The sequence below is a fragment of the Stomoxys calcitrans genome, chromosome 5 (assembly GCF_963082655.1).
Source record: "Stomoxys calcitrans chromosome 5, idStoCalc2.1, whole genome shotgun sequence".
NCBI classification, from domain to species: Eukaryota; Metazoa; Arthropoda; class Insecta; order Diptera; family Muscidae; genus Stomoxys; species Stomoxys calcitrans.
This window is the reverse complement of record NC_081556.1, coordinates 83674773-83746861: the sequence shown is the minus strand read 5'-3', so window position 1 is coordinate 83746861 and position 72089 is coordinate 83674773. Positions and strand designations below refer to the sequence as shown.

At 39.4% G+C, this 72089-nt stretch overlaps 3 protein-coding genes across 3 annotated transcripts in view; all 3 read left to right on the top strand.

Moving 5' to 3' along the window:
- Nucleotides 1–19962: 19962 nt before the first annotated feature.
- On the top strand, nucleotides 19963–33691 carry LOC106092271 (uncharacterized). The gene is made up of 5 exons (XM_013259078.2): nucleotides 19963–20037; nucleotides 27057–27264; nucleotides 27332–27518; nucleotides 27581–27697; nucleotides 32716–33691. The coding sequence occupies exons 1-5, from the start codon at nucleotides 20008–20010 to the stop codon at nucleotides 33689–33691; spliced, it is 1518 nt and encodes a 505-aa protein (XP_013114532.2). The 5' UTR covers nucleotides 19963–20007.
- Nucleotides 33692–44643: 10952 nt separating this feature from the next.
- On the top strand, nucleotides 44644–58609 carry LOC106092272 (uncharacterized). The gene is made up of 5 exons (XM_013259079.2): nucleotides 44644–44787; nucleotides 52407–52614; nucleotides 52709–52895; nucleotides 52959–53075; nucleotides 57658–58609. The coding sequence occupies exons 1-5, from the start codon at nucleotides 44644–44646 to the stop codon at nucleotides 58607–58609; spliced, it is 1608 nt and encodes a 535-aa protein (XP_013114533.2).
- Nucleotides 58610–66000: 7391 nt separating this feature from the next.
- The window catches only part of LOC106092269 (uncharacterized), an 18827-nt gene continuing 12738 nt past the window's right edge, over nucleotides 66001–72089 (top strand). The window contains exon 1 of the mRNA XM_059368833.1: nucleotides 66001–66350. Coding sequence (XP_059224816.1) covers nucleotides 66113–66350 — 238 coding nt within the window. The 5' untranslated portion in view covers nucleotides 66001–66112. The remainder of the gene's footprint in view (nucleotides 66351–72089) is intronic.

Sequence of the window (72089 nt, the reverse complement as noted above, 5' to 3'; positions counted from 1 at the left end):
TATTATAATTGCCTTAATCATCTGTCCACCAGCTTTAAATAACAAACTATCAATAAAAAGATATTTTGAGGTGTAGCAAAGCGCACCCAAGCTTGTTCTGCATATATTATAATGTCCATGAATTTTAAAGTTTATATTTGCAGCAGCTGCATAGAAATTAATGTTGCAAATTGATTGCACAGCGCAAAATTTAAAGCAGAAATACATCAAAAATGTATTTCTTGAGCATGAAAGGTACTTTCAAGTAAATTTTACCTGCTCAAAGCACATATAGAGAAGTAAAATCGTCACTTAATAAGGCTACAGAAAGAAAATATCTCACATATATATATTTTTTATAAATATGTATACCCACCACCATAGGATGGGGGTATACCGTTCTAGTCATTCCGTTTCTAACACCTCGAAATATTCGTCTCGACTTTCTTATTCGAAATAGCCATGTCCGTCCGTCCATCTGTCAAAACCACGATAGCGGTCGAACGCGTAGAGCTAACCGCTTGAAAGTTTGAACAGATACTTAATACTGATGTAGGTCGTTTGGGATTGCAAATGGGCCATATCGGTTTGGATTTAGATATAGCTCCTATATAAACCGACCTCTCGATTTGACTTCTTGAGCCCCTGGAAGCCATAATTTTTGTCCAATTTGAAATTTTGCTCGTGGTGTTCTGTTACGACTTCCAACAGCTGTGTCAATACGGTTTAAATCGGTCTATAACCGATTTGACTTCTTGGCCTCCTAAAAGCCGCAATTTGTTTCCGATTTCGCTGAAATCTTGCACGTGATGTTCTGTTAAGACTTCCAACAGCTGTGCCAAGTACGGTATACATCGATCTATAACCTGGTATAGCTTCCATATAAACCGATCTCCCGATTTGATTTCTTGAACCTCTGGAAGCCCTTACAAGCTGCAATTTTTGTCCGATTTGGTCGAAATTTTACATGCAGTGTTATGTTACGACTTCCACCAACTGTGCCAAATACGGTCCAAATCAGTCTAAAACATGATGTAGCTGCCATGTAAGCCGGTCTCTCGATCATCCTTGTTCGGTTCCTAGAGCTATAATGTTGAATAAAATTATGCCCTTTAACTAAATTTATTATACCCTACACCACTACTGTGGTACAGGGTATTATAACATAGTGCATTTGTTTGTAACACCCAAAGGGAAGAGAAATAGACCCATTGATAAGTATACCGATCGACTCAGAATCACTTTCTGATTCGATTTAGCTATGTTCGTCCGTCTGTCTGTCCATGTTAATTGGTGCACAAACTACATCCGATCGTCTTCAAATTTAGAACAGGCATGTTTTTCGACCTAGAGACGAAGCCTATTGAAATTGGAAAAAATCGGTTTAGATTTGGATATGGCTCCCATATATATGTTCGTCCGATTTGCAGTAATACATCAATAAAATGGCCATTTGTTAACCGATTCTCTCAAAATTTGGCAGGAAGAATTTTCTTATGACTCTCAATATTATTATTTATGAATTTCATAGAAATCAGTTCAGATTTGGATATAGCTCCCATATATATGTTCGTCCGATTTGCAGTAATACAGCAATAAAATGGTCATTTGTTAACCGGTTCTCTCGAAATTCGAAAGGAAGGATTTTCTTATGACTCTCAATATTATTAGTGAATTTCCTAGAAATCGCTTCAGATTTGGATATAGCTCCCATATATATATTTGCAGTAATACAACAATAAAATGGTCATTTGGTAACCGATTCTCTCGAAATTTGGCAGGAAAGATTTTCTTATGATTCCCAATATTACTGGTTAAATTCATATAAATCGGTGCAGATTTAGATATAGCTCTCATATATGTATATAGCCCGATTTTCACTCCTAGACCCACTGCAAGCGCATTTATTGGCCAATCTTCAAAAAATTTTGTACAACGCTTTCCTCGACGAATTCCACATTATCCATAAAGCTTGGTCGAGATCAGTTCAGATTTATTGTAGATATAGCTCCCTTGTTTTGTATATATTTTTAGCAGAATCCACGGTCGTAGGTTCCTATGATTCGGCCCGGCCGAACTTAGCACGCTTTTACTTTTTTAATTTCATATTCGAATATGCATTTATTTTCCTCGGATAATAATTTTGCTTTGAAATTTCTTAACAATTCATCAAATCGGACAATCGGTTTATTTAGTTGGTACCAAACTTGTCATTGGTATCGGAAGTCAAAGAAAGTACACTTGAAAGGGGACAAGACGGAATGTACCAACTATAGAGGAATAAGTCCCCTATTCATCGCATACAATATGCTCTTGAGCGTAATGTCTGAATGATTTAAATGTAAAGTCAAAGAGAGATAAATGGGTCCAATTAATGGGGCGTTAGACCTAGAGAGACAAGACCAGATGTTCACACCGCTCCAAATCCTGGAAAAGACCCGGGAAGGGCAGGCCAACTCGACAGCCTTATAAGTTGAAACGTATGTCAAGTCTGGTATCCCTGCAAAATTTATAAGATTCTGCTGAATGACCTTTTCTGATATACATTGCTCACTTATAATAGGATGTTTCAGACAAAGAGACAGCTTGTCGTGTGATCTCATTAATATCCTGACTGAGAAGATTATACGAGATGTGGGTGTGAATAAGTTTGGCACACTACTCACAAGAGAAAATATGCTACTCGCCTATGCCGACGACATCGATATTATGAGTCGGTTGAGGGAAGAAGCAATTGTAGCCTTTGGAAGTACGGAAAGAGAATCAACGAAAGTGGACCAGACAGTAAATGGAGATAAGACAAAATGGATGGTATCAATTCAAACAAAGTCCTGTACATCCGAGCAGATTAAAAATGGAGAAAGTTGCGATCTTTTAGACAGTCACCAAATTCATCTATATCGGCACCGCCGTGAACGAAACGGATGACATCAGTTTTGAAATAAAACTAAGGATAATATTGGCAAAGAGACGCAGCAGAAGCATCGCGTACGGTACGGTGTTTAGGGAGAGGCTTCGTACTAGCCCCCCATCTATGTCAATGATTCCTATATCGACATCTCTATGGCAACGTATGGACTTAGACCAGCGGATAAAAAGCTTTTGGAGACGCTGGATTATGTCTCGCACCACCAGGCTATGCTGCACATTGTGGAAAAAGGTGGAATGGGGAGGATTTCACCATATGAGGTATTTGACTACGGGAGCGTGATAATCCGTGTCCTTAACAACATCCCTCGACAGACTCTGTGAATGTCAGATGCCGGTTCATAGGACCTGTACCACTGGGGAAATCGACGACGCAATCACTGGGATGAATTTTGCATTTGCTGAGGCTATGGGGTAATCCATAAAAAAATCCAAGCCGTGCCGAGGAGTGATAAAGGGGCTCCCAGAAGACAACCTGAAACTCATCAGGTTGAAAAAACCTCTTAGAAGTAGAAGGCATCGCATAATTCATCAGTAGGAGGGTAGAACCCTAGAACCATGCTTCGAAACTTGGGTTATATAATTGCACAAAGGAGTCCGTGCGGCTAAAATGCAGACGAAAATAAGTACACTCGTAAGCCCCAATATGGAATGCATATTGGCGGATGAGGCCAAGGCAAATGCTGTGGCGGACAAACTCGCAGAGATCCGAAAAAACACACCGGTGAATATTGAATGTATATAGACCCAATATCATATGTGCCTCTGATACAGTTTGATGAACTAACTTCTGCTGATGGCTGTGGCAGGTCCATCAGTCAATTCAGGATCCCGAAGACGAATGAGACGGCGGCATACATAAAGCCACTTAAGAATAAAAAGAACTCGAGCGGAAATGGTATCTCCAATTCTATATTGAGGAAGGTGGAAACGAGAACATGGAGATTCCTTACAATTCTCTTCAATCAGTGCTTCAACCTTACGTACTTTATCTAAATTACTGGAGATAATCATACTAAGGAGATTGAATGACAACCTGGAGGACAGGCGGTTTCTGAAAGACTCCGAATTTGGATTTAGGGTGACAACGTCGACTACACACGCCACTCGGGACCCGCTAGCTAGGTGACAGAGGGCTTTAATGTGCACTACGCAACGATTGCGGTAGGCCTAGATTTCATTGTGTAAGGGTATGAAGATTGAATTTAAAAATCGCGAAATGCTCATCCAATTGAATCCGTGGATGAAAATAGCAAACTGATAAGGAATGAGAAGACAATGTTATATTTGAGAATAGTTTTAAAGGAGGAATTCACCATTACACGCCATATGGATTACCAGTAGGGAAAGGCCAAAACTGCATTCCATATTTACTGCAGACTGTTTAAAAGAAAGCGGGACCTTAGCAGCCGTGTGAAACTCATTGTTTACAAGCAGGTCGTCAAGACTGTCTTGGCGTATGCGCACCCAGTATCGGAATTTATTTCGTCCGAGCAGATAATATGCGTAAGGAAGTTTGAGCGTCGGGGGTATACTAAATATTTATTATACCCTCCACAATAGGATGAGGGTATACTAATTTCGTCATTCTGTTTGTAATACCTCGAAATATGCGTCTGAAACCCCATATATTCTAGATCATCATGTAATTTTAAGTCGATCTGTCCCTCCGTCCATCTGTCGAAAGCACGTTTACTTTCGAAGGAGTTAAGCTAGCCGCTTGAAATTTTGCACAAATATTTTCTATTAGTGTAGGTCAGTTGACATTGTAAATGGGCCAAATCCATGTTTTGATATAGCTGCCATATAAACCGATCTTGGGTCCTGACTTCTTTCTCGTCCGATTTGACTGAAATTTTGCCTGTAGTGTTTTGGTATCGCTTTCAATAACTGTGGTAAGTATGATTTAAATCGGTACATATCCTGATATAGCTGCCATATAAACCGATCTGGGATTTTGACTTTTTGAGCCTCTAGAGGGCGCAATTCTCATCCGATTTGGAAATTTTGTACTACGGAATCTTTCATGACCTTCAAAATGCGTGTCTAACATGGTCTGAACCGATCAATAGCTTGATACAGCTCTCATATAAACCGATCTCATGATTTTGTTTCTTGAGCCCCTACAAGACGCAATTCTTATCCGAGTGAACTGAAATATAACACAATAGCATATTCTTATTCAATATTCTTTGTTTGCCTAAAAAGAGATACTGCGCATAAAACTCGACAAATGCGATCCATGGTGGAGGGTATATAAGAACTTAGCACGCTCTTACTTGTTATACCCACCACCGAAGGATGGGGGTATATTCATTTTGTCATTCCGTTTGCAACACATCGAAATATCCATTTCCGACCCTATAAAGTACAATACATATATTCTTGATCAGTCCGTCTGTCCGTCTGTCTGTTGAAATCCCGCTATAGTCTTTAAAAATAGAGATATTGAGGTGAAATTTTGCACAGACTCTTTTTTTGTCCATAAGCAGGTTAAGTTCGAAGATGGGCTACATCCGACTATATCTTCATATAGCCCCCATATAGACCGATCCGCTGATTAAGGGTCTTAGGCTCATAAAAGCCACATTTATTATCCGATTTTGCTGAAATTTGGGACTAGGAGTTGTGATAGGCCCCTCGACATCCCTTTTTGAGTTTGACCTCAATCGGTCCCAATTAGGATATAGCTGTCATATAGACCGATCCGCCGATTTAGGGTCTTAGGCCCATACAAGCCACATTTATTATCCGATTGTTCTGAAATTTGGGACAGTAAGTTGTGTTAGGTCCTTTGACATTTCCCTTCAATATGGCTCAGATCGGTTCAGATTTGGATGGACTTCCCTTTTCAATTTGGCTCTGATCGATCCAGATTTGGATAAAGCTGCCATATAGACCGATCCGCCGATTTAAGGTCTTGAGCCCATAAAAGCCACATTTATTGTCAGATGTCGCCGAAATTTGGGACCGTGAATTTTGAGACCTTCGACTTCTCTTTGCAATTTGGCTCTGGTCGGTTCAGATTTGGATATAGCTGCCATAAAGACCTAACTCTCGATTTAAGCCTTTGGGCCCATAAAAGTCGCATTTATTATCCGATGTCGTCGAAATTTGGTAGAGTGAGTTAAATTAAGCCCCTCGACATACTTCTGCAATATGGCATAGACCGGTTGGGTTGTGTTAGGCTCTTTGACATTTTTCTGCAATATGGCACAGATCGGTCCAGATTTTAATGTAGCTGCCATATAGACCTATATCACCATATCTAGCCTTGGCCCCATAAAAGGCTCATTTATAATCCGATTTCCCTGAAATTTAACACAGTGACTTATGTTAGGTTTTTAGACATCCGCGTCGTATATGCTTCAGATCGGTTTAGTTTTAGATATAGCTACCTAAAAGTCCAATATTTTGTTATACACAATTGAACAATGACTTGTACTTAAAAGTATTTGGTCCAAATCGAATCATACTTCGATATAGCTGCTATTGGGCATAAGGTATGTATTTTTCACCGGACTTTGACGAAAGATGGTTTACACATTTACCCGAGGTGGTGGGTATCCAAAGTTCGGCCCGGCCGAACTTAATGCCTTTTTACTTGTTATACCCTCCATAATAAGATGGGGGGTATACTAATTTCGTCATTCTGTTTGTAACTACTCGAAATATTCGTCTGAGACCCAATAAAGTATATATATTCTTGATCGTCGTGACATTTTATGTCCATCTAGCCATGTCCGTCCGTCTGCCCGTTCGTCTGTCTGTCGAAAGCACGCTAACTTCCGAAGGAGTAAAGCTAGCATCTTGAAATTTTGCACAAATACTTCTTATTAGTGTAGGTCGGTTGGTATTGTAAAAGGTAAATGGTTGGTATTGTAATGTCATATCGGTCCATGTTTTGATATAGCTGTCATATAAACCGATCTTGGGTCTTGACTTCTTGAGCCTCTAGAGTGCGCAATTCTTATCCGATTTGAATGAATTATGGCACTACGTGTTTTGTTATGATATCCAACAACTGTGCCAAGTATGGTTTAAATCGGTTCATAACCTGATATAGCTGCCATATAAACCGATCTTGAGTCTTCACTTCTTGAGCCTCTAGAGTGTGCAATTCTTGTCCGATTGGAATGAAATTTTGCACGACGTGTTTTGTTATTATATCCAACAACTGTGCTAAGTATGGTTCAAATCGGTTCATAACCTGATATAGCTGCCATATAAACCGATGTTGGGTCTTGACTTCTAGAGCCTCTAGAGTGCGCAATTCTTATCCGATTGGAATGAAATTTGGCACGACGTGATTTGTTATGATATCCAAAAACTGTGCCAAGTATGGTTCAAATCGGTTCATAACCTGATATAGCTGTCATATAAACCGATCTGGGATCTTGACTTTTTGAGCCTCTAGAGGTCGCAATTATTATCCGATTTGCCTGAAATTTTGTACGACGGATTCTCTCATGACCATCAACATACGTGTTTATTATGGTCTGAATCGGTCTATAGCCCGATACAGCTCCCATATAAATCGATCTCTCTATTTTACTTCTTGAGCCCCCAAAGGACGCAATTCTTATTCGAATTGGCTGACATTTTACACAGGTCTCCAACATATAATTTAATTGTGGTCCAAACCGGACCATATCTTGATATCGCTCTAATAGCAGAGCAAATCTTTTCTTGTATCCTTTTTTTTTTGCCTAAGAAGAGATGCCGGGAAAAGAACTCGACAAATGCGATCCATGGTGGAGGGTATATAAGATTCGGCCCGGCCGAACTTAGCATGCTCTTACTTGTTTTTGTTTTGTTTTATTTTGTAAAAAGTTTTTGGCATGTTTAGTTATGGATAGTTTTAGGATTTAGACTCGGGTTTTGTACCCTTTCCTGAATGTAAGGACAAATCTGAATTGGTGCCGAATATGGTAGTCGTTTGAACCACGAAATGTGTGACCTGTATGACGACGATAGCATAGTTAAACGCGTCAGCGGTTGCGTTGAATAGGTCATATTGAATGAATGAAGAAGCGAAGAAGTCTTTTGAAGGGGAGCACTGTGGTACACGCAATCCGAGACGACCAAGAAAGGTCAAGTGGAGAAAGATATCTCGAAACATGGTATCAGAGATTGGAGAAGTAGCGTCGAATATCGAGGCGCTTGGAAAGCTATTCTTAATTCGGTTCGGACAAAGGTTCTGTCATAGCCAATTAACTGTAATCACCTAGTGGTATAAAAATATATTTATAAATATATAGCAAAGTCAGATCTCGTTTTAAATTGTTGGAAGCCACTACCATCTCAGTGTACTCGTGTCACGTTTCAGTGAGCTTATAAATAAAAGTATTCTTCCGCATAATCTCGTCGAGCTCGTACAACTGTTGCACACAACTTGTCTCTGTTATTTATGAGCAATTTTCCTGATGCAGACAATTTTAAAGAAATAAAAAATACAATCAGTTTTGTGGTTGCTTTATCGTACTTCTTCAGTTGCGGTAATTTCCACAAGCGCAAAGTGGTAGAAGTGACTGAATAAAAATGGAAATATGTAACAATGTTTTTTTTTATTTCTTTTCTAAAGTAACCGAGAAAGTTGTTGTGTAGACAGACGATAGCACATGATAGGATGGTTATGACGCATGTGGTAAAGGAAATACGTGACCAGTACAAATTTCGTCATTCGAGAATTTAATAAAAACAAAATGTTTTATAATCCTTTAAGCTATATAAAATGAAATAAGTTTTGATGTAGTTTTTTTTTATCACAATAGCATGAAATAAATGTTTTCAGGATATTTTTAGTGGTAAATGTAGTGATATCAACATTTTTGAAAGCATTAAAGATTTAATATTCAGCAGTCCTTGCGAAAGTTGTAACTTGATCTCAATTCGAGCAATGGTCAATAACGAGGGATGACATAACTTCCTACAATACTGCCAACCAAAAGTACGCATGCTTTTTTGGGCTAATTAACAGGGGCGCAATATTAGGTATCTCCGTGAGTTTCTAAGTATTTTAAGTTCCAGTAGAAAATGGCTTCATTGGATCCCCAATTTCTATACCCTCCACCATAGGATGGGGGTATACTTATTTCATCATTCTGTTTCTAACTCCTCGAAATATTCATCTCAGACCCCATAAAGTATACAAATTCTTGATCGTCATGACATTTTATGTCGATCTAGCAATGTCCGTCCGTCTGTCTGTCTGTCGAAAGCACGCTAGCTTTCGAAGAAGTAAAGCTAGCAGCTTGAAATTTTGCACAAATACTTCTTATTAGTGTAGGTCGGTTGGGATTATAAATGGGCCATAACGGTCCATGTTTTGATATAGCTGCCATATAAACCGATCTTGGATCTTGACTTCTTGAGCCACTAGAGGACAAAATTTTTATCCGATTTGGGTGAAATTTTGCATGAGTTGTTTTGTTATGATTTCCAAAAACTGTGCTAAGTATGTTAGAAATTGGTTCGTAACCTGATATAGCTGTCATATAAACCGATCTGGGGTCTTGACTTCTTGAGCCTTAAGAGGGCGCAACTTCTATACGATTTGGCTGAAATTTTACATGACGTGTTTCGCCGTGACTTCCAACAATTGTGACAAGTAAGGTCACAAATCCGACCATAACCTGATATAGCTGCCATATAAACCGATCTGGAATTTTGACTTCTTGAGCCACTAGAGGACGCAATTCTAATCCAATTTGGCATGAGGTGTTTTGTTATGATTTCCAACAACTGTGCCAAGTATGGTTCAAATCGGTCCATAACCTGATATAGCTATCATATAAAACGATCTGGGAGTCTGCACTTCTTGAACATTTAGAGGGTGCAATTCCTATCCTATGCATGACGTGTTTCGTTATAAATTTCAACAACTGTCCAAAGTATGGTTTGAATCGGTCTATAACCTGAAATAGCTGCCATATAAACCGATCTAGGATCTTGACTTCTTGAGCCTCTATAGGGCGCAATTATTATCTGAATGAGTGAACATACATTTCAAATATGGTCTGAATCGTCTATAGCCTGATACAGCTCCCCTATAAAACGATCTCCCTATTTTACTTTTTGAGCCCTTAAAAGTCGCCATTCTTTTTCAAATTGGCTGAAATTTTACACAATGACTTCTACTTTGGTCTCCAACATCCATTCCATTGTGGTCCGAATCGGAACAGAACTTGATGTAGCATAGCAATTCTTTTCTTTTAACCTTTCCTTTCCTTTGTTTGCCTCAAAAAAGACATCAGGAAAAGATCTCGACAAATGCGAACCATGGTGGAGGGTATATAAGATTCGGTCCGGCCGAACTAAACACGCTTTTACTTGTTTAATAAAGTTGACACAACTTGTTCAAATATTACTCAATTAGCATCTAGATTAAGTTAAGTAAGTGTCGAACTTTGGATACCCACCACCTCGGGTATACATATTAACCACCTTTCGTCCTAATCCCTTGAAAAATGAGTCATTTATGGACGGACCATTAAAGAAATATGGTCCGATTTGGTTTAAAATTGGCACGGACTTCAAGTGGTCTAATAAAAACAATTCAAGTTTGTAAAGCAGAATATTGGTCCATATGACAGCTATCTCCATATAGCCCAATCTAAACTATATATGGTATTGATGTCGAAAGCCTAATATAGATCATTATACCAAATTTCAGCAAAATTGGATAATAAATGCGCCTGCCAAATATCAGCGAGATCGGATAATAAACGCGCCTTTTATGGGCCCAAGACCTTAAATCCGGAGATCGGCCCATATGGCAGTATATCCATATGTAGCCCGATCTTGACCATACTTGATACGAATGACAAGGAGCCTAACACAACACATTGTGTCAAATAACCATAACTTTATAGTACCCTACACCTACCCTTTAAGTACCAAATTTTAAGACGACCGGATGAAAATTGAGACCTTGAGTAGTTTGTACACAAATTAATATGGACAGGCGGGCAGACAGACAGACGGGTATAGCTTAATCGAATCAGAAAGTGATTTTGAGTCTATCGGTGTACTAATCTTCCATTTGGGTGTTACCAACAATTGCACTAAGTTATAATAGCCTGTACCACAGTAGTGGTGTAGGGCATAAAAAATGATTTTAATGGGCCTATATGGGGGCTATATCAAGATACAGTCCGAAGAAGCACTTCTTCGAACTTAACCTGCCTATGAACCGAATCTTGGGAATCCACCACCATGGATTCTGCTAAAAATTTACACAACATTAATTAGTTCAAGGACATAATTTTATTCTACATAACAAACTTCTATCAAACCAACAAAAATTAAAGCTTCTAGGAACCGAACAAGGATGATCAGGAGACCGGTTTATACAGCCGTTGGAAGTCTTAATAGAACACTACATGCAAAATTTCAGCCAAATCGGACAAAAATTGCGGCTTCCAGTGGCTCAAGAAGAAAAATCGGGAGATCGGTTTATATGCAGCTATATGTAAATCTGAACCGACTTTGCTTATTTGCAATCTCCAACGACCTACATCGATATTAAGTATCTATGGATTTCAAGCTGTTAACTTTACGCGTTCGACCGCTATCGTGATTTTGACAGAGATTTCCACCAGAAATTGTTTTGAACCTTTTTAAACTTTTAGACCTAGACGTCCCAATCTCAAATTTGTGGTGCCCTTGAGGGCCCTTCGTTCTGTTAATGGGCCTTCAGCAACCATTCCTTAGACAAACCAATTCTGGGGTCTACCGTTAAGATCGCTGTTGGCCCTTTGGTTTGGCACAAGGACATGCTGACACGAATAGTCCAGGCCTTTCGAGATCCGATTGATCATTATGCCTATGTCCTCCGCAGTTCCCTTCCCCTTCAACTAGGAGAAGTCCCCTTCTCCTAGTTGAAGAAGGAAGGAGCTAGAACCAGCATCTTAAGGTTTTAAGCTGCATCTCTGAATCGTGTGCCATAAAGCGACTTTAAAATAATGGCGATTTATCTGCAAAAAACGGATCATGGTCAGCATTCAGGATTCCTACCACGGTTGGGTTAGCCTCATCTTCTTAGTCCTTCAAGAGTTCATTCTCACATTCGTTCGATCCTGTCATGATGAGTTTTCTTACGCATCCAGGGGCAGTTGAGAAAGCAGTGGACCACTCTCCCTCTGGACACTGGACACTTACGGTCTAGACAATTCCTCCATAAATGTTTCACTAGATGTTGCTGTCGAAATACCTTTTGAGTTCCGTCCTTCCCCGCACACCTTGAATCCAATTCAACCAATTGACCCACCCACACAGGGATGGTCGGGTCCCGTTTGGACGCCTCCCTTGGGTGAGTGATTTTCATTCTCCTGCAATCCGCAAGATTTTGAAGATATACTCGATAGGTTCAGCAACAACTGCTAAGTCATCTCCTGATTCCCCAACTGCACCGCTTCCATAGACCTTCATCATCAACCATCCGGTTTTGTGTTGGTATTTATTCACGACATTGATTATTTATTTAAACAATTGACAATTGGACAGAATTTTTCAAACTTGTTGAGGTCTGCGAGACAAACGGAGCTTAGTACGAATACCGCATGTCTCCGATAGCCGTCAGCCTCAATCACTCTACCTGTTGGTGGTTTTGGGGGGAAACATTAGCCGGAAGTCGATTCCACATACGAACGGTTCGGATGAAATAAGAATTCTCTCTGTAATGCATTGTGCGGTTCGCTGGCCAATCAATTACAAACGGGTGTGAGTTCCAGGAATGTCTAGTATCCCCGACATACATCCTTACATCAGGAATAACAAGACGAATATCAGACGAACACACACCATGAAAGTACCGATAGAACAGCGCCAAACAACCCACATTGCGATGATGATGAAGGGAGGTAATAGAATTGGATACCCCACTGTCCCCAATCAACGCCATCGCTTTCCTCTGTACACGGTCCAGTAGCTCCAGGGATGATTTTGAAGCTCCAGCCCATACATGTAAGTTGTACTCCATTTTCAGCCTTATGAAGTGGTGTAGATGTTAAGAAGATCAGACGGAGAGAAGTAACACCGTACACCGTTTAAGGAAGCCTAAACACTTGAATGCTTCTTTCGACACTTCGAATACATGTTTAGCCCAAACGACATCACTTTGTGTTTTCATGCCCAGAACTTCAAGAGCTTCTGATTGCTCAACATCTAAACCGTTGATAGACAAAGATGATCGTTATGAGTCAGCGAATCGTTTGTGTGATAACAAGCAACACTGAGTCTTCCGTGCATTAAAATCTACTCGATTCATTCGACCCCACTCAGAAATGGCCAGCAAATTCTGGCAGAGTGTATCGTCCATAAGCCGCCTCTTGTCCTCAATCTCTCGAAGACTTGGCCTATGGTCGAATGAGTACGAATGACAGAGATTACTGTCAATTGAGTAGATCGGATTCGATGTCTGATCCAACAGATCGTTGATGAAAATTAGAAAATGAGAAGGAGAAAGAGAAAGAGAAAGAACAGAGCCCTGGGGTACACCTGCGGTCAATTTATGCTCATTGGATGAGAACCCATCTATAACGACTCGAATAGTGCAATCTCTGAGAAAGCTCGAAATAAATCGAACGAAGCCTTTACCGACACCAAATGCGACAAGCTTTGATAGTAGTACACCGTGCCCCAGACCCTATCAAATGCCTTGGAGATATCCAGAGCCACAACCTTACTCTCACCTAACTGGTGGATTGAGCGACTCCAACGTTCCGACAGAAGTACCATGAGGTCGCCCATAGAGCGATTTCTGGGGAACCCATACTGTTGGTCGTTAAGAATGCCATTAGACTATAAATACCTCACAAGATGGTGATTAACCATGCTATGCATGACCTTGGAGACCTTCTTTAAATAAGGTGTATTGTCTCAATTCCATCTCCTATATGTAGATAACGTTATCAATAAACTTTGTAATTTGAAATAATATATTTACAGTGATTATTTTAGTTCCTTTCAGTTTTTTCAGTTTAGGAAAAGTGGCAAATTTTTCAAAAAAAAATTTTTTTATTCCCCCTTACATTCCATAAAGAATTTCTTTGATGAATTGCTTCGATATTTATTCCCATTTCTTTTTATTTTATTCCATTAGTCATTCATTCATATTTCGCTGTTGTAATCCTCAGATATGCAATGCAAGCCAGACAATAGTATGGGGATAGAGAAGAGCCACAAAAGCACATTCCTTCACATACTCGTCTCTAAGGAATTCCAATATAAATTGAAAAATTGCAATGTTTGCACAATAAAATGCTTCAAAATAAATCTAAACAAGTCTTTTCTCAAACGAACTGTAAAATGACAGAACGCAGCAATAGTTCACACAAATTAATAAAACAAAAAAATATTTTTTTTTTCGCTTTACACACAATAATTGTGTTCGACGCATGCAGCACAGCGGAGATGAACAACAGTGACAAAGGAATCGACTTTTGGTCGCATTACACTCACATCCTGTTTGAATTCCGCTTTAACGAACGCACACATGAATTGAAAATGGCTCAGGGGAATGATGGACAACAGAATGGACAGCAATCTCCGAAAGACTTTGACAATGAGTTGCCAAACGAATCTCTCGACAAGCAGTTGCACAAAAGGAAGCGAAGTTCAAAAAAATTTTATTTTAACGAGAAATTTAATAATTCAAAGAATTCAATGGAAACGGAACGGCCGGCCAAACTTAAAACAACAAAAAAAAATTTAGTACAAAAAGCTTTAGAAATGACTGATGAAAACCGCTCAACCATTAACCCATTAAGCACAGAGACTTGATTTCGGCATTACTCTTCAAAAGCGTCGCATAGTATTTGGCAAAAATTGGGTAAATATCGCCCCACCCCCAAAACCTACCAAATATATATATACACCAATCACGACAATATGGGACCCAAATGTAAGATTTTTAGGATAAGAAAACGTATCTGATATCCAATTGTCGTACAAAGTGTTTGGGGGACCACCCCAACCCCCAAAACACCCCTAAATCGGACATATTTACCGACCATGGCAGTATGGGTATCAAATGGAAGGTATTTGCGAGTAAAATACGAATCTGATATCCAAATGTGGATAATGTTTCTGGGTGTCCACCTCCTCCCCAAAACACCCCCCAAACGGGACTTATTTACCCCGCTTTCAAGTACTCTGGGAAAACCAAGCCAGCCATCCCGCAAAGAAGACTGCAGACATTTCTTTCTGTCTTTCTCTGCAGGACAGAAAGACAAAGTCGGAACAGGAACGAAGGAAGCGTGTACGCCCCTGAGTCGTCATGGAGGACTGTGACTTCCAAAAGGAGGCCACAGCCATCACAGAAGGGGAAGATGGTCGCTGGAAATGGTAAGAAGCCGTCCTCTTACACCAGAGTGGCAAGGAAGCACAACAGAAATGAGCTGACTTATGCAGTCATCAATATCGACTGTGCATCCGGTAGGATTCCACCAGATCATCGGTCCCAAGTGAAGGATCTGGTTAACGATCGGATTATTGAACATGTGTGGAGCTCTGTGGAGGGTATACCCATACAAATGATGAGCTGCGAGTTTAGAGGGAACATCATTACGTTGCCTTTTGCGTCGGCGGAATGTATCGATACCGTCAAACAGCTCGTCAAAGGTATTCAAGCTCCCTGGGAGGGCACAAAGCTCGACCTGGTGAGAAAGATGGATATCCCACAGCTCAAAAAAACTACGGTCGTCATGAAGGGATGGGCAGTAAATTTGCGACGGAACGTATGTTGGGATTCTTGGGCAAGCAAAACCAAGGTTTGGACGCAGAGAAGTGGGAGGTCTTCCACAGGGAGTAGATGGAGGAAGGAACTCTCTTTGTGGTTGGCATTGATCAAGTCTCCGTGACAAGTTTGGTTAAGACTAAAGGCATGGTGCATTATGGGAGCAATGCTGTCTTTTTCAAGATTAAGAAAATTAGGATAGGCAGACATTTTTATTCTGCGAAATCAGGCTGTGTAGTGGTAGGCGACTCAGCACCGCCCAACAAACAGGGGGCCGATAACGAGATAATCACCGCATCTCTTAATATTGGAAAGACTAGGAGAAGCAAAGATCCTAATACTTAAATATCAGGCAGTGCAGTGACGAGAAACCCAACATAGCCTAACAAACAGGAACTGGACGACGGACCCATCACCGACTTAAAGATTCGGAATACAGGGATAGGTAAAGATCCTAATATTGAAACATTAGGCAGCGCAGCGACAGGAGTCTCAATGCAACCCAACGAACAGGGAGCCGATGATGGTACCATCGCCTACTCCTAAGTAGCCCATTTACTTAAGTTTTGGAAGGCTAAAAAAGGCAAAGATCCTAGTATTGAAACATCAGGCAGAATAGGAATGGAAACCCAATACAGCTAAACGAACAGAGACCCGACGATGGAACCATTATCGACTTTATAAAGAGTCGGAAGACTTGACTAGGCAAGGAACCTAAAACGATTACATCAGGCAATGCAGTGACAGCAAAGTCAATGCAGTCTAAAGAACAGGGAGCAGGCGATGAGATCATCACCTACTCCCAAGATGCCCATTTACTGGAAAACCAATGATTGAGGTAATCCAGATAAACTTCCACCAGAGCAAGACTGCTACACACGCTCTAAAGGAGAAAATTTTCAAGGGCAAAATTCATATTGCCTTAATTCAGGAGCCATGGACGACCCGGAACAAAGTTTCTGGACTGAACGATATCAACTACCAATTATTCTATGCTAACACTGGTACTCGACCGAGAACCTGCATTATTTGTCATAAAAATTTGAATTATATATTTTCTCTAGAGTTGTCAACGTCGGATGCAACAGTGGTGAGACAGGGAGACGGTGGAGCATACCTGACATTACTTTATCTGCCTTTCGAATCTCCGACATCGCCACTCACGTCGGAGCTGCAACGGCTGGTGAGGAAAGCAAAACATCCAGCATATGAGGTGATAATAGGGTGCTATGCGAACTCTCGCCACATTTCGTGGGGTAGTACCAACACTAACAAGTGGGGCCAAACCCTGGCAGAGTTCTTGAATACTAACGACCTAATAACACTTAATATTGGTAACACCGCTACTTTTGTTAATAGGATTAGGGAGGAGGTATTAGATGTGACTATATGTTCCGAAAATTGGATCGATGAGGTTCAGGATTGGAGGGTCTCCATGAAACACTCTTTCTCTGACCATCGCTACATTAGGTTTAGAACATCACGGCCAGCGCCGAATCCGATAAGCTTCCGGAATAAGTTGAAAACCAACTGGACAAAATTCGGAAGGCTACTCAGAAGAAGACTTGGACAAGATAATTTAGATTGTCCAAGCATAGAAGACATTGATGAGAATGTCAACAGGATTACGACTGCACTGGTGGGGTCCTACGAAGATAGTTGTCCTCTTCGGGAAAGGAAATCAGCCCAAGAAAAACCCTGGATGACCAGGGTGATTCGCAATATTGGGAAAGAGGTCCGCAGACTTTTTAACAGAGCACGTCGTAAAAAAGGGGACTTTTATTGGGATGTGTATTACACACGGCTCAAGGTATACAATAAGATTACCAGAGTGGCAGAATGTGCATCCTGGAAGCTTTTCTGTGAACAGGTCGATAGCGTTAATGATGCCGCCAAGATAAAAAAGTTTCTCTCAAAAATCCATGTCCGAACTGAAACTTTAGTAGACGACATGGGAGTTAGAGCAGAGTCAACGGAGGACATGTTGAAGCTTTTGATGAAAATCCATTTTTTACGGGATATGAAGGGACTCACGAAGACACCGGAATCTTGGAATAATGATGTTGATTGAAGGTTAATAATAACAGAATTTGTAGTGAAGCGTTCCTTGCAGAGCTCCAAACCATTTAAGTCACCCGGACCTGATTGGAAATTTCCGGCGTTACTAAAGAAAGAGGCAGACTATCTGGCGCCTCGTCTGGCCAAAATTTTCACAGCGTGTCTAGGACTTGCATATACTCCAAAAGCCTGGAAGGAGTCAAGAGTTGTGAAATACCCATGCCCGGCAAGGCAAGTTATGCGACACCAAAGGCCTACAGACCCATAAGCCTTACATCCTTTCTACTCCAAACCATGGAACGTATTGTGGATACCATGATAAAGAGTAGGACCAGCGAACTGCTCAAATACAAACAGCATGTCTATGACAAGGGAAGGTCGGTGGAGATACCCTGCACGAGGTTGTGCATAAAATAGAAGGATCCATTGATGCCAAAACGTACACACTGGCGGTATGCATTGACATCGAGGAGGCTTTTAACGATGTGCGGACCGACACACTGATCCAATCGTTAGACCAGTACCGGGTGGACCCGGTCCTTAGAGTCTGGAATAACCATATGATAAGGAACAGGTGGATAAATTGTGTGTCCAATGGCATAAATATAAGGGAGAAAGTGGCACAGGGCACGCCACAGGGGGGCATTTTATAGCCACTCCTATGGATGACCACCATAAATGACCTATTACGGATGCTGACTGAGGAGGGATTTGAGCCCCTGTGGCTTCCAGGGGCTCAAGAAGTCAAGTCGGGAGACCGGTTTATATGGGAGCTATCTTTGAAGAAGTACGTTCCAATGATGCCACCAGCGCATAAGCCGCACAAAACTGTGACTTTCTGCATGTATTGGTAGCTCTTGCAATACTTCTGGCTGATCTTCACTCCAAAATCGACAATTCTACTTATGTACGTACCCATTGAGCCAAAAATGAGATTTGTCACTCAATAGAAGAAGCGCGCGATGAACTTTGTTAACAGAGCAAGCATTTAGATAATAAAATTCAATAACTTGCAAGCGTTTTTGGTTTGTCAGACTATTCATGGTAAAATTATAGACCAATCTGAATATGTTTTACAGTGAAACACGTGAACTTTTTAAACCACTGTTGTCAAAAAGATAATAGCTAAAAAATCACTCTATATGAAACTAATGATTTCGATTGTGTAAAAAGGTTTAAAATTTTTTCGACACTTCGCAATGAAATCGAAATTTTGTGTTTGTTTGTCCCAAAGAATATATGCCGACCACCAAGTGTAGTTTTCGTTTGTAATGGTGTTGTCTACATAGAGTGGAAAAATGTTGCATTTCTTACACCATGCCAAGTCTACGATGTAGAATATTACACTTTAAAGCAGCTGCTATCATTTCATAGGCACCTACGCCAAAATAGCGGCGTTTCTTATCATTATTATAGAAGACAAATTTAAAGTTGAATAGCTCTAGAAATCAAGACCCGAGATCGGTTTATATGGCAGCTATTTCAGATTATGAACCGATTTGGAACCATACTTGGCACAGTTATTGCAAGTCATAACAAAACACTTGATGGAAAATTTCAGCTAAATCGGATAAAAATTTCGCACTGTAGAGGCTCAAAAAGATTCGAGATTCGAGATCGGTTTATATGACAGCTTTACCAAAACGTGGGCCGATTTGCCCCATTTACAATCCCAATCGACCTGCGCTTTTAAGAATTATCTGTGCAAAATTTCAGGCACATAGCCTTACTCCTTCGAAAGCTGGTGTGCTTTCGATAGAAAGATGGACGCACATGGCTAGCTACGTCGACGTCAAGATGATCAAATATATTTACACTTTGTTGCATCTCAGATCAATATTTTGATGAGTTACAAACGGTATGGCGAAATTAGTATACCCCCACCCTATGGTGGAGAGTAAAAAACTTTAATGGGTAAAAACCCACACCAATTTCTCGAAAGGCTACTTAATGTTGTGTGTTACACATGTCATTGATTTGAATGCATCCATCATAACAGCAACTGCATAATCTATAGCCATTCTAGTATTTCAAAATTTTGTAAGATAACATGCATAAGTGATACCTATGGTTGCGATAAAGAAGCACGAAGATAGCTGACGTTAAGTTGGAGGGTGACATTAACTTTTAACGCAAAATTAGTTTCCAATTACTCATTGAAAAAATACAACGGATATAATTGGAGAACAATGGACGCACTTATAGTTAACTACGATAGTGAAAATAAAATATGGAGCAGCCTAGAAGTTCCGCCACTTTACAATGTTGATCATCATTCAGTGGGAAGAATTTTATTTACACAAATGAAAATGCAGCCGTCGAAAGTGATCCAGGTAAAAAATTCAAGTAAAAATCCAGTATTTCCCGCAAGCATCACTCTACATTTTGCTGCATATATAGAACCCTGAAAACACTTTTCAGACAGTTTGAAGAAAACACATATCTCAAATGGCTAGAACTAAGATGCCAGCTTAGCTGTAGTTGATATCTAAACTTACAGATTATTCCCAACTCCGATTAATTTTCTGATTGAATATTTGGGCTCATCAAATGCCTTGAGATTAGGGTCGATATCGACTTAGAATCACTTCCGGATTAAATTTTTCATTCAACGAAATTTGTTATTAAAAACAAGTAAAAGAGTGCTAACTTCGGCCGGGCCAAATCTTGGGAACCCACCACCATGGATCGCAATTGTCGAGTTCTTTTTCTGGCATCTCTTCTTAGACAAAACAAGTAAAAGCGCGCTAGGTTCGGCCGGGCCGAATCTTATATACCCTCCACCATGGATCGCATTTGTCGAGTTCTTTTCCCGGCATCTCTTCTTAGGCAAAAAAGGATATAGCAGATGCTCTGCTATTAAAACGATATCAATATATGGTCCGTTTCGGACCACAATTAAATTATATGTTGGAGACCTGTGTAAAATTTCAGCCAATTCGTATAAGAATTGCGCCCGTTGGGGCTCACGAAGTAAAATAGAGAGAACGATTTATATGGGATCCGTATCGGGCTATAGACCGATTCAGACCATAATAAACACGTTTGTTGATGGTCATGAGAGGATCCATCGTATAAAATTTCAGGCGTATCGGCTAATAATTGCGACCTCTAGGGGTCAAGATGTCAAGACCCAAGAATATCAGGTTATGAACCGATTTGAACCTTATTGACACAGTTGTTGAAAGTAAAAATAAAATACGTCATGCAAAAATTCAGGCAAATCGGATAGGAATTGCGCCCTCTAGAAGCTCAAGAAGTCAAATCCCCAGATCTGTTTATATGACAGCTGTATCAGGTTATAGACCGATTTCAACCATACTTGGCACAGTTGTTGGATATCATAACGAATACTTCGTGCAAAAATTCATTCGAATCGGATAAGAATTGTGCCCTCTAGAGGCTCAAGAAGTCAAGATCCAAGATCGGTTTATATGGCAGCTATATCAGGTTATGGACCGATTTAAACCATACTTGGCACAGTTGTTGGGTATCATAACAAAACACGTCGTGCGAAATTCCATTCCAATCGGATAAGAATTGTGCCCTCTAGAGGCTCAAGAAGTCAAGACACAAGATCGGTTTATATGGCAGCTATATCAGGTTATGAACCGATTTGAACCTTATTTGACACAGTTGTTGAAAGTAAAAATAAAATACGTCATGCAAAAATTCAGGCAAATCGGATAGGAATTGCGCCCTCTAGAAGCTCAAGAAGTCAAATCCCCAGATCTGTTTATATGACAGCTATATCAGGTTAAGGACCGATTTAAACAATACTTGTCACAGTTGTTGGATAAATTAACAAAACATGTCGTGCAAAATTTCATTTCAATCGGATAAGAATTGCGCACTCTAGAGGCTCAAGAAGTCAAGACCCAAGTTCGGTTTATATGACAGCTATATCAAAACATGGACCGATATGGCCCATTTACAATACCAACCGACCTACACTAATAAGAAGTATTTGTGCAAAATTTCAAGCGGCTAGCTTTACTCCTTCGGAAGTTAGCGTGCTTTCGACAGACAGACGGACGGAGAGACGGACGGAGAGACGGACGGACATGGCTAGATCGACATAAAATGTCGCGACTATCAAGAATATATATACTTTATGGGGTCTCAGACGAATATTTCGAGTAGTTACAAACAGAATGACGAAAATAGTATACCCCCCATCTTATGGTGGAGGGTATAAAAAGGATAAAAGAAAAGTTTTGCTTTGCTATTAGAGCGATATTAAGATATGGTCCGGTTCGGACCACAATTATAATATATGTTGGAGACCTGTATCATATGTCTGCCAATGCGAATAAGAATTGTGCGCTTTGGGGGCTCAAGAAGTAAAATAGAGAGATCGTTTTATATGAGGGGTGTAGCAGGCTATAGACCGACTCAGACCATAAAAAGACGTATGTTGATGTTCATGAGAGGATCCGTTGTAAAAAATTTCAGGAAAATCGAATAATAATTGCGACCTCTAGAGGCTCAAGAATTCAAGATGCCAGATCGGTTTATATGGCAGCTATATAAGATTATGAACCGACTTGAACCTTTTTTGGCACAGTTGTTGGATATCAAGACATAAAACTTCGTGCAAACTTTCATTCAAATCGGATAGAAATTGCTCCCCCTAGTGGCTCAAGAAGTCAAGATTCAAGATCGGTTTATATAAGAGCTATACCAGGTTAAAAACCGATTTGAACCTAATTTAGCACAGTTGTTGGAAGTCATAGCGAAACACGTCGTGTAAAATTTAATACCAATCGGATAAGAATTGCGCCCTCTAGAGGCTCAACAAGTGAAGACCCAAGATCGGTTTATATGGCAGCTATATCAGGCTATGGACCGATTTGAACTATACTTGGCACATTTGTTGGATATTATTACAAAATATTACGTGCAAAATTTCATTCCAATCAGATAAGAATTGCGTCCTCTAGAGGCTCAAAGAGTCAAAACCCAAGATCGGTTGATATGGCAGCTATATCGAAACATGGGCCGATATAGCCCATTAACAATCTTCAACGACCTACACAAATAAAAGTATTTGTACAAAATTTCAAGAGGCTACCTTTACTCCTTTGAAAGTTAGCGTGCTTTCGACAGGCAGACGGCCGGACGGACGGACGGACATGGCTGGATCGATATAAAATGTCACGACGATCAAGAATATATATATACTTTATTTATGGGGTCTCAGACAAATATTTCGAGAAGTTACAAATAGAATGATGAAACTAGTATACTCCCATCCTATGGTGGAGGGTATAAAAACAAGTAAAAGCGTACTAAGTTCGGCCGGGTCGAATCTTGGGAACCCACCACCATGGATTCTGCTAAAAATGTGTACATAACCATTAAGGAAGGGAAAAACTCTGGCGGTGCCGACTGTATAACACCCTGTGGGAGCTATCTCTTATTTTGAACCAATGTTGATGAACCTCTCCGCATGTTTTCAGAGGGGTTATTAAACAATCCGTATCAAATTTCTAGCAAATATGTTCAAACTGAAATAACTACGGTTGACAAATAACAACATTACTGCAAATTACCCAAAATCTGACGAACATATATATGGGAGCTGTATCTTATACTGAACCAATTTCGAATAAAGTTCTCAGATATTGTGGTAGTCGTCGAGAAAAGCGTTGTACAAAATTTTTGACAAAATTGGTCAACAAATGCGTTTGCAGTGGCTCTAGATGTAAAAGTTGGGCGATATAAAGGGTGATTTTTTTGAGGTTAGGATTTTCATGCATTAGTATTTGACAGATCACGTGGGATTTCAGACATGGTGTCAAAGAGAAAGATGCTCAGTATGCTTTGACATTTCATCATGAATAGACTTACTAACGAGCAACGCTTGCAAATCATTGAATTTTATTACCAAAATCAGTGTTCGGTTCGAAATGTGTTCATTCACCGTAACGTTGCGTCCAACAGCATCTTTGAAAAAATACGGTCCAATGATTCCACCAGCGTACAAACCACACCAAACAGTGCATTTTTCGGGATGCATGGGCAGTTCTTGAACGGCTTCTGGTTGCTCTTCACTCCAAATGCGGCAATTTTGCTTATTTACGTAGCCATTCAACCAGAAATGAGCCTCATCGCTGAACAAAATTTGTCAAAATTTGAACACATTTCGAACCGAACACTGATTTTGGTAATAAAATTCAATGATTTGCAAGCGTTGCTCGTTAGTAAGTCTATTCATGATGAAATGTCAAAGCATGCTGAGCATCTTTCTCTTTGACGCCATGTCTGAAATCCCACGTGATCTGTCAAATACTAATGCATGAAAATCCTAACCTCAAAAAAATCACCCTTTACATATAAGGTATATGGTAGCTATATCTAAATCTGAACCTATTTCTATGAAATTCTCCAGCAATGTCGAGAGTAGTAAAAAAATCTTCCTGCCAAATTACGAGATAACTGGTTAACAAATGAGCACTTTATTCCAATATTTCTCAAAATCGGACGCACATATATATGGGAGCTATATCAAAATCCGAACCGATTTCAAGCAAACTTCTCTTATATTATGGTAGTCGTCGAGGAAAGCGTTGTGATAAATTTTGGCAAGATTGGTCAATAAATGCGCTTGCTGTAACTCTAGAGATTAAAATCGGGCGATTTATATATATGAGAGCTATAGAGTCAAGAGAAAATTCTTCCTGTCAAATTTCGAGAGAATCGGTTAACAAATGCCCATTTTATTGCAGTATTACTGCAAATCGGACGAACATATTTATAGGAGCTATATCCAAATCTGAACCGATTTCTTCCCACTTTCAATAGGCTTCACCTCTAGGCCGAAAAACATGCCCATACCAAATTTAAGGACGATCAGATGAAAATTACGACCTGTAGTTTGTACACAAACTAATATGGACAGACGCACATAGCTAAATCGAATCAGAAAGTGATTCAGAGTCGATCGGTATATTTATCAATGGGTCGATCTCTCTTTCATCTGGGTGTTACAAACAAATGTACTAAGTACCACAGTGGTGTAGGGTATAAAAATTAATTTGTAGGGCATAATTTTATTCGACATACCAAACTTCTGTCAAACTTGCAAAACTTGAAGCTTCCAGGAACCGACATCAGGTTATAAACTGATTTAGGCTGTATTTGGCACAGTTGCTGGAAGTCGTAACAAAACATCGCATTGACTCAAGAAATCAAATAGGGCGATCGGTTTGTATGGGAGCTAGATCAAGTTCTTAACCGATTTGAACCGTACATAACACAGGTTATAAACTGATTTTGGTCATATTTGGCACAGTTGTTGGAAGTCATAACAAAAGACTAAATACAAAATTTCAGCCAAATCGGACATAGATTATGGCTTGTACGAGCTGACGAAGTCAAAACGGGCGATCGGCTTATATGGGACCTTTATAGACCGATTTGAACCGTACTCGGCACAATTGTTAGAAGTTATAACAAAGCACCACATAAATAATTTCAGCCAAATCTGACAAAAATTGCGGTCTGTACGGGCTCAAGAAGTCAAATCCGGAAATCGGCTTCTATGGGAGCTATATCAGGTTATAGACTGATTTTGACCGTACTTAGTTGTACAAAGTTGTTGGAAGTCGTAACAGAACACTACATGCAAAATTTCAGCTAAATCGGACAAAAGTTGCGGCTTTTAGGGGCTCAAGAAGTCAAATCCGGAAATCGGTTTATATGGGAGCTATCCCTATCTCCATCGACCTACATTAATAATAAATACTTTACTTACTTAACTTTAACTGGCTATGACAGAACATTTGTTCCACTAGCCGAACGTAGAATAGCGTTCCAAGCGCCTCGATCTTCTGCGCTCATTCGAAAATCTCTGACACCAAGTTTCGAGGTGTCTCCCACCACTTGATCTTTCCATTGGGCTTTTGGTCTTCCCGATTTGCGCGTACCTCCTTCAAAAGACTTCTTTGCTGGAGCTTCTTCATCCATTCTGACAACATGACCTAGCCAACGCAGCCGTTGTATTTGATGCGTGTAACTATGCTATCGTCGTCATACAACTCATACGGCTCGTGGTTCACACGTCGCCTATATTCTCCATTAACGCAAACTGGTCCATATATTTTACGAAGAATCTTTCTCTCACATACTCCAAGCACTGCCTCATCTGCTTTCACAAGTACCCATGCTTCAGAACCATATAACAGCACGGGTAGTATCAGTGTCTTGTATAGTGTAATCTTCGTCTGTCGAGAGGTGGCCTAGTTTCTAAACTGCTTACTTAGTCCAAAGTAACATCTGTTTGTCAGTATTATTATTTGCTTAATCTCAAAACTGGTGTCATTCGTTTCGGTTACGGCGGTGCCGAGGTAGATAAAGTCGCTGAGTATCTTAAAATTGTGGTTCCCATCTTTCTCCATTTTCCTTATCTGCTCGGTTGTACAAGGTGTTTTGGAAGTTGAAACCATCCATTTCGTCTTATCTCCATTCTCAGGCAGACCCATTTTCACTGACTCTCTTTCGATTCTGTCAAAGGCTGCAGTTATTACTTACGGTGACCGAGCTATGATTCGATGTCGTCGGCATAGACAAGTAGCAGTAGTGTTCTCTTGTGAGTAGTGAGCCATATCTATTCATATCTGCGTATAATCTTCTCCAGCAGGATATAAAAGAGATGACACGATAGGATGTCTGAACCCTAGTTTGGTATTAAATGGTTCGGAGAGATTCTTTTCTATTCTTATTGAGGAACGTGTATCAGCAAGTGTCATCATTAAAAATAAGTATCTGTGCAAAATCTCAAGCGGTCAGCTTTACGCGTTCGACCTCTATCGTGATTTCGACAGATGGACGGACGGACATTGCTAGATCGCCTCAGAACATCAAGACAATCGAATATTTCGAGGTGTCACAAACGGAATGACTAGATTAGTATACCCCCATCCAATGTTGGTGGTAATAAAAACAAATTATTACTTCCATGGACTGAAACTTGCGGCATTTATTATTATGTAGTCTTGTGATTGTTTAATGTGTGAATCATCCGCTTCCACCTGCAACTTAACGAGATATTGCATTTTTTGCTCAAACGAGATGTTTATTTAATATGGTGCAAGCCAAATTGAAAGACAGGTTTATATGGGACCTAAAGTAGATTTATCTCTCTTCCTTGATGTAGTACGCCCTATAACAATAGTGGTGTAGGGCATGAAAATTGTGATCCTTAAAGGCGATACGCCCCTGTTCCTTAGTGGATTGTTCATGGGCACAATTTGCATTTGCAAAGGCAATACGGCGCATAGCATGCTTCTTGATATTTATTCGTACTTATACCACGTTATTTATATTTCTAACCGAATTTTACCCTTAGATTGATGATTTTGATGGTACAACTGTAACCAATAAAGAAATGCTTACTTATTCCATTAGCATTGCAAAAAAATTGAAAAAATTTGGAATGCGCCAGGAAGACCTAGTTGGCGTGGCTGCTCACAATACAACGTACCTGGCCGCAGTTATCTTAGGCTGTTTTTTCAACTGTACTCCTTTCCACACGGTACATCCAGATTTTAAGGAAGGTAAAACTAAAAAATTAACCTCATAATCAATGAAATGCATGTAACTTCTAAAATGATTTTATTCCAGTCGCAATGGCCCAATGTTTTGATCTTACGAAACCGAAAATTATATTCTGTGAAGGTTGTAATTACAAGACGATTGTAAAGATAACCGCAGATTATTCTCCCAAACTTTATACATTAAGCGATCACCTTAAAGGAGTTCCAACAATTTTTGACCTTTTGCAGCCGACTGAAAATGATTATCTTTACCAGTAAATGAGTTAATCCGTTCTCTCAAGGGTTATAAGATTAATATATTTTCCTACGATTGCAGGCCGGAAACACCTTCTTTAGGAGCTGAGCAAACAGTTGCGATTCTGTGTTCTTCGGGCACTACAGGCCTTCCCAAGGCGGTTACCTTATCGGCATACAGATTTATGCTAAATAATCCGTAAGTTGCATCCAACTTTATAATTACTCTGTATAAAGATTGCTCATAAGCCACAGGAACACTACAGATTTGGGTCCTTTAAAATTATTGTCGAGACAATTCGAATTTAAAAAGGTTCATCCATCCTCTCTGGAGATTCTTGGAAAAGAAATATACCATGCGTATTATGGCCAGCTTATGATCTTCCGACTTACAGAGATATGTCTGTAGGCAGATACCTTAAGGACATGTATTTTACTCATTGCTTTGGAATATTACCACAAGCAATGCACTGAAGAAAGTTGTGTAAAAGTGCCTATTGGCGGAAAGTGTCCTAGCTCACTTAGTGTTAACGAAATCGCGATGCATAATTTTAAAAAGATCAATTGATAAACCTGCTTGCAGAGACCGAGAGCAGCACTGATACGATACTTGATACTGAGAATACTGAGAAGTTTGAACGTTACACGTGGAGTGCGCTGCGTTAAGGACTGCCCTGTGACTGAGGCAATCAGAGACAAAGCGCCCTTCGGATTCCGGGCATTCGCTTGTTCTGCGAAAGGCCGCGGGTGTGTGATGACAACGCACTGTGGGATATTCTCGAAAAAAAAAACTAGTAAAAACTCTGCCATTTGAGATCGGGTAGAGATCGTTTTTATACTCTCCACCATGGGATGGGGGCACACTAATTTCGTCATTCTGTTTGTAACTCCTCGAAATATTTGTGTAAGACCCCATAAAGTATATATATTCTTGATCGTGGTGACATTTTATGTCGATCTAGCCATGTCCGTCCGTCCGTCTGTCTGTCGAAAGCACGCTAACTTTCGAAGGAGTAAAGCTTGCCGCTTGAAATTTTGCACAAATACTTCTTATTAGTGTAGGCCGGTTTGGATTGTAAATGGGCCATATCGGTTCATTTTCGATCTAGCCACGTCCGTCCGTCCGTCTGTCTGTCGAAAGCACGCTAACTTTCGAAGGAGTAAAGCTTGCCGCTTGAAATTTTGCACAAATACTTCTTATTAGTGTAGGTCGGTTGGGATTATAAATGGGCCACATCGGTCCAAGTTTTGATATAGCTGCCATATAAACCGATCTTGGGTCTTGACTTCTTGAGCCTCTAAAGGGCGCAATTCTTGTCCAACGACTTTGCCAAGTATGGTTCAAATCGGTCCATAACCTGATATGGCTGTCTTATAAACCGATCTGGTATTTTGACTTTTGACTTGGTCATTGGGAATTGCAAATGGGCCAAATCAGTTCAGATTTGGATATAGCTCTCATATAAAACGATCTCCAGATTTGACTTCATGAGCCCCTGGAAGCCGCAGTTTTCATCTAATTTGGCAGAAGTTTCGCATAGCGTTCTGTTGTGACTTCTAACAACTGTGCCAAGTACGATCAAAATCGGTCTACAACCTGATATAGCTCCCATATTAACCGATCTCCCGATTTGACTTCTTGAGCCTCTGGAAGCAGTAATATTTGTCCGATATGGCAGAAATTTTGCACGATGTGGTCTGTTATGGCTACCAACAAACGTGCTAAATACTGTCCCAATCAGTCTATAACTTGATATAGCTCCGATGTAAACCGTTCTCTTCATCATCCTTGTTCGGTTCCTAGAAGCTTTAATTTTTGTTGGTTTGACAGAAATTTGGTATGTAGAATAAAATTATGTCCTTCAACTAAATTTATTTTGTATTTTTAATAGCATCCATGGTGGTGGATTCCCATGATTCGGCCCAGCCGAACTTACTTCTTTGGACACAAATCGATATTTTGATGTGTTATTATTGGCATAAATATCTTCTCAGAAAGCCAGGCAGCCATTAAAACCCCGGAGAACGTATTTCTGAACACAAAAACCGCCATCGACTGTCGCAGATATCTCAACGAGATGCATGAACAGTTCTAAATACTCCAGTTCTGGGTACCGGGCCACAGAGATTTCCCAGGGAATTTTAAAGCGGATGAGCTTGCGAGACCACTAACTACCCTACACATTCCAGGGATACTGGAATCTGTGGGTATGCCTCTAGCGACATGTAAGCTAAGTTTTCGGGACCTGGCCCGAAGGGCAACGAATGATAGATGGTCACAAAGAGGGGGCTGCGAGCATTCCAAAACTATGTGGCCTAATCTAGACTTGAAGAGGTCTACTGCTTTGTTGTCAATGGCTAGAACAGATGTCTCAGTCACTTTGTCCGTCATGACAGGTCACTGTCTAATCGAAAAACATGCTGATAGACTGAAGGTTGCCAGCTACGACTTTTGCAGAAGCTGTGAGGACATCGAAGAAGATGAGACTATAGCAGTTAGAAGGAGTTCCACTTTAGGTTCTCATTTCTTTGAGATCCTGTCTGATTTAGCAAATGTGAACATTCGTAAATTATTGGGATTTTTTAAAGCGATCGGGATGGTTCAACGGTAGGAACTAGAGGGCATCCTCCTTCTCCTGTTCCTGTGGCATCACAATGGATGAAAACTTCTAATTGAGTCTGATGGCAGACTGCCACTTAAAGCTAACCCAACCATCTTAAGTTGAATCGATTTCTACAAAATTCACCCGAAATGTCAAGAGTCTAACAGAATTCTTTTGAGCGAAATTTAAATAGGATATGAAATAGGTTAAATAGGACCAACATGTTCATATATTGCAGCCAATATAGGCCAATAAAAAAACAAGTAAAAAGGCGGGTATATATGTAAACCACCTTTCATCAAAATCCGGTGAAAATTGCATACCTTACATCCCATAGCAGTTATATCGAAATATGATCCGATTTGGACCAAATACTTATAAGTGCAAGTCATTGTTTAATTGTGTATAACAAAATATTGGTCTTTTTAGTAGCTATATCAAAAGTAAACCGATCTCAACCATATACAACATGGATGTCGAAATGAATGACATAAGTCAATGTGTCAAAATTCAGTTAAATCGGATTATAAATGCGCCTTTTTTGGAGCCAAGACTTTAAAACGAGATATCGGTCTATATGGCAGCTATATGCAAATCTTGATCGATCTAGACCAAATTGCAGAAATATGTGGAGGGGATTAACTTAACTCTCTGTCCTAAATTTCGGCAACATCGGACAATAAATGCGCTTTTATGGGCCCAAAATATTAAATCGAGAGATCGATCTATGTGGCAGCTATATCCAAATTTGGACCGATCTGAGTGAAATTGAAGAATGATATGGAAGGGCCTAACACAACTCACAGTCCCAAATGCGCTTTTTATGGCCCCAAATCCTAAAACCGAATGATCGGTATATATGGCAGCTATATCCAAATATGAACCGATCCGTGCCATAATGCAGAACTATGTCAACGGACTTAATATAACTCACTGTCCCAAATTTCGGCGACATCGGACAATTAAACTATTTATGGACCTAAGGCCCTAAATCGGAGGATCGGTCCATCTGGCAACTATATTCAAATCTGGACCGATCTAGGCCACATTAACGATGGATCTTGAAGGGCCTAACACAACTCACTGTCCCAAATTTTAGCAAAATCGAATAATAAATGTGGCTTTTATTAGCCTAAGACCCTATATCGGCGGATTGGTCTATATGGGAGCTATAACAAGATATAGTCCGATATAGCCCATCTTCGAACTTAACCTGCTTATGGACAAGAAAAGAATCTGTGCAAAGTTTCAGCTCAATATCTCTATTTTTGAAGACTGTAGCGTGATTTCAACATACAGACGGACGGACATGTGTAGATCGTCTTAGATTTTTACGCTGATCAAGAATATATATACTTTATATGGTCGGAAAAGGATATTTCGATGTGTTGCAAACGGAATGACAAAATGAATATGCCCCCATCCTTCGGTGGTGGGTATAATAAGAGGCAAACTTTAAGATGATCGGCTAAAATTGCGATCTGTGCTTTTAACACAAATTAATGTGGACAGTCGAGTGCTCTAATAAATACAATTCACTGCTTAAGTTGTTAAAACAGAATATTGGTCAATATGGCAGCTAATCAAAATATAGGCCGATCTGAAACATGTAGGGCACGGAAGTCGAAAACCCTAACATAGGTCACTATGCCAAATTTCAGCGAAATCTGATATTAAATGCGCTTTTTAGGGGCCCAAGACCTTAAAACGGGAGATCGCTCTATGTGGCACCTATATCCAAATATATACCGTTGGGGGCCATATTGAATGCGGATGTCGCAGGGCCTAACACAGCTTACTGTGTTATATTTCACCGAAATAGTGTTTTAATGGGTTCAATGATTAAATCGGGAGATCTGCATATATGGCAGCTGTATTCAAGTATAGACCGATCTGAACCATGCAGGGAACGGCTGTCAGAAAGTCTAACAAATGTTCTTCAGCCAAATTTCAGGGAAATCGGGTAATAAATTTGCCTTTTATGGGCCCTAGACCCTTAAACGGAAGATCAGTCTATATGGCAGCTATATACATATGTATATAGACCCATCTGAACCATATAAAGCACGATGTCGAAAAACTTAACATAGAGCACTAAGCCAAATTTCGAAATCGCATCATAAATGCGCCTTTTATGGGCTCAAGACCTAAGATCAGGAGATCGGTCTATATGGAAGCTAGGTCGAAATATAGGCCAATGAAAGCGATGTTGAATACGAATGTTGACCGACCCTTCAACATTCGTATTCATTCGTATTGGTGTCTATGCCTATGGAAAAAAACAGACTCTGTGCAAAGTTTTAGCGAATTATATTCATTTTTAAAGCCTGTTGCGTGATTGAAACAAACAGAATAACAGGCAGACATGGCCACCCACCTTCGGTGGTGGGTATACAAAACACTATGTTTTATAAGCATGCCGTAAGACTTAAGGTTGGAAGCAAAAATGTTTGCCAAATATCGAGGAAAGAAACTTCAATTTGAGTCCCATTTACGATTTTTTACATCTTTGAATACTTGTCGAGCTCCTGTAGTATTACAATGATCTTAAATTTATTTAATTATTTGTATCCTTATTTAAAATCTCATATTTTTATTGTATACTTATTTCTAGATTAATTAATGGCGACACGGTATTTTACTGCCCCAGCACCCTGGACTGGATGTCTGGCCTCATGGGTTTATATTACAATTGTTTGTCAAGTTGTACTCGAATCATAAGCCGTAAGGCGTTTAGTCCCGACTATTTCGTGCAACTAACACAAAAGTATAAAATCACATATACAATAATGTCCCCTATAAATGTGATTACACTAACAGAATGTCCTCAATTTACTTGTGATAAAATGGCTACACTTTTGTCTCTACAATGTATTGGAGGCCCCATTTCACAGCACATTCTTAGAAATTTTCAAAAAATTGTATCCAAATGTATTATAACGCGTTCATACGGCTGCAGCGAAACAGGTGGAATTTCAATCAACATTGGCTTGCAACGCGAAAATAGTGCGGGAAAACTATTGCCCAATGTACAGCTAAGGATTGTTGATGATAAAGAAAACAATCTGGGACCAAACGATATTGGTGAAATACTGGTACATTTGCCATACCAATGGGGTGGTTACTTTGGCAATACCAAAGAAACTGAAGGATTGATAGATGCGCTGGGTTGGTGCCGTACAGGCGACATAGGTCTTATGGATGGCGATTGCTTCCTCTATATAGTCGACCGCAAAAAGGATGTCCTAAAATACCTAAGCATGCATTACTGGCCGGGAGAGATTGAGAATACGATTCGAGAGCTACCCCAGGTAGATGACTGTTGTGTGGTGGGCATATACGATGAACACTTTGGTGATGTTGCTGGCGCTCTTGTGGTTAAGCAGAAAGACAGTAAAGTCCCGACCGCTGAAATGATTATAAGTTATGTGAAAGAACGTTTGGTGGAACCGGAAAAACAATTACACAATGGCGTCTATTTTATAGAAGAACTTCCTCGTAACAATAATGGAAAGGTATTGAGGCCAGAAGCCAAGGAAATATTTCGAAATTTAATGCAAACATCATCGATCGACTATGTTTTGTTATAAATTTATTTTTTCTAGAACAACTTTTTTGATTAACCGGAAGTATTAGAAAAGCGTATAATTTAAAAAAAAAAGTACCAACATATTTTATTTGTATGTACATAAATGAGGCTAAATGACTGCGAAAGAATTAGACAAGTGAACAACTTTGCATTTGTGATAGATACGAATTATGGTCGTTACAGTCCTAGAGACGATAGATATTAAATATGAAGTTGAATCGATTTCTACAAAATTCACCCGAAATGTCAAGAGTCTAACAGAATTCTTTTGAGCGAAATTTAAATAGGATATGAAATAGGTTAAATAGGACCAACATGTTCATATATTGCAGCCAATATAGGCCAATAAAAAAACAAGTAAAAAGGCGGGTATATATGTAAACCACCTTTCAACAAAATCCGGTGAAAATTGCATACCTTACATCCCATAGCAGTTATATCGAAATATGATCCGATTTGAACCAAATACTTATAAGTGCAAGTCATTGTTTAATTGTGTATAACAAAATATTGGTCTTTTTAGTAGCTATATCAAAAGTAAACCGATCTCAACCATATACAACATGGATGTCGAAATGAATGACATAAGTCAATGTGTCAAAATTCAGTTAAATCGGATTATAAATGCGCCTTTGTTGGGGCCAAGACTTTAAAACGAGATATCGGTCTATATGGCAGCTATATGCAAATCTTGATCGATCTAGACCAAATTGCGGAAATATGTGGAGGGGCTTAACTTAACTCTCTGTCCCAAATTTCGGCAACATCGGACAATAAATGCGCTTTTATGGGCCCAAAATATTAAATCGAGAGATCGGTCTATATGGCAGCTATATATCGATCGATTAAGTTTTGTTATAAATTTATTTTTTCTAGAACAACTTTTTGGATTACCCGGTAGTATTAAAAAAGCGTATAATTATAAAAAAAAATACCAACATATTTTATTTGTATGTACATAAATGAGGCTAAATGACTGCGAAAGAATTAGACAAGTGAATAACTTTGCATTTGTGATAGATACGAATTATGGTCGTTACAGTCATAGAGACCATAGATATTAAATATGAACTGCATCCTGCAAATGCACATTTCGTTCGTTCCCATGCCTCCCCAAACGCCGCTTCACACCGAGGTGGCACCTCTCCGTGCGTGGAGAGGGCGTACACACCAAATTCCCCAATGTGGCGGGTTAGTCCTGGTTCTATAATATCGGTTACAGATGGTACCTCAGCCAGTAATTTGATTCGGTCACAACAACAGGACGAACGCCTGCACCCGAGGTAGGGACAATAACTCATTTCGGAGACACCGAAGGTGCAACGCTGGGAATAACAAGTACAACAGCATAAGATGCAACTTCAACTGGAGTAATGACATTAGGACTCGTGGAGTTTTTTCCTGACAATAATTGCGAGTGAAGCGCCTGAGGCGCCAGTTGTACGTTAGAATAATATAGCGTGGGCGCCAGGTGGTTGTCAGAAATAAAAGCTGCTCGCAATTACGTATTTCAAATTTCATCAAAATCGGATGAAAAATGCTCGTTTTATGGGCTTAATACTCTATTTCGGGAGATCGGTCTATATGGCAGCTATATTCAAATGTGGTCCAATCTGAACGATATTCAATAAAAAGGTTTAGAGGGGTACCAAAGCTCGATGTGCAAAATTTCAGCGAAATTGGATGAAAAATGCTCATTACCCAATCTTAGGAAATCGGTAATGTTATACATTACGAGCACGCCTATAAGTATGCTCCAAAAAAATAGAGTAACAGTAGCTCAGGCAGGGGTGACCTACACTGCCTGGAATATCGGACATTGTATCAGGGATAACACATGACCAAAGAAAAAGCTCTCTTAGCCTCACGCCAGTGGTGGCAGCAATTTGTCTACCCACAATGTCCAGTGGCATAAGATGTAGCATTAAATTCAGTGCATCAGATAGTGTCGTCCTCAGTGCAGCTGTAATGCACAAATAAGCCATCCTTTGGATACGGTTGAGTAATGCATAGTAGATGGACTTTTGAAGCGCCGTCCACCATACCACGACACCAACTGCAGTTTATACCCAGTGTATGACACGCAATTTAAGACACCAACTTTTGCCAATGGCTCCCTTGCAGGCGTAAAGGACAAGAGATGCCTTTCTTGCCCTTTCCAAAATGTTTTATATGAAGTTCATTTTCATGTCCTAGCAACGCAACCAGATCCCTTTCGCACTTTCAGTAAATGGAACATTCTCTCCTACTCCTGCTGAAATGAATTAATTCTGTCTTACACGGATTTAAGCCTTGTCCACTTTCGGCAGCATTTTTCGCTGTTGGACGTAGAGCTTCCTTAAGTATATATCCAAGAGTGCTTGGAAACTTTCCCCTAACCGCGAGTAGCAACGTCTTCATCATATGAGACAATAATATAGTGTGACTGACCATATTCCAAAGTAGAGGAAACAGTACACCTCGAGGTGTTCCTGTCCTTATTCTGACGTAATGTATCCTTTAATAAAAAAGTTATTAATAAATTTTCTTATGGTAGTGTTGATGCCTAGAAACTCCAGACCTTCATGATTGACTTCGCTGCGCTGTTTCAGTGGACTTGATTTTTCCATATGCATGCTGTTACCGAGTCAGGCGATCTCCAAGGATCTTTGCCTAAACATGTTTCTACCAACCTATCTAGAAATCTCAGCATGAAGGATGACAGACTAATAGGACGTAAATCGTTCGCCATCGTGTAGTAAGGTTTTCCTGCTTTTGGAATAAAAATGCCTCTGTGTCCCTCCATACCACAGGTATATATGGCATGAAGATACAAGCAGAGTATACCTTCCTAAGCCAAGAAGCCAGTCTATCGGACACAGCTGGTAATTCAACCAGTAATACATTACAAGGGCCTGACAACTAAAAGTAGTCACAAGTTTTTATCGCCGAAAAGATTTTTGACACAATATCACCAATAATTTCTGACGAATGCATATCAGTGACAACCTCTTCTGGTCCCACGTTGTTCTTTGGGAATTTTTCCGGGGAATGTGTATCTACGAGTAGTTCTAGTCTTTCCTCATCAGACATTGTTCATGCATTCTCTTACTTCCGAACATATCCCACCGTAATTAAAGGTATCGGGAGGCCACCGTAACGCAGAGGTTAGAATGTCCTCCTATGACGCTGAACGCCTGGGTTCGAATCCTGGCGAGACCATTAGAAAAAATTTTCAGCCGTAGTTTTCCCCTCCTAATGCTGACAACATTTGTGAGGTACTCTGCCATGTAAAACTTCTCTCCAAAGAGGTTTTGCACTGCGGCACGCCGTTCAGACTCGGCTATAAAAGGAGGGCCCTTATCATTGAGCTTAAACTTGAATCGGACTGCCCTCATTGATATGTGAGAAGTTTGCACCTGTTCCTTAGTGGAATGTTCATGGGCAAAATTTGCAATTAGCAATTAAAGGTATCGCATATATCCTCCACGTAGCTGCTGAAGTTTGCATGTAATGGCTTTTAACATACATACATAATGATATAGCTCTCATAAAAACGAAAGAAATATGGCTCAAAGAACTTGCCAAATGCGATCCATGATGAAGGAGGTATAATATTCGGCCCGACTGAACTTAACTCTCTCTCTCTCTTACTTGTTTTTCATTGGTAGTGGAAATTTTTAATTGCAGAGTTTATCCAAAATTAATTGTCATTCATTCATACCAATATCACTTGATCAAGTTCTTATCAATTCAGTGGGCAATTTCATTGATAACAGCATGATTTCCACTGAAGTTCACTGAAGTTCACTACCAACTTTTATGTAGTCATGACGTTGTTGCGTTTGCGTGATTATAAAATTCACACTCACCATTTCAATGCTATTGAGGTCAACAGAATGAATTTCTTAAAAAATAATGTTATCGAGATTATGAAACTTTACAGATTAATTTCAAACGTCATAATAAACAAGTAAAAGCATGGTAAGTTCGGCCGGACCGAATCTTGGGAACCCACCACCATGGATTCTGCAAAAAAATTATGCAAAATAAATTTATTGGGTTGCCTAAAAAGTAATTGCGAATTTTTTAAAAGAATGTAAATGCATTTTTAATAAAACTTAGAATGAACTTTAATCAAATATATAATTGCCATTTTGTTCGATAACCTTTTGCCATCTTCCTGGCAAATTTAGTATTCCACGCTCACAGAACTTCTGGCCTTTATCTGCAAAAAACTGAACCAAGTGCGATTTTATAGCCTCATCATTGCCGAAAGTTTTACCATTTAAGGAGTTCTTCAAAGATCGAAATAAATGGTAGTCTGATGGTGCAAAGTCAGGGCTATATGGTGGATGCATCAAAATTTCCCAGCCAAGCTCACTCAGTTTTTGGCGAGTGACCAAAGATGTGTGCGGTCTAGCGTTGTCCTAGTGGAATATGACACCTTTACGATTGACCAATTCTGGTCGCTTCTCCTTGATGGCTGTATTCAATTTGTCCAATTGTTGACAGTAAACATCCGAATAAATCGTTTGGTTCCTTGGAAGCAGCTCAAAATATACCACACTCTTCCAATCCCACCAAACAGACAGCATAACCTTCTTTTGGTGGATATCAGCCTTTGAAGTGGTTTGAGCTGGTTCACCATGCTTGGACCATGATCGTTTTCGTCTAACGTTGTTGTAAACAATCCATTTTTCATCTCCAGTTATGATTCGTTTTAAAAACGGATGGAATTCATTGCGTTTAAGGTACATATCACAAGCGTTGATTCGGTTTGTTAAATGAATTTCTTTCAATACATGTGGTACCCATATTAAAATTGACGCCAAACAAACAAATGTAAAAAAAATTTCGCGCACTTTTTTTCTAAAGCAAGCTAAAAGTAACAGCTGATAACTGACAGAAGAAAGAATGCAATTACAGAGTCACAAGCCGTTGAAAAAATTTGTCAACGCCGACTATATGCCGACCCAATAGTTGAAGGGCATTATTTATTCTACATACTATACTTCCGTCAAACCAGCGTACCACCGATATCGTGATATACAATAGATAAACGGACCGACGGGCACTTTATGGGGTCTTAGACTAATATATCGAGGTGTTACAAACGAAATGACTAGATTAGTATATCCCTATCCTATGATGGTGGGTATAATTAAAATCTTATGTTCATCATTTTATATGATTGAATTGCAATATCTCATAAAAAAATTCAAAACAAGTAAACAAGTAAAGGCTAAGTTCGGGTAGGCCGAATCTTGGGCACACACAACCATTTAATGCTATCAATTTATATTTAAAGAAATCAAATCGTTTAACTATTGAGGCTTTCAGGGGCTCAAGAGCTCATATCGATAGGAATTGATTTATATGGGGGCTATATCTATTTACCTACCTACCAGAGAGACATTTGTTATGAGCAGTTAAGGTGATAAGTCTTCTTCAATAATAAATTTCAGCAAATCGCTTTAAAAAAAATGAAGATCGTCGTGGAATCGTGGAATCTATATCTATTTATGGTGGGATTTTTGAAGAGCTGAATTTTTCCTCTGGTAGCCAATTACAGCCTTATTGAATAATTATGAATAATAATGCCCAAAAAGTAATTGCGGATTTTTCATATAGCCGGCGTTGACAAATTTTTTCAAAGCTTGTGACTCTGTAATTGCATTCTTTCTTCTGTCAGTTATCAGCTGTTACTTTTAGCTTGCTTTAGAAAAAAAGTATATTTGATTAAAGTTCATTCTAAGTTTTATTAAAAATGTATTTACTTTCTTTTAAAAAATCCGCAATTACTTTTTGGGCAACCCAATAGATGATTCTAGCTGCTAAAGAAGATATGTCCATCGACTCATTTATTTGGGAACTACTAGCTGGGCAGGGCCCGCTTCGCTGCGACTTCTTTCACTCTCTTATTTTATATTGGTGCGCTTCTCCCAAATGCCTCTCATTGGAGCCTTATATTGCTATGATCGGTAAGTATGTCCGGTATGGGGGTGTTTTTGGGGGTGAGACGAATCCCCATATATCAGATTCGTGCTCTGCTCTGATCTCCTTTCATTTGAGTCCCATATTGTCATTATTAGTTTATATTTGATTTGGCTGATGGCTTTGGAAGTGGGCGGCCCCCTAGATATCCCACCCTAAATAAGGATACAAATTTCTGTATTAAAGTTATTATAAACAAACTAAATTTGGCTTAAATCGCCCCACCCATCATCTATACCCAGAGATCTACATCATTCTCTTGGATTTGGTGGTGGATTGGTGTAGCCAAACTCTTTGCCACAAAAGTGGATATCAGATTCATACTCCACTCCCAAAAACCACATTGGAGCTGCGTGAGGCGTCCCTGAAACACTTGGCCATGAAATAGATACAGATTTGTGTCCCTTTTTGGAATAATCCACAAATATCTCCAGTTTGGGGGGTATGCAGGGTGGGTCGGCCATCCACGTACTTAGCTCTGAAAAAATAAAAAAATATCAGCATCGTGCTCTACTCTCAAATTTCTTTAATTTGAGTCCCAATTGCCATTAGTTGAGGGGAAGTTTATGTGGTAACACGACCCTGAAACATTTGGCTTCAAAATTCGATATCAAATTCGTTTTCTACTATCAAATACCTATTATTTATCGCCGTAGTAGGCAATCATGACCGATTTGAAGGGAGTTTAGAGGCGGACCCTGAAGTAATATCAGCATCGTGCTGGAACACGATTTTGTTTGAAACCCATAATTTCGAGCATTTTGAAGGAAGCTATCAAAATATTCAGGGCTATGGGTCTCATTCAGATTCACACAAATTAATTTTTATACCCTGCACCACCACTGTGGTACAGGGTATTATAGATTTGTGCATTTGTTTGCAACGCTAAGAAGTAGAAGAGCTAGACCCACTGCTAACTATACCGACTCAGAATTACTTTCTGATTCAATTTAGCCATGTCCGTCCGTCCGTCTGCGAGTCCATGTATTCTTGTAATCAAAGTGCAGATCTTATTTGTTGCTCGATTGTCACGAAATTTTGCGCATGCCACTTTTTTGCCTCAAGGACAAACGCTATTGATTTTGAAAAAAATCGGTTCAGATTATGTATATATCTTTCATCCGATATGGCTTTTAAGGACTGTAGAACCCACAATTTTCGTCCGAACTTCACAAAATTTGGCATTGGGTATTTTATTTGAGGTCTACATACGTATGCAAAATTTCATAAAAATCGGTTCAGATTTAAATATAGCTCCCATATATATCTTTCATCCGACATGGACTTTTATGGCTGTAGAAGCCACAGTTTTAGTCCTTTTTATACCCTCCACCATAAGATGGGGGTATACTAATTTCGTCATTCTGATTGTAACTACTCGAAATATTCGTCTGAGACCCCATAAAGTATATATATTCTTGATCGTCGTGAAATTTTATGTCGATCTAGCCATGTCCGTCCGTCTGTCCGTCCGTCCGTCTGTCTGTCGAAAGCACGCTAACTTCCGAAGGAGTAAACCTAGCCGCTTGAAATTTTGCACAAATACTTCTTATTAGTGTAGGTCGGTTGGTATTGTAAATGGGCCATATCGGTAAATGTTTTGATATAGCTGCCATATAAACCGATCTTGGGTCTTGACTTCTTGAGCCTCTAGAGTGCGCAATTCTTATCCGATTGGAATGAAATCGGTCCATAACCTGATATAGCTGCCATATAAACCGATCTTGGGTCTTGATTTCTTGAGCATCTAGTGTGCGGAATTCTTATCCGATCAGAATGAAATTTTGCACGACGTGTTTTGTTATGATATCCAACAACTGTGCCAAGTATGGTTCAAATCGGTTTATAACCTGATATAGCTGCCATATAAACCGATCTTGGGTCTTGACTTCTTGAGCCTCTAGAGGGCGCAATTCTTATGCGAATGGAATGGAATTTCGCACGACGTGTTTTGTTATGATACCCAACAACTGTGCCAAGTATGCTTTAAATCGGTCCATAACCTGATATAGCTGCCATATAAACCGATCTTGGGTCTTGACTTCTTGAGCCTCTAGAGGGCACAATTCTTATCCGATTTGAATGAATTTTTGCATGAAGTATTTCGTTATGATATCCAACAACTGTGCCAAGTATGGTTCAAATCGGTCCATAACCTGATATAGCTGTCATATAAACAGATCTGGGGATTTGACTTCTTGAGCTATTAGAGGGCGCAATTCCTATCCGATTTGGCTGAAATTTTGTATGACGTATTTTATTTTTACTTTCAACAACTGTGTCAAATAAGGTTCAAATCGGTTCATAACCTGATATAGCTGCCTTATAAACCGATCTGGGGTCTTGACTTCTTGACCCCTACAGGTCGCCATTATTATCCGATATGCCAGAACTTTTGTACGTCGGATCCTCTCATGACCATCAACAAACGTGTTTATTATGGTCTGAATCGGTCTATAGCCCGATACAGATCCCATATAAATCGTTCTCTCTATTTTACTTCGTGAGCCCCAATGGGACCAATTCTTATACGAATTGGCTGAAATTTTACACAGGTCTCCAACATATAATTTAATTGTGGTCCGAACCGGACCATATCTTGATATCGTTTTAATAGCAGAGCAACTCTTTTCTTATATCCCTTTTTGCCTAAGAAGAGATGCCGGGAAAAGAACTCGACAAATGCGATCCATGGTGGAGGGTATATAAGATTCGGCCCGGCCGAACTTAGCACGCTTTTACTTGTTTTAAAATATTTTGCACGTGTTGGTGTTTATTTGACGTCCAAATATGTGTGGAAAATTTCATAAAAATCGGTCCAGATTTAGTTAAAGCTCCCATATACATGTATCGCCCGATTTGCACTTAAATGGCCGTAGTAGCATCAATTTTCAACCGATCTGCACAAAATTTGTAGTTTCAGATTTAGATATAGCTCCCATATATATCTTTCATCCGATTTGGCTTTTTAAGACTGTAGAAGCCACAATTTTGGTCCGATCTTTACAAAATTTTGCATGAGGTGCTTTATTTGACGTCTTCATATATGTGCAAAATTTAATAAAAATCGGTTTAGATTTAGATATAGCTACCATATATATCTTTCATCCGATATGGCCTTTTGAGGCTGTAGAATCCACAACTTTTGCCCGATTTTATATGAGACGTTTAAATTGACGTTCCAGTACGCGCGCAAAATTTCATTAAAATCGGTGCTAATTTAGATATATCTCCAGTGTGTATATTTCATCCGATATGGACTTTTAAGGCAGTAAAATCCACAATTTTGGTCACATCTCTACAATCTAGGGCGTGCGATGCCCTATTTGACGTCCAAATATTTTGTCCTATGGTAGGAAAATCTTACAAGGTTCTAAATTGCTATTTTAATTGGTATTTAAATTAAAGTCTGACTAGATTTCCAGATAAATTCTACATATAAAAAGTACTACATGCACTAGTTTTGTATTGGATATCTACATTCAAAATCATATTTCAAAGCTATCACTTGGCTGAAATTTGGGACAGTGAAATGTGGTAGGCCCTTCGACATCCTTCGTTAATTTGGTCTAGATCGGTTCAGATTTGGATATAGCTGCCATATAGATCGAATTTCCGATTTAGAGTCCTATGCTGATAAAAGGGGCATTTATTATCCGATGTTGTCGAAATTTGGGACAGTGAGTTATGTTAGGACCTTCGGCATCCTTCTTCAATTTGGCTCAGACCAGTCCAGATTTGAATATAGCAGCCACATAGGCCGATCTATCGGTTTAAGGTTTTGGGCCCATAAAAGGTGAACTTATTGTCCGATTTCGTGGAAATTTGGGACAGTGAGTTGTGTTAGGCTCTTCGATATCCTTCGTTATTTTGGCCCAGATCGGTCCAGATTTGGATATAGACCGATCCTCCGATTTAGGGTCTTAGGCCGATAAAAGGCGCATTTATTGTCCGATGTTGTCGAAATTTGGGACAGTGAGTTATGTTAGGACCTTCGGCATCCTTCTTCAATTTAGCTCAGACCAGTCCAGATTTGAATATAGCTGCCACATAGGCCGATCTATCGGTTTAAGGTTTTGGGCCCATAAAAGGTGAACTTATTGTCCGATTTCGTCGAAATTTGGGACAGTGAGTTGTGTTAGGCTCTTCGACATTTTTCTGCAACTTGGCCCAAATCGGTCCAAATTTGGATATAGCTGGCATGCAGATATCTTGATTTAAAGTCTTGGCCCCATAAAAGGCGCATTTATAATCCGATTTCACTAAAATTTGACACAATGACTTATGTTAGGCTTTTCGACATCCGTGTCGCATATGGTTCAGATCGGTTCATTTTTAGATATAGCTACTAAAAAGACCAATATTTTGCTATACACAATTAAACAATGGATTGTACTTATTAGTATTTGGTCCAAATCGGAACATATTTCGATATAACTGCTGTGGGACATAGGGTATCTAATTTTCACCGGATTTTGATGCAAGGTTATTTGCATATATACCGGAGGTGGTGGGTATCCAAAGTTCGGCCCGGTCGAACTTAACACATTTCTACTTGTTTAAACTTTTAAAGAAATTCGTTGCTCCGATTCGGTCCCACTGATCTTATTTTGGTTTTACTTGTTTTGCATAGAAATAATTCGAAACATTGAATTTGGTAAATATTGAATAATTAAAAAAAAAATATTTCTCTTCTTAGTTTTTCTCCATAAACAAGTTTTTAATGAAACTAAAAATACCGACCAGATTAGAAGTTATGGCTGATAGCCGGTATATTAACAACTATCAAAATCGTTTAGAACATCGATTAATAACAAAAGTAGGAGAGTTGTATTTGCAAACAAAATGACTTAACAAATTTAAAGATAAGATTTAAAATCCAACGACTAGTCTTTGCCGCTCAGAACTGAAAACAAATATCAGTTTAAAAACAGTTTAAAAAGGTGTGTTCGTAGAGTATAACACTTACCCTCCAAAATGGATTTGTTTAAAGTAAACTACGATGAACGCGAAAAAATATGGAGCGGCTCCAAAATTGTTCCTCTACACAACATAGAACATCACTCCCCAGGCAGGATTTTATTTAGTCAAATGAAAATGAGGCCGAGTAAAGTGATACAGGTAAGTCGGTTAAAGGTGAAGACGAGATTCATAGTTTTTGGAAGATCTAGTCAAAACTGAAGTCCGATATAATTCAATTTGCCATGACAAAACGATTTTCTGTACTTTGGTAGATTTAAGTAAAATAGAAACTGACACATGGAAATACCAAATTCGTATTGATATTTAGCAATTTTACGTATTTAACGATTTTATTGAGTCGCCATTATTAGCCTCTATTTAAGAAGTGGCAGATTAGTAGCTCCGTATATGCTTGCGAGTATGATACGATATAAACAATTTCAAATACCCAGCATTTATATAAAGTTTAAACAAGTAAAAGCGTGTTAAGTTCGGCCGAGTCGAATCTTATATACCCTCCACCATAGATCGCACATGTCGAGTTCTTTTCCCAGTATCTCTTTTTAGGCACACAAAGGAAAAGAATTGCTATAATATTGGAGCAATATCAAGTTATGGTCCGATTCGGACCATAATTGTATTAAATATTGGAGACCATAGTAGAAGTCATTGTCTAAAATTTCAGCCAATTCGAGTAAGAATTGCGCCCTTTAGGGGCTCAAGATGTAAGATAGAGAGATCGGTTTATATGGGAGCTTTATCAGTATATAGCCCGATTCAAAACATATTTAACACATATTTTGAAGGTCATGAGCGAAATCGGATAATAATTACGCCCTCTGGAGGCTCAAAAAGTCAAGATTCCAGATCGGTTTAAATGGCAGCTATATCAGGTTATAGATCGATTTGAACCATATTTGGTACAGTTGTTGGAAGTCATAACTTAACAAATGGTGCAAAATTTCAGCCAAATCGGATAAGAATTTTGCCCTCTAGACGCTCAAGAAGTCAAGACCCCAGATAGGTTTATATGACAGCTACATCAGGTTATTAACCGATTTCAACCATAGCTAGCACAGTTGTTAGAAGTCATAATAAATCACCTCGTGCAAAATTTCGGCCAAATCAGATAAGAAGGGTGCCCTCAAGATCCAAGGTCGGTTTATATGGCAGCTATATCAAAACATGGACCGATATAGCCCATTTACAATCCCAACCGACCTACACTAATAAGAAATATTTGCGCAAAGTTTCAAGCGGCTTTACTCCTTCGAAAGTTAGCGTGCTTTCGACAGACAGACGGACGGGCAGACGGACAGACGGACGGACGGACAGACGGACCGACTGACAAACGGACGGATGGACAGACGGACGGACGGACAGACGGACGGACGGACAGACGGACGGACAGACGGACGGACGGACAGACGGACGGACGGACAGACGGACGGACGGACAGACGGACGGACGGACGAACGGACAGACAGACGGACGGCCAGGCCTAGATCGATTTAAAATGTCATGACGATCAATTATATATATACTTTAGGGGGTCTTAGACGAATATTTCCCGGAGTTACAAACAGAATGACGAAATTAATATGCCCCCATCCCATGGTGGAGGGTATAAAAATGATAACGTTACTTGCGTAGAACATGGTACATGGCGTATTTAATAAGGTGGCCCGTCAACACAGTAGATAGAACTGCAAATGACTAAACAATTTTGAGTTCGCCTTACAACATAAAATTTAAACTTCGATTTGAAAAAAAAAAACAAAATTAGATTTTTAATATTTGTGTTTTGTTCGTGTGCTCAATTTATAGAATAAGAATAATGGTTCATGGGAAGCGCAGCTGATAGCTATCGGGCGTGTCCACAGGTTGCGTATAGTTGAATGCTCCGTTTACGGAGTAGCTATAACTGCAGTCGCGGAAAATCACCACTATCGAATGGAGTGTCTTAGTGCAAGGCCGGGCACTGAGTGCCTGTGATACTCTATGTGAAAAGGCTCGTTATTGCCGCTTTTAATTAATCAATCGCATCCATTTTTGTCGTTTTCGGTAGGTTCCTACCAAAATTGGTAGGTTTTAATAGCCACCACCATAGGATGAGAGTATACTAATCATTCCGTTTGTAACACCTCGATATATTGATCTAGGAGCCCACAAAGCGTATATATTCTTGATCGTCTCGAAATTCTGATTCGAACTAGGCATGCCCGTCCGTCCGTCTGTCGAAATCACGATAGCGGTCGGACTTGTAGAGTTGGCGCCTTTGTTGGGAGTTATAACAGAACAGAATTCTTTGTGCATAATTTCAGCCAGATCGGATGAAAAATTGATTCGCAAGAAGTCAAATTAGGAGATCGGTTTATATGGGAGCTATATCAGGTTATTGACCGATTTGGACCGCACTTATCGCAGTTGTTGGAAGTCATAGCAGAACACTATGTTCAAAATTTCAGCCAAATCGGACAAATATTGTGGCTTCCAAGGTCTCAAGAAGTCAAATCGGGAGATCGGTCTATATGGGAGCTATATCCAAATCTGTACCGATATGGCCTATTTCCTATCCCCAACGACCTACATTAATATTAAGTACCTGTACAAAATTTCGAGCTGCTAGCTAGGACGGACGGACATGGCTAGATTGACGCAGGATGTCGAGACGAACAAGAATATATATACTTAATGGGGTTCCTCTATATTTCGAGGTCTTACTAATGGAATGATTAGATTTGTATACCACCATCCTATGGTGGTGGGTATAAAAATGTGTTCGCTTGGTCATAGTGCTGCACTTACCTCCGCAATTTCATGGCAGTGCCTCAACCGTCTATAACTCCTTATCCCCACAAATTCTGCGTTAGTTCGCCTCTCCATGTGTCCAGCGTTAATTTATCTTTGTGAAAACAATTTAAACCTGTCATCTTGATGGTTTATAGTTAAAGCATTTGGAACCAAAGGGAATTTTAAAAATTTTTTAATTTGTTTTTTTGCTTTCACACTCAAAAAAAAAATTTTTCTGGCTCTGATTGGTTGAAACAAGTTTGCCGAAATTTTTAAATGTCAAGGCGAATCTTACTTTATTCGCCTTCTTTACAAATTTTGACGTATCGAGTTCCCAAAACACATGCCTTGTTGTAGCAATTCGCCGATGCGGCCACCTTATAAATATGCCTTGACATGGTAGATAAGGAAAAAAACCATTTTAGGGCAATGTGGAAATATTTGCTGTGATTGATTTGGTTATAAATTAATCACATTTAATATTTGACCAAATCAAACGGTTAAATCGGTTTGTATAGACTCTTAAAGCAAATAATATAAACTCATATGGCTAAGGGGGTGGGAAATTCCAAGTACGAATGATGGTTACCAAGTGCACACTGATATATCTGTCGAACTAGAAAAGGCAGCTACATGATATTTGTTTTATTGACAGCTCATTATGTTGTTCAAATACCACAAAAAGCATTTGCTTCTAAGTTTATTTAAGAACAAGTAAAGAAGGCACTAAGTTCGGCCGGGCCGAACTTTGGATACCTAACACCTCGGATTTATATATTATGGGTCTAAGAACTTAAATCGGGAGATTCGGTATATGTGTATGAGAGCTATATCCAATTATAGACTGATCTGAACTATATAGAACACGTGTGTCAAATTTCGGCTAAAATGAGTAATAAACGTGCTTTTATTGTCCCAAGAACTTGAGTCGTGAAATCGGTACATATGGCGGCTACATCCAAATATAGCCCGATCTTGATCATACTCGGTGCAAATGTGGAGGGATCTCGGTGCGAATGTGGAGGGACCTAACACTTCTCATTGTGTCCAGTTTTAAAAAATCCGTTAACGAATTCACGTTTTGTGGGTCTTAAACCTTAAATCGAGAGATCGGAGAGAGATTAGATTGCAGCTATATCCAATCAGTATCGATCCGGGCCAAATAAAACAGGGATGTCGGAATGCCTAACATAACTTACTGTCATAAATTTTAGCGAAATCGAACAATAAATTCGCCTTTTATAGGCCCGAGATCAGTCTATATGGCAGCTATATCGAAATCTGAACCAATCTGGGCCGTACTGAACAAGGATATCGAGAGGCCTAACACAAGTCCCTGACCCAAATTTCAGCGAAATCTGTTAATGAATGTAGTTTTAACGGGACAAAGACAGATAATGGCACAGATCGGTCTATATGGGCGCTATATCAAGATATAGTCGATATAGGCCATTTTCAAACTTAGCCTGCCTATGGATAGGAAAAGAATCTGTGGAAAGTTTCAGCTCAGCACAATATCTCTATTTTAAAAGACAAATCGTGATTTCAACAGGCAGACGTACGGACGAAATTAAGTGGATTGTTTTAGATATTTTTGACAAATATACATATAAATTCTATATAAATATATATATATATACTTGAATGTACATACTTTATAGTGTCAGAAAAGAATATTTCGATGTGTTGCAAACAGAGTTACAAAATGAATATGCCCCATTCTTCGGCGGTGGGTGTAAAAAAAAGTTATTCCTGTATTCCTTATTCCTATATATCCTTTTTTCCTGTAGCCATGTCCGTCTGTCGAAATTACGACAGCAGTTGAACGCGTAAAGTTAGCCGCTTAAAATTTTGCACAGGTACTTAATATTGATGTAGGTCGTGGGGGATTGCAAATGGGCCATATCGGTTCAGATTTAGATATAGCTCCCATATAAATCGATCGCCGGATTTGATTTATTGAGCCCCCGTATCAATGTTTGCCCGATATTTTGTATGTAGTGATCCGTTATGATTTTCAATGGCTATGTCAAGTACGGTCTACGATCACCTCCCATATAAACCGATCTCCATATTTGACTTCTTCAGTCCTTACAAGCCACAATTTTTGCTCGATTTGGCTAAATTTGAGCATGGAGTACGGTCTAAATCGATTCATAGCCGGATATAGCACCCATATAAACCGATCTTCCGATTTGACTTCTTTAGTCCCTAAAAACCGCAATTTTTTTCCGGTTTGGCCGAAATTTTGAACAAAGTGTTCTATTACGACTTTCAATAACTGTCCAAATCAATGATATTGCTTCCATGTTAACCGGTCTCTCGATCATCCTTATTTAGTTCCTAGAAGCTTTAATTTTTACTGGTTTGACAGAAGTTTGGTATGAGAATAAAATTATGCGCTTCAACTAGATTTATTTTGTATACATTTTTAGCAGAATCCATAGTAGTAGGTTCCTAAGATTTGGCCCGGCCGAACTTGGCACGCTTAACTTGTTTTGTCTTTCCGTTTGCAACACATCGATATATCCATTTCCGATCGTCGTAAATATCTAAACGATATAAACGACTGTATGTTGAAATTAGTCCTTAATAGTAGAGATCAATATACAGGTTAAGTTCGTAGACGGACTATATCTTAATATGCAAATTTTGCCCATGAACATTTCACTAAGGAACAGGGTAAAACTTCTCACATATCAATGAGTGCAGTCCGATTCAAGTTTTAAACTCAATGATAAGCGGCCTCCTTTTTATAGCCGAGTCCGAACGGCGTGCCGCAGTGCAACACCTTTTTGGAGAAAAGTTTTACATGACATAGTACCTCACAAATGTTGCCAGCATTAGGAGGGGAAAACCACCGCTAAAAATTTTTCCTGATGGTCTCGCCAGGATTCGAACCCAGGCGTTCAGCGTCATAGGCGGACATACTAACCTCTGCGCTACGGTGACCTCCAATATATCTTGATATAAGCCCCATATATACCGATCTGCCGATTAAAGGTCTTAGGCCCATAAAAGCCACATTTATTATGCGATTTTACCAAAATTGGGGACAGTGAGTTAGGCCTTAGAACATCCTTGTTCAATACCAGATCAGTCCATATTTGGATATAGCTGCTTTTTATGAACCGATCTCTCGATTTTTGGTTTTGGGCCCATCAAAGGGGAATTTTTGTCCGATTTCGCTGAAATTTTTTAATGTAATTTTTGTTATTCCCCTGGTCATCCTTGTATTATTTGGCTCAGATCGGTCCAGATTTGGATATCGGTGCCATATAGACCGATCTCTCGATTTATTGTTCAATTTCGCAGAAATTTGGTAGAGCAAGTTGTGTTAGGCTCCTCCATATATCCGTTCAATACGGCTCAGATCGGTCCAAATACGGCTGAAATAGCTGCCATATAGACCGATCTCTCAATTTGAGGTTATGGGCCCATAACAGGCGTATTTATTGTCCGTTTTCGCTGAAATTTTATCAAACTAATTGTGTTAGGCTCCCCGATATCCCAGTTCAACACGGCTCATATCGGTATAGATTTAGATGTAACTGGCATATATACTGAAGTCGCGATTTAAGGTTTTAGACCCATAAAAGGTGCATTTATTAACCGATTTCGTTGAGATGTACCACAATGAGTTCTGTTGGGCCCTCCGACATTCGTCCCGAGTATGGTCAAGATCGAACTATATTTGGATATACCTGTCACATACACATACCAATTTCCCAATTTAAGTCAGGTATATAAAACTGAATTTTTTAACAGTTGACTATGGTACAATTAGTTGTGTTGGACCCTTACATAGCCTTCCTGAATATGATAGAGATCGGACCATATTTAGATATGGTTTCTACCGATTCATATGTAATGCATTTCTACTGTATTATGACTTAATACGGTTAATATATATATATATATATATATATATATATATATACGAGGTAGGGGTATCCAAATGAAAAGGCAATAAGTTCGGCCGAGCCGAACATAATCTAGGTCAAACACAGCACGTATTTCGAAAGGTCTAACGCAGCTCACTCTAACAAAATTCAACAAAATCGGGTAATAAATAAACCACTTATGGGTGAAAGATAATAAATTAGTAGATCTGTGTGTATGGCAGCTATATCAAAATGTGATCCAATCAGCACCAAAATCGCTAAGGATGTTAAGGAGTTGACCCCTTAACAAATAACTGAACTAAATTTCAGAAAAATGGCGTAATAAATACGCAAGATATGGATGAAAGACCATAAGGCAATACCCAAAAACGGTCCGTTCTGAATCATACTCTGATCGGATTTTTAAAGAATGTGGCGTGATTTTAATAGATGGAAGGATGGCCAGACAAGGATAGATCGAATTTTACAAGGATCAAAAATATATGCACTTGTTGGTGTCGGAAACAGATATTTCTATGCGTTGCAAATGGAATGACAAAATGAATACACCCCTGTTCCGCTGTGGTGGGTATAACAAGTAAGAAAAGGGAGAGGTCGGGTGGTGCAGAGTTAGAAGTGAAAATCGGACGATACATATATATGGAAATTATATCTAAAACTAAGACGATTTCTATGAAGCACACAGTTTGTGTAAATAGACATAAGAGAATAATTCATGCCAAATTTTATGAAGACCGAATGACAAATGACCATATTATATTAGTCAATTTCGGACGCACATATATATGAGAGCTTTATACAAATCTGAACCGATTTCGTCGAGTTTCAATAGGTTTCGTCTCGACAAATACCTGTGTCAAATTGGAAGATGATCGACTGTGTACACAAATTATCATAGACAGACATTCAAACGAACAGATAGACGGACAAAGCCAAATCCAATCAGAAAGTAATTCTGTGTTAATTGGTATACTTATCAATGGGTCTAGCTCTCTTCCTTCAGAAATGTGTGGTGTAGGGTTTAATTAAATTTGCTAACTATAATAATATTTATTTAAAAAAAATTATTTTTGATTACAGATTGACGACTTTGATGGCAAGACCTTAACCAATCAAGAAATGTTAAACTTTTCTATTCGGATAGCTCGCCACTTAAAGAAAATGGGCATGGGTCACGATGACATTGTAGGAATGGCAGCACAAAATACCACCTACCTGGCGCCAGCGGTATTGGGGTGTTTTTTAAATTGCACGCCATTTCATGCAATACATCCAAATTTTAAAGAAGGTATTTAGTGTAAAAGTTTTATGGAAGAAAACCAATTTAAATATTTTTGTTACATCATCATTGAATAACGTTTTCTGCATTTCTCTTAATTTAGCTGCTGCAAAGCATTGTTTTGGCATTACCAAGCCAAGCATTATTTTCTGCGATGGATCCAATTATGAGATCATAAAAAATGCCACCATATACTTTAAGCCCGCAATTTATACTTTAAGCGATCATATTGAAGGAGTACCATCTATCTTGGATTTATTGGAACCCACTGAAATGGAATTGTTTTTCCAGTAAGTAGTTGAATTGTTTGTACGTGTGATTGCTACTTAAATATATTTGCACTTCTATTACAGACCGGAACCATTAACATTAGGTGCTGATCAAACAGTTGCAATTTTATGTTCATCTGGTACAACAGGATTGCCTAAGGCTGTTACTTTATCCGCTCGCACTATTGTACTTGAGACTTTGTAAGTTATCAACACGTTATCGAAACTAAGCTTTAAGGAATCTTAAAATATATATCTTAGTTTAAAACCAGTGAGGAATGGCAAAAGTCGGGCGGTGCCGACTGTATAATACCCTACACCTAACCTATAAGTACAATGTGTGTGTCTGAACCAATTTTGATCGACCACGGCGAGGAAATATGTTAAAACTGTAATAACTACGGTGGACAAATGACAACATTATTGGAAATTGCCCAAAATCTGACAAACTTATATATAGCTTCTATATCTAATTCTGAACCGATTTCGATCAAACTTCTCACATAATGTGGAAGTCGTCGAGCAAGGCGTTGTACAAAGCTTTGAGAAAATTGGTTAATAAATGCGATTGCAATGATTCTATCAGTGAAAATAGAGCGATATATATAAATGACAGCTATATCTAAATCTGAACCGATTTCTATGAAATTCACCAGTAATGTCGAGACTCATAAGAAAATCCGTCCCGCCAAATTTCGAGGGAATGGGTTAACAAGTGACCATTTTATTGCATTATTATTGCAAATCGGACGAACATATATGTAGGAGCTATATCTAAATCTGAACAGATTTCAAGCAAACTTCTTATATATTGTGGTAGTCGTTGAGGAAGGTGTTGTACAAAATTTTGGGAAGATTGGTCAATAAATGAGCTTGCAATTACTCTTGGATTGAAAAACCGGGCTATATATATATGAGAGCTATATCGAAATCTGAACCGATTTCGACAATAATGTCGATAGTCATAAGAAAATCCTTCCTACCAAATTTCGAGAGAATCGGTTAACAAATGACTTTTATATACCCACCACCGAAGAATGGGGGTATATTCATTTTGTCATTCCGTTTGCAACACATCGAAATATCCATTTCCGACCCTATAAAGTATATATATTCTTGATCAGCTTAAAAATCTAAAACGATCTAGACATGTCCGTCCCTCTGTCCGTCTCTACATCTGTCTGTAGAAATCACGCTACAGTCTTCAAAAATATAGATATTGAGCTGAAACAGATTCTTTTTTTGTCCATAAGCAGGTTAAGTTCGAAGATGGGCTATATCGGACTATATCTTGATATAGCCCCCATATAGACCGATCCGCCGATTAAGGGTCGTAGGCCAATAAAAGCCACATTTATTGTCCGATTATGTTGAATTTTGGGACAGTGGGTTGTGCTAGGCCCTTCGACGTCCTTCGTTAATTTGGCTCAGATCGGTCCAGATTTGGATATAGCTACCATATAGACCGATACTCCGATTGAAAGTCTTAGGTCCATAAAAGCCATATTTATTTTCCGATTTTGCTGAAATTTGGAGCTGTGAGTTGTGTTAGGCCCTTCGACAACCTTTTTCAATTTGGCTAAGATCGGTCCAGATTTGGATATAGCTGCCATATAGACCGATACTCCGGTTTAAGGTCTTAGGTCCATAAAAGCCATATTTATTTTCCGATTTTGCTGAAATTTGGGGCTGTGAGTTGTGTTAGGCCCTTCGACAACCTTTGTTAATTTAGCTAAGATCGGTCGAGATATAAATATAGCTGCAATATAGACCGATCCTCCGATTTAGGGTGTTAGGCCCATAAAATCCACATTTGTTGTCCGATTTTGCTGAAATTTGGGCCAGTGAGTTGTGTTTGGGTCTTCGACATCCTTCGTCAATTTGTCTCAGATCGGTCCAGATTGGACCGATCTGAGACCGTATCCGTATATATCGATCCTCCGATTTGGGGTCTTAGGTCTATAAAAGGCGCATTTATTGTCCGCTGTTGCCGAAATTTGGGACAGTGAGTTAAGTTAATCCCCTTGATATACTTCTGCATTATGGCGCAGACCGGTCCATATTTGAATATAGCTGCCATATAGACCGATCTCTCGGTCTTAGGATTTGGGGCCATAAAAAGCGCATTTAATTTCCGATGTTTCGATATCCTTCTTCAATTCCATTAAGATTGGTCCAGATTTGGATATAGCTGCCATATAGACCGATCTCTGTTTGTTTTGGGTCCATAAAACGCGCATTTATTGTCCGATGTTGCCCAAATTTGGGACAGAGAGTTAAGCTAAGCCCCTCACATATTTCTGCAATTTGGTCTAAATCGATCAAGATTTACATATAGCTGTCATATGGACCGATATCCCGATTTAAAGTCTTAGCCCCAAAAAGGCGCATTTATAATCCGATTTAACTGAAATTTGACACATTGACTTATGTTAGGCTCTTCGACATCCGTGTCGTATATTGTTCAGATCGGTTTTTTTTTTTGATATAGCTACTAAAAAGACAAATATTTTGTTATACACAATTAAACAATGACTTGTTCTTATTAGTGTTTGGTCCAAATCGGATCATATTTCGATAAATTGCATTCCTTAGTATGAAATTTTAACCGGATTTTGATGAAAGGTGGTTTAAATATATACCCGAGGTGGTGGGTATCCAACCCAAAAGGAAGACGCCTCTTTACTTGTTATTGCGTTATTACTGCAAATCGGACGAACATATATATGGGAGCTAGCAATATCCAGATCTGAACCAATTTTTTCCAATCTCAATAGACTTCGTCTGTAGGCCGAAAAACATGCCAGTACCAAATTTGAAGACGATCGGATGAAAATTGCGACCTGTAGTTTGTACACAAATTAACATGAACAGACGGACAGACAGACGGACAGACAGACGGGCGGACAGACGGACAGAGCTAAATCGAATCAGAAAGTGCTTCTGGATCGATCGACATACATATCAATGGATCTATCTCTCTTCCTTTTGGGTGTTACAAACTTATTCCGAAGTTATAATACCTTGTACCACAGTAGTGGTGTAGGGTATAAAGATTTTAAACAAGTAAGAGCTAAGTCCTAAGTTCAGCCGGGCCGAATCTTATATACTCTCCACCATGGACAGCATTTGTCGAGTTTTATGCGCAGCATATCCTTTTAGGCAACCAAAGAATATTGAATAAGAACTGTTGTGCTATTGGAGCTATATAAAGTCATAGTCCGATTCAGACCATAAAGGGTTGCTAAACATGGTAGAAGTCATTGTCTAATACTTCAGTTAATTCGGATAAGAATTGCGACTTGTAAGGGCTCAAGAAGCAAAATCGGGAGATCGGTTTATATGGGAGCTGTATCAAGCTTTTGATCGATTCAGACCATATTAGACACATATGTTGAAGGTCATGAGAGCAGCCGATTTACAAAATTTCTTCCAAATCGGATGAGAATTGCGCCCTCTAGAGGCTTAAGAAGTCAAGATCGAAGATCGGTTTATATGGCAGCTATATCAGTTATGTATCGATTTGCGCCACAGTTATTGGAAGTCATAACAAAACACTTCATGCAAAATTTCAGCCAAATCGGATGAGAATTGCTCGCTCTATGTGCTCAAGAAGTCAAGATCCAAGATCGGTATATACAGCTATACGAGATTATGAACCGATTTGAATCATACTTAACACAGTTCTTGGAAGTGACACCAAAGTCAAATCGGATGAGAATTGCGCTCTCTAGAGGCTCAAGAAGTCAAGACCGAAGATTGGTTTAAATGGCAGCTATATCAAAACATGGACCGATTCGAATCATACTTTGCGCAATTGTTGGAAGCGATACCAAAACACCACGTGCAAAATTTCAGTCAAGTCGGACGAGAATTGCCCCCTCTAGAGGCTCAAGAAGTCAAGACACAAGATCGGTTTATATGGCAGCTATATTATGGACCGATTTGGCCCATTTACAATCCCAACCTACCTACACAAATAAAAAGTATTTGTGCAAAATTTCAAGAGGCTAGCTTAACTCATTCGAAAGTTAGCGGTGTTGTTGTTGTAGCAGTTTATTGTGTTCTATCTTTCGTCTGCATGATTCTGTTGAGTGTCAAGACCCAGGAACTCTGCGACTAAGATGGGGTGCGTCCACAGGGATCTGGGTTTGAGTCGAGTGGGTATGTTAAACATTAAAAGTTAAAGTTTAACATGTGACAATCGGGACATACATCTTGCACGTCGGCATCAATCCTTACTCTGTAGAAGTTGAGGCGGCTGCATCCGCCGGAACGTAATTGAGCCAAAACTTTTCTTGATTGCCGCAGAAGGTCAATTTCTTCAGGTGCAATGGGAGACGGTCGTTCTCCAAGGACTACATTCACTTGGTAGGTATTTACCGCATCTGCTACCGCGTCTGCATGAATGTTGTTTAGACCTGCTCGATATGCCGCTTGATTTAGAGGCTCTCTCTTTTAGCGCTGAACCTCACACTCTAGATCATGTAGATCTACCTTAAGGTTTCTGGGCGGTGGATATCTATCCACAAGATGATGACGAAAGTTAACGTGCTTTCGACAGACAGACGGACGGACATGGCTAGATAGACTTAAAATGACATGACGATCAAGAATACATATATACTTTATGGGGTTTTAGAGGCATATTTCGAGGTGTTACAAACAGAATGACGAAATTAATATACCCCCATCCTATGGTGGAGGGTATAAAAATTAAATTCTTTTCAATACTATTTTTAATCACATAACGAGTTTAAAATTTTTAACTTTTTTTTTTTAGTTTACTAAACGGCGAATCTGTGTACTATTCCCCCAGCTGTTTGGATTGGGTCAGTGGACTTATTAGTTTGGTAATGAACATCTATTCAAGCTGCACCAGAATTATAAGTCGCAAAACGTTTACGAGTGAATATTTTATGGAATTAATGGGAAAGTATGGGATAACTTGTGCGATGTTGTCGCCAATGCATATTTCTGCTTTGACACTTTCTCCGCAATGCACTACCGAGAAGATGTCTACACTTCAATGCGTGACAAGTGGAGGAGCGGGTATTTCTGCACAAACGCTTACAAAGTTTCAAAGTATTGTACCCAAATGCATGATATGTTTCGGTTATGGGTGCACAGAGTTTGGTGGAATCGCCTCCAACATTGGATTGGGACGAGCTAATTCGGTAGGAAAGGTATTGTTCAATGTGAAACTACGCATTGTTGATGATGATGGCAAAAACTTGGGCCCTCATAAAGTTGGAGAGGTGGTAGTTCAATCTCCCTTCAAATGGGGCGGTTACTATAGCAATCCCATGGAAACACAACGCGTTCTGGACTCAAAGGGATGGTATTATACCGGCGATTTAGGTTATATGGACGAGGAACACTTTCTCTATATTGTTGATCGCAAAAAGGACATTTTGAAGTATCGCAGTCTACATTTCTGGCCTGGAGAAATTGAGAATGTAGTGCTTGAGTTGAAAGAGGTGGTCGATTGTTGCGTTGTAGGCATTTTCGATGAACGTTTCGGTGATCTAGCCGGTGCACTTGTGGTGAAACGTAAAGATGCAGCGATTACTGCCCAGCAGATAGTGAATTATGTGAAAGAACGTTTGGTGGAACCTGAAAAACAACTTCACAGTGGAGTGCGCTTTGTAGAAGAGCTGCCACACAATAACAATGGAAAGGTGTTGAAGCGAGAAGCTAGAGAAATGTTCCAAAAATTAATGCAATTAGCTTAAAATATTTAATAATAATATTTAAGAGAAATACAAACCATATCTGTGTATCAAATCATCTAAGGATCTATTTCTTTGTAAAATCTAATTTGAAAGGTGTTAAGTTGGGCAGAGCAGGGAACTTTGGATACCCACCACCTTGGGTATAAATGTAAATCACCTTTCGTCATATTCCGGCAAAAAAAAAACATAATTTCTGGCCCCATAGCAGCTTTATCGAAATATGGTCCAATTTGGACCAAATTCAACACGGATATTGAGAGGTCTAAAAAGTATAAGTCACTTTTCAATTTTGTCGAACAAAATATTGGTCGTTTTGGTAGCCATATCCAAATATAGACCGATCTGAACCATATACGACATGGATGTGGAAAAGCCTAACATGAGTCACTGTGTCAAATTTGAGCGAAAGCGGATTATAAATGTGCTTTTTATGGGACCAAGACTTTAAATCGAGAGATCGGTCCATATGACAGCTATATACAAGTCGGGACCGATCGGTGCCATATTCCAGGAGGATGTCGTGGGACCTATCTTGACTTATTGTCCCAAATTTCGGTGACATCAGACAACAAAAGTGTCTTTTATGCGTCCAAAACCTTAAATCGAGAGATCGGTCTATATAACAGCTATATCCAAAACTGGATCCGGGCCAATTTGAAGATGGATTTCGAAGGATGCAATTTTGTATAATCACGTTTTTCATTGTGCTCGTCCCGAAAGAGAAAATTTAATGATCTCGCCCTAACAGGCAAAAAACTTGAAAAATGAAAAATACGGCAGAGCCCGGCTAGGATTCAAACCTGAGCACACGGAGCAACAGCGAGAGCCATCGCCGTTGTCTTAGCTTTCGAAGCCATCAATACAACTTCCAACAGATGCACAAAATCATGTGTAGTACGGAAAAAGTGTAATTATGGTATACCATAAAATCTGGTATACCCCATACAAACCGATCTCCCGATTTTCCTTCCGATTTTACTTACCTCTAGAGCGCGCAATTATTGTCCAATTTGGCTGAAAATTTGTATTATGACGTTTTCTGTGACATACAACCCATCTCCTGGTTATAATTCTTAAGAACCATTAGGGTGCAATTCTTATCCGCAATTTTGCATAGTGACTTCTTCTACGACACCCAAAGTATGTGACCAGTATGGCCTGAATTGGTCTAGGATGTGCCAAACATTGATGCCAAGGGATGAGGTCGCCAAAAACCCGAAAATTACCACATAGTGCCAAACGAAACAAGTTGAAGCGTGCTAAGTTCGGCCGGGCCGAATCATGGGAACCCACCACCATGAATTCTACTAAAAATTGTATAAAAAAATGTATACAAAATAAATTTATTTGATGGGCATAATTTTATTCTATATACAAAACTTCTGTCAAACTAGCAAAAACTAGAGCTTCAAAACCGAACACGGATAACCGAGAGACCGATTTTTATGGGAGCTATACCAGGTTATAGACCGATTTCAACCGTACTTGGCTCAGTTGTTGGAAGTAATAACAGAACACAATGTGCAAAATTTTATTTGATTCGGAGAAAAATTGCAGCTTCCAGGGACTAAAGATGTCAAATCGGGAGATCGATTTATATGACAGCTATATTAGGCTTTAGACCGATTTGAACCGAACTCAAAATCGGGAGATCGGTTTACATGGGAGCTATATCAGGTTATAGACCGATTCGGACCGTACTTGGCACAGTCGTTGAAAGTCGTAACGGAACACCGCATGTAATTTTCTGCCAAATCGGAAGAAAATTGTGGCTTGTAAGGGCTCAAGAAGTCAAATCGGGATATTGTTTTATATGGGAGCTATATCAGATTATAGACCGATTTGGACTGTACATAACACAGTTGTTGATTATATCAGAAGATACCATGTAGAATTTCAGCCAAATCGGAAACGAATTGCGGCCTTTAAGTGCTCAAGAAGTCTAATCGGGAGATCGGTTTATATGGGAGCTATATCAGGTTATAAACAGATTCGGACCGTACTCGGTTCAGATGTTGGAAACTATAACAGAACACTATATGCAAAATTTCAGCTAAATCGGACAAAAATTGCTTCCAGGGGCTCAAGAAATCAAATCGAAAGACAAGTTTATGTGGGCACTATCTCTAAATCCGAACCGATGTGGCCCATTTGCAATCCCCAACGACCGTCGGCCGTCCGTCTGTCGAAATCACGATAGCGGGCGAACGCGTAAAACTAGCCATTTGAAATTTTGCACAAATACTTAATACTCATGTAAATTTTACACAAATACTTAATACTCATGTAATTAAGTATTTTTGCAAAATTTCAAATGGCTAGTTTTACGCGTTCGCCCGCTATCGTGATTTCGACAGACGGACGGCCTAATATGGCTAGATCGATTCAGAACGACGAGACGATCAAGAATATATATACTTTGTGGGGTCTTAGACGAATATTTCGAGGTGATACAAACGAAATGACTAGATTAGTATGCCCCCATCCTATGGCGGTGGGTATAAAATACTAACTCGAAGATCCACCTGCTTTTGAGAAATAACAATTAAAAGCGTGTTAAGTTCGGCCGGGCCGATTCTTATATACCCTCCACCACTCATCAAATTTGTCGAGTTTTTTTCCCTGTATCTCTGTTGTGCTGTTTCAGGCTATAGACCGATTCAGACCATATTTGACATGTATGTTGAAGGTCATGAGAGAAACGTTTCAGCCAAATCGGATAATTATTGCGCCCTCTACAGACTCAAGAAGTCAAGATCTCAGATTGGTTTATTTGACAGATATATCAGGTTATGGACCGATTTGAAGCATACTTAGTACAGTTGGAAGTCATAACAAAACATGTCATACCAAATTTCAGCCAAATCGGATAGGAATTGCGCCCTCTAGAGGCTCAAGAAGTAAACAAGGGAGATGGGTTTATATGGGAGCTGTGTCAGGCTATAGACCGATTCGGACCGCATTTGACACGTGCGATGGAGGTTATGGGGGAAGCCGTTGTTCAAATTGGATAATAATTACGCCTTCCAGAGGCTCAAGAAGTCAAGATCCCAGATTGGTTTATATGACAGCTATATCAGGTTATGAAACGATTTCCACCATACTTTACTCAGTTGTTGGAAGTCATAGCAAAACACGTCATGCTAAATTTCAGCCAAATCGGATAGTAATTGCGCCCTCTAGAGGAACAAGAAGTCAAGACCCCAGATTGGTTTATATGAAAGCTATATCAGGTTATGAAACAATTTCCACCATACTTTGCAAAGTTGTTAGAACTCATACCGAAACATTTTGTGCCAAATTTCAGCCAGATTTGATAAGAATTGCGCCCTCTAGAGGCTCAAGAAGTCAAGATTCAAAATCGGTTTATAAGGCAGCTATATCAAAACATGGACCGACATAGCCCATTTACAATACCAACTGATCTACAAAAATAAAAAGTATTTGTGCAAAATTTCAAGCGGCTTGCTTTACTCCTTCGAAAGTAAGCGTGCTTTCGACAGACAGACGGACGAACGGACGGACATGGCTAAATCGACATAAAATGACATGACGATCAAGAATATATATACTTTATGGGGTCTTAGACGCATATAGCGAGGTGTTACAAACAGAATGACGAAATTAGTATACCCCCATCCTATGATGGAGGGTATAAAAATTTAGAAGCATTATTTCTACTAAATCCAAACAAATTCCCTGTGAATGTATAATCAAATCATGTCTAACAGCTATGGTGATAAGAAGACAATGCAAAAACTATTTTAAATTGTTGCCAAATTGAATTGGAATTATAAACACTTTTCACTGCAATTGAAATTATGCATGTGGTCTCATAAGTTCACAACTATCAAATCTCCATGCATTTACACACACTGGCCAAATAACCATTATCGTTTTTGGTTTTCCATTGTAGAGATTTTCATTAAAAGTTTAAAATTTATAATCCAGCAACCTCAACACCTACATCAGTGAAACGCACGCACAACTCTGCCCAACCGCATGCAATGGAATATCAAAATTATCGTTACCACAATAACTCAGTTGGATTCTGCTGGCACTGAATCAATTTACCATTTACATGCAACTATTTTAAAAACACATGCAATATGTGGAGACGGACAAGCCCACATTTTGTTGACAAAAATGGCCAATATTATATTGAAATCAATGGGTACATCAAAGGATATGGATGGGTTTAACGCAGGGCCATAAACACAAATTGCTGAATCTATAACGAAATAAAAGTGAAGAGGAAGAACAGGTCATAGGCAAAAAACAAAACTTTAATGTTCTGATAATAATTTATTCTTCCTTTCAGTGAATTGGTAAACAACACACCCAAACACTTCTCAATATGTACTAGGTTAGATTGAAAAGAGGGTGAGGGTATTAATCAGCCCCATGCAACAATGGACATACACCTAAGCCAGTAATCGGCTTGTTGTGCCCTCTAAATACTAACAAATAATCTCGAAAAAGAAAATCTATGTTTGGAATTCCGAGCTACTTTCAAAATCCTTAATTGCTTTCATATCACGTCTCTAAGTCACTTTGGTGTCTGTTAGCCGCGAAAGCCGGGCAATGGCAAAGGAAATGCTTCTCATCATCTTCCCCACATGCCCTACACATGCTATCACTTGCAGTACCCATTTCGCGCCGGTACTCTCATAGTCCTATGTATCTCGTTATAACATCGAAAGCTATATTGACCTCCTTCTTACTTCCTTTCAGTTATAACCTTGTCTTTTCACGATGTACTAGGTCTTCTACTTGTTCGACCCTACTTTCCCCCCTTACTTAGGATATTTATTAAATTTAGGACAGTGAATTGCGTTAGGCTCTGCGAAAACTTTCTGCAATTTGGCCCAGGTCGGTCCAAATTTGGATATAGCTGCCATATAGACCGATTAACCGATTTAAGGTCTTGGGCCCATAAAAGCTGCATTTATTGTCCTATTTCGCCGAAATTTGGGACAGTGAGTTGTGTGGGGCCCTTCAACATTCTCCTCTAATTTGGTCCAGATCGTTCCAGATTTGTATATAGCTGCCATATAGACCGAACTCTCGATTTAAGGTTTTGGGCCCATAAAAGGCGCATATATAGTCCGAATTCCCCGAAATTTGGAGAGTGAGTTACATTGGGCTCTTCGAAAACTTTCTGCAATTTGGCCCAGGTCGGTCCAGATTTGGATATAGCTACCATATAGACCGAACTCTCGATTTAAGGTTTTGGGCCCATAAAAGGCGCATATATTGTCCGAATTCCCCGAAATTTGGAGAGTGAGTTACATTGGGCTCTTCGAAAACTTTCTGCAATTTGGCCCAGGTCAGACCAGATTTGGATATAGCTGCCATATAGACCGAACTCTAGATTTAAGGTTTTGGGCCCATAAAAGGCGCATATATTGTCCGAATTCCCCGAAATTTGGAGAGTGAGTTACATTGGGCTCTTCGAAAACTTTCTGCAATTTGGCCCAGGTCGGTCCAGATTTGGATATAGCTACCATATAGACCGAACTCTCGATTTAAGGTTTTGGGCCCATAAAAGGCGCATATATTGTCCGAATTCCCCGAAATTTGGAGAGTGAGTTACATTGGGCTCTTCGAAAACTTTCTGCAATTTGGCCCAGGTCAGACCAGATTTGGATATAGCTGCCATATAGACCGAACTCTCGATTTAAGGTTTTGGGCCCATAAAAGGCGGATCTATTGTCCGAATTCCCCGAAATTTGGAGAGTGAGTTGCATTAGGCTCTTCGAAAACTTTCTGCAATTTGGCCAGGATCGGTTCAGATTTATATATATTCCTGCCGTATAGCCCGATCTCTCGATTTAAAGTCAAGGTCCCATAAAAGGCACATTTGTAATCCGACCGTTGAAATATGACGACTTATGTTAGGCTTTTCGCCGCCGCCGTATGTGGTTCAGATCAGTCTATATTTGGATATGGCTACCAAAAAGCCAATATTTGTTCTACAAAATTGAACAATGACTTGTACTTATTAGACCACTCAATGTCTGTTTCGAATTTGGTATAGCTGCCTATGGGGGCATAAATTATGCATTTTTCATTTTTTTCACATATATACCCGAAGTGATGTGTATCCCCATTTTACTTGTTATAGAGCCTTTTTACTTGTTTTTGTAGTTTTGCATGTAGTGTTCTGTTATGACTTCCAACAAGTGTGCCAAGTATAGTCTAAATCGGCCTATAACCTAATATAGCTCCCGTATAAACCGATCTCCCGATTTGACTTCTTGAGCAACTGGGAGACGTAATTTTTGTCCGGCACGGCTAAAACTTTTCATGTGCTGTTCCGTTATGACTGCCAACAATTGCACAAAATACGGTCCAAATCGGTCTATTACCTGATATAGCTCCCGTAGGAACCGATGTCTGGATTTGACTTCTTGAGCCCCTTGGAACCGCAATTTTTGTCCAATGTGCTAAGTATGGTCTAAATCTCTGAATCGGTCTATAACCTGATATAGCTCCCATATAAACCGATCTCCCGATTTGACTTCTTGAGCCCTCACAACCCGCTATTTTTGTCCGACATGACTGAAATTTAGCATATAGTGTTCTGTTCTAAATTCCAACAACTGCGCCAAATAGGGTTTTAATCGGTCTATAACCTGATAAAGCTCCCATATAAGCCGATCTCACGATTTGACTTCTTAAGCCCCTGGGAGCCGCAATTCCAACAACTGTGCCAAGTAGTGTTCAAATCAGTCTATAACCTGATAAAGCTTTTAGTATACCGGTCTCTTGATCATCCTTGTTCGGTTCCTAGAAGCTTTAATTTTTGCTGGTTTGACAGAAGTTTGGTATGTAGGATAAAATTATGCCCGTCAATTAAATTTATTTTGTATAAATTTTTAACAGAATCCATGGTGGTGGATTTCCAAGATTCGGCCCGGCCGAAATTTGCACGCTGTTTTTAATAAAGCTGGAGGTCGCATCGATCAAAAACAATTTTATTTGCCCAATCATCACGAAATTTTGAGCATATCACGTTTTTAGCCCAAATACAAACACTGAACGTTTAAAATGCGCATATTGTTTTTTTTTTTACAAAATTTAAAGTGGTGGGTGCGCAAGATTTGACCAAACCGAAATCTATAACGTGGCAAATTTTTTGTTAACAGACTCATTCAAAGCAACGGTAATACGAATACACTACCAACTCAGCTTCCAGGGTGCTTATCCCTCACGTTACATTTATTTGAAATTAAAATTTGATTAACGGTAGGAATTAACAACTACAACACTGTCGCGGAATATTACCTATAACTCATCAGTTTAATATGAGTCACCCTGCAAAATTTCTGAAACAGCTGAGCATAAAGGCAGAACGTAAAAAACCACCCCATAGTCAGCTCGTGTAGTAAAACCATAGTGGTAAAAATCATGGTAGAGTGAACATTAAAAGTAAATTGACTCTTTCTAACTGAAGGAACAAGATTTAAAATTTAACAGTGCAAAATTAATGTTGTTAAAATGGAAGAAGATTATTTAAATCTCGATGACTACGATGTATACCAAAAAACTCAGAGGAGGCACCAACATCAAACTGCTACCAAGAGGAAGCAACATCATTGCCCAACAAAAAAATACAACAATAGTGAGGAGCTTTACCGTCTGCAGCCGCAGGACTTTGATGGCCGCTCCGATGATGTTTTGTTAAAAACTTTGCTGAGTAAATTTCAAATGTCATTTTTGTATCCATTTCTCAAAGGTAAATGCAAATCCATGCAAGTGGGGGGTCAAATAATAACAAGAAATTATAGAGAAGCGGAGTACCACATAATATTCGCAAAAAAAAAAACATCTGATTGTCATTTGATGTATACTGAGATTGGATAAAAGGAGATATAATGGTCTCTTGAGTGGCGGTGGACAATAACAGCATGACTCGCTAAAGTCGTATTTTTGAATTCAATGCATTCTCTAATGGTTCTTGTGTTAACTAAATGATTTGGTTTTATCACATGCAGAGGGCGCCTTAGCATAAACAGTTTAAAATGGTTCAGTGATATGATAAAACGGTAGTAGCTCGAACAGTAAGGCGTTATTGCGAAATTTGGTCGTCAGGTGCCGTTTAACAAACATTTCGCTTTGTAGCTTTAGGTTCAAACCAGCATCATGTTATTTGCGAAGAGGTTGTATCGGTTCGATTAATCCAAGATTAAGGTTGGTACATAATTTAATCCATAAATGGTTTTGAATAGCTTGTTATGGAAAACAAAGCAATTGTTTTAATAGATTAAATTTTAATATTTATTCATATGAACATATTTATTCCGGAGCGGATTTAGTGGATTCGGTTCCCACTAGAGACTAGGCCTTTCGCTACTGTGGAATCACAACGGATTAAAATAGTCTGACTCTGCTTAAAAAATAGACTGTCACTCTAACCTTACCCTACCAAATACCTATTTATTACCAGAACAAGAATAGTCTTCATTTTACCTTTTAATGAGAGCCTAACCCTCGAAGGATGTGTTACGTCTAATCTACTCTCAAATATCATTCGTTTAGTTACCATATAGGCATATATGCCCCCATTGGTAGCTTGATTCAAAATGTGGACTTCTGGTTAGAGCTGGCTAAATATCGATGGCACTATCGATACTATCGATATTTAATTTTTTAACTGAATATCGATTGATTTTTTTCCGATGGATACTATCGCAAAAGTTAATTTTTTTGCAAAACTAAACAAAAACAAGCAAAAAGGCGTTAAGTTCGGCCGGGCCGAACTTTGGATACCCACCACTTCGGATATATATGTAAACCACCATCCGGTGAAAATTGCATACCTTATATTCCATTGCAGTTATATTGAAATATTATCTGATTTGGACCTAAAACTAATAAGTGCAAGTCATTGTTTAATTGTGCATAACAAAATATTGGTCTTTTTAGTAGCTATATCAAAAATAAAATCGGAACCATATACAACATGGATGTCGAAATGACTAACATAAGTCAATGTGTCAAAATTCAGTTAAATCGGATTATAAATGCGCCTTTTTTGGGGCCAAGACTTTAAATCGAGATATCGGTCTCTATGGCAGCTATATGCAAATCTTGATCGATCTAGACCAAATTGCAAATATATGTGGAGGGGCTTAACATAACTCACTGTCCCAAATTTTGGCAACATCGGACAATAAATTCGCGTTTTATGGGCCCAAAACATTAAATCGAGCGATCGATCTATATGGCAGCTATATCCAAATCTTGACCGATCTGAGTGAAATTGATAAAGGATATCGAAGGGCTTAACATAGCTTCCAGTTCCAAATTTCGGCGACATCAGACAATAAATGCGCTTTTTATGGCCCCAAATCCTTAAACCGAGGGATCGGTCTATATGGCAGCTATATCCAAGTATGGACCGATTCGTGCCTTAATGCAGAAGTATGTCAAGTGACTTAACTTAACTCACTGTCCCAAATTTCGGCCACATCGGACAATAAATGCGCCTTTTATGGACCTAAGATCCTAAAGCGGAGGATCGGTCTAAATGGCAGCTATATACGGTCTATATGACCGCTATATCCAAATCTGGACCGATCTGAGCCAAATTTACGAAATATGTCGAAGGGCCTAACACAACTCATTGTCCCAAATTTTAGCAAAATCGGACAATAAATGTGGTTTTTATTGGCCTAAGACCCTAAGTCGGCGGATCGGTCTATATGATATTGCTTCTATATAAATGGATCTCCTTATTTTTGCTTTTCAATTTCGTTTGAAATATAGGGGATGGGAAATTAACGATAGTATCAATACTATCGATATTTATTATTAAAACTATCGAAAATATCGAATGTTGCGATTATCGATAGTTTTCCAGCTCTATTTCTGATTACGTTGTTCTTATAACATAGACCAAAGGATAGGGAATACTAACATCGTCATTCCGTTTGTAACATATCAAAATATTGGTCTTAGTATAAATATTTTTGATCGTCATGAGATTTCAAGTCGATATAGCCAAGTCCGTCCGTCTGTCGTAAGCACGAAAGTTTCTAAGCGGTAAGGTTCCGAATCAGCTGTGCAGAAAGGTCAAAAGGGTCTTGGAGATGGCATACGACTGGGCTACCTTTAGGGGTCTCAATGTTAACCCAGAGAAGACTGAAATCTGTCTGATCACGATGAAGATGAAGGTGGGCTAATTTCATGCACCACGTTTCCTCAACAAAACGCTTTCGATATCTGGCAAGGTCAAGTACTTAGGAGTCAATTTGGACAGAAAACTGGTTGAAAGTGTCACATACTGGAGCGTACCAAGAAGACTCACAGATGGTGGGTACTATGAATATGGATAGTAGGCTCAAAATGGGACCTGAATCTTAGGATAGTTCTATGGGTTTGCGTGGACTACGATGGAGAAAAAGTGCAACGTAAGGGTAATACAACAGGTTCAGGAAACATGCTGTTTGATATAAACGGAGCACGCCCACTAGGGCGCTGGTCCTCATTGTCAACTAGGGCATAGACATACATTTTGAGGCAACCAATGCGGCTATGAGACTATAGGCGATGGCGGAATCTACAAAAGATAGGAGCAGGTCACACCATCGCGGTATAGTCGAGGCGGCGATAGGAAACCTCGAGGCAATGGAAGACGTTTCCCATCACACTTCCTGAGACGACACTTGAGGTCGTATGCGAGGCACTGATGCCAGCAGCACTGTCTTGGATTTGCGGAACTCTGGTATTGTCATCTGAAAGTTTATACTACACGGATGGATCAAAGCTGGGGGTCTACATTGAGAACCCTGGGACTGAGATCTGTTTTAAACTGCCTGACCATAATGCGGTTCTGCAGAGATCCGGGTGATCACGGAACTCGTGAGGTGGAGTGGTGGGGTGTTAACGCGAGGCCGTCGAGTGTCAACATCTTTACGAACTGTAAACTGACCATCAACAACCAGGACGGTAAGGTTACGAACAGCCTTGGAGTGTTAGAAAGAGATTAACGCCACTCTGTGGATGGCACAATCTGCATTATAAAGGTATGGGGCTATAGCGGAGTAAGGGGAATGAAAGACCAGATGATTAGGCAGTGAAGGCCAAAAGACTGCCGTCAATAAACGTGGTTAATGTGAAGTTTATTGACGGCAGTCTTTTGGCTCTCATTGCCAAATCGTCTGGTCTTTCATTCCCCCTTACTCCGCGTAAGCCATGCACCAAAATAATGCAGATTGTGCCATACACAGAGAAGGTCCGGCAAGTGGAACCATATGTAGGGATGTGAGAAAAAGACGAAATATTGTAGCATTTCCTATGTCATTGCCCGGCTTTCGCGACAGACACCGCCACTTAGGTGGGGACACAACACCACACATGAACCGACTTAGAGGCGAGGTAAGGAAACAGTTTTGGGACTTCGTTAGTAGCACAGGATTCCTGAATTCGCTTATCTTTTTATACCCATCACCATAGGATGGGAGTATACTAATCTAGTCATTCCGTTTGTAACACCTCGAAATATTGATCTAGAACCCCATAAAGTATATATATTCTTGATCGTCTCGACATTCTTAGTCGAACTAGCCATGTCCGTCCATCTGTCGAAATCACGATAGCGGTCGAACGCGTAAAGCTAGCCGCTTCAAATTTTGCACAAAGTGTTCTGTTATGACTTCCAACAACTGTGCGAAGTACGGTTCAAATCAGTTTATAACCTCATATAGCTCCCATATAAGCCGATAACCCGATTTAAATTTTTGAGCCCCTGCAAGCCTCAATTATCATCCGAATTGGATGAAATTTTGCACATAGTGCTCTGTTATGAGTTCAACAACTGTTCCAAGTACGGTCCAAATCGGTGAAGATCCTGATATAGCTCCCCGATAAACCAATATCCCCCATTTGAATTCTTTAGTCCACGAAAACTACAATTTTTATCCGATTTAGTCAAGAACGGTCCGAATCGGTCTATAACTCGATATAGCTCCCAACAACTGTGCTAAGTACGGTCCAAATCGGTCTATAACGCGATATAAGTCCCATATAAACCGAACCCCCGATTTTACATTTTAAGCCCCTGGAAGCCTCAATTTTCATCCGATTTGTCTGAAATTTTGCACATAGTGTTCTGTTATGACTTCCAACAACTGTGCTGAGTACGGTTCAAATCGGTCTATAACCTGATATAACTTCCATATAAACCGATATCCGTTATGTCTCCATGGGCCCTACAAGCCGAGATTTTCTTACTATTATGCTGAAATTTTATATTTTGCGTCTCAACAACTGTGCCAAGGTCTACAACCGGATATAGCTCCTATATCTTAGCAGAATCCATGGTGGTGGGTTTGCAAGATTCGGCCCGGCCGAACTAAGAGCGCTTTTATTGGGTTGCCCAAAATGTAATTGCGGACTTTTTAAAAGAAAGTAAATGCATTTTTAATAAAACTTAAAATGAACTTTAATCAAATATACTTTTTTTACACTTTTTTTCTAAAGCAAGCTAAAAGTAACAGCTGATAACTGACAGAAGAAAGAATGCAATCACAGAGTCACAAGCTGTGAAAAAATTTGTCAACGTCGAATATATGAAAAATCCGCAATTACTTTTTGGGCAACCAATACTTGCTTGAGGTTATTTTTGTACCCTCCATCATAGGATGGGGGTATACTAGTTTCTCAGTTCAGTTTTCGTCCGATTTGACTGAAATTTTGCACGTGGTGTTTTGGTGTCACTTCCAGCAACTGCGCTAAGTATGGTTAAATCGGTACACTTGTTGATATAGCTGCCATATAAACCGATCTTGGGTCTTGAATTCTTGAGCCTCTAGAGGACGCAATTCTCATCCGATTTAACCGAAATTTTGCACGTAGTGTTTTGGTATTACTTCAACAACTGTGTTAAGTATTATTCAAATCGGTTCACAATCTGGTATAGCTGTCATACAAACCGATCTTGGATCTTGTCTTCTTGAGCCAATAGAGCGCGCAATTCTCATCCGATTTGGCTGAAATTTTGCATGAGGTGTTTTGTTATTACTTCCAATAACTGTGTTAAGTATGGCGCAAATCGGTACATAACCTGATGTGGCTGCCATATAAACCGATTTGGGATCTTGACTTCTTGGGCCTCTAGACGCCGCAATTCTCATCCGATTTGGTAGAAATTTTGACAACGACTCCACTCATGACCTTTAGCATACGCGTCTATAACGGACTATAACTTGATATAGCTCCAATAGCAAATCATTCAATATTCTTTGTTTGCCTTAAAAGAGATACCGCGCATAGAACTCGACTAATGCGATCTATGGTGGAGTGTATATAAGATTCGGCCCGGCCGAACTTAGCACGATCTTACTTGTTTCCTCTTCACCATAGGATGGGTGCATACTAAAATCGTCATTCAGTTGGTAACACCTCGAAATATGCGTCTAAGACCCTCTAAATTATATATATGTATAATCTTGATCGTCATGACATTCTTGGT

Excerpts from the sequence above, each read along its gene's own strand:
- LOC106092271 (XM_013259078.2), top strand. The coding sequence starts at position 20,008 with ATGAAAATGCAGCCGTCGAAAGTGATCCAG. Across the intron at positions 20,038-27,056 it reads AGCCGTCGAAAGTGATCCAG|ATTGATGATTTTGATGGTAC; the intron begins GTAAAAAATTCA and ends TTTTACCCTTAG. Across the intron at positions 27,698-32,715 it reads AGATTTATGCTAAATAATCC|ATTAATTAATGGCGACACGG; the intron begins GTAAGTTGCATC and ends ACTTATTTCTAG.
- LOC106092272 (XM_013259079.2), top strand. The coding sequence starts at position 44,644 with ATGGATTTGTTTAAAGTAAACTACGATGAACGCGAAAAAATATGGAGC. Across the intron at positions 44,788-52,406 it reads GGCCGAGTAAAGTGATACAG|ATTGACGACTTTGATGGCAA; the intron begins GTAAGTCGGTTA and ends TTTTGATTACAG. Across the intron at positions 52,896-52,958 it reads GAAATGGAATTGTTTTTCCA|ACCGGAACCATTAACATTAG; the intron begins GTAAGTAGTTGA and ends CTTCTATTACAG.